Here is a 72,089-nt window from a genome sequence, read left to right as displayed (position 1 = left end):
TGAATTTCCAGCTTTTCTGCCCTGCTTTTTCCCCATCTTTGTGGTTTTATCTGCCTCTGGTCTTTGATGATGGTGATGTTCTGATGGGGTTTTGGTGTAGGTGTCCTTCCTGTTTGATAGTTTTCCTTCTAACAGTCAGGACCGTCAGCTGTAGGTCTGTTGGAGATTGCTTGAGGTCCACTCCAGACCCTGTTTGCCTGGGTATCAGCAGCAGAGGCTGCAGAAGATAGAATATTTCTGAACAGCAAGTGTACCTCTCTGATTCTTGCTTTGGAAGCTTCCTCTCAGGGGTGTACTCCACCCTGTGAGGTGTGGGGTGTCAGACTGCCCCTTGTGGGGGATGTCTCCCAGTTAGGCTACTCAGGGGTCAGGGACCCACTTGAGCAGGGAGTCTGTCCCTTCTCAGATCTCAACCTCCATGTTGGGAGATCCACTGCTCTCTTCAAAGCTGTCAGACAGAGTCATTTGCGTCTGCAGAGGTTTCTGCTGCTTTGTTGTTGTTGTTGTTGTTTAGCTGTGCCCTGTCCCCAGAGGTGGAGTCTACTGAGACAGGCAGGTTTCCTTGAGCTGCTGTGAGCTCCACCCAGTTCGAGCTTCCCAGCGGCTTTGTTTACCTACTTAAGCCTCAGCAATGGCGGGCGACCCTCCCCCAGCCTCGCTGCTGCCTTGCCGGTAGATCACAGACTGCTGTGCTAGCAATGAGGGAGGCTCCGTGGGCGTGGGACCCTCCCGGCCCGGTGTGGGATATAATCTCCTGGTGTGCCCGTTTCCTTAAAGCGCAGTATTGGGTTTGGAGTTACCCGATTTTCCAGGTGTTGTGTGTCTCAGTTCCCCTGGCTAGGAAAAGGGATTCCATTTCCCCTTGCGCTTCCCAGGTGAGGCGATGCCTCTCCCTGCTTCAGCTCTCGCTGGTCGGGCTGCAGCAGCTGACCAGCACCGATCGTCTGGCACTCCCCAGTGAGATGAACCCAGTACCTCAGTTGAAAATGCAGAAATCACCGGTCTTCTGTGTCGCTCGCGCTGGAAGTTGGAGACTGGAGCTGTTCCTATTCGGCCATCTTGCTCCGCCCCCTACTAAACTTATTTAGGTACCATTGGTCATGTTGGGAGGGAGTAACTCCCAACTTAGGCCAAATGCTCAGTGGGGAAACATCCTACCTTGGCAGGAGAATAAGACGAAAGGTGAAACAATAAGGCATTTTCCAGGTTCAACCAAGTTCCATGTAACCTGAAGAAGCTAGGGTGAGAGCAAGACAGAATTGTAAAAAGATCAAATGGAAAAGAATTTGTGCACTGACTTGCCTCTGTGACTAATTTGAGAGTGAAATTGTTATCACATAAGCCATTTCCTGAAGTTTTAAAAAACATCAGGCCCATCTTTGAACTCTGGTTTATCTACCTCCAAAGTCTGTGTTCCGGCATCCTTCATCTTCCAACAAAGAGCCCCGGGAGGTGCTGTTGGGAGAAATATATCATGAAATTGCTTGAGGCACTTCTAGGAGACAGAAGACATTGTGGAACTAGCAGTAGAGCAGAGAGATTCAAACTCTAGCGAATCAAAAATGGTCTAGGAGACAACTGGGACTGGTGGTGACTGTGGAAAGTATACTCATGTCTCAGAGGCCCCCTGGCTAATCAGCCTCTGCCAACTGTTGTCATAAGGAGATGTGGGTATACTTAGTCCTCCAGTGTTTCAAGAGGAACCAGACATCTAATTGTTCATGTAAAATATCTCTCATATTTTAAATGCTGGTATTTATTCATTTGTTTTTAAAAATAAAAATATTCTATAGGTCAAATAAAACATATTTCTGGCTGGTAATTGGTCTATGAGTCAGGAGCTGGCAAATCTGAGGTGGTGTGCCATGCTGAGCAAGACTCATAATTTGAAGGTTTCTTGTTTCAGCTCTTCTTTTACTTGAGAAAGCCTTTAGGGAGACAAGGGTTATCTTCCTTTGTGCTTTTGACTTTCAGGAGAATGGAGCTATTCTGGAGAGAGAATGGCAATGGATTAAAGGCTCCGAACCTGCCTAGGTCTCAATCATAGAAACCCGAAACAGCCATTGGACCCCATTGCTAATCCCTGTGCAGTCTATAGTTACACCTGGAGTGTCAACTTTTATAGGTGGAGGTAAGCTTTATATACGTTCATTGTAACTAGGCCAGGTTGAGACAGAATGTGAATACCCAAGAAACACCCTAATGCTCACAAAACCATTTAATGTAGATCTAGGCATATGAAATGGATAATATTTGATTGTTTTTGACCTTAAAAGAGTCAATTTCATATTATTGTTACTGGCTCAAAGCCATTTCCATTCTCAGATACTAGCCCATATAAGCAGATTTGTGAAGTCATCAGAGTTTGTTTTTGAAGAAATTTAGCGTGATGGTTAAAAGTATGGGGCTATGGAGCCAGGTTACCTGGGTTTGAATACTGGCTCTCCTACCTTCTAGCTGGTTTGCCTCAGATTCCTTATCTGTACAATAGAGCTAAAAGTAGAAACTACCCTATTATAATATGTTTGAGAAGGCCAGAGGCATTATTTCATGTAAGACTTAGAGGTACAAGCATCACAAGGTATGCTCTTGGCAAACGAAAGTTATTATTTTCATTTTCTCTTTCTTCACTTGCCTGATTTGATTGATTAGGAGTCCTTTCCTGTTATGCCTTACCCAGTCTAATTTTTCCCTTCAAAATGACCTCATTTATATCCTTATCCAAATTTCTTACCCATCAATCCTAACCTTGGTTGACACAAGAAACACAATTGGATAAATATGACTGATGTTAGCTTACTAGGTAACTTTTCCCAGTAGCATTTTCGTTTTAAACACTGGAAGAAGCTTGAATCTATATTTTTAATAACTACCTCACGTAAATTATTATTTCCAGTCAAGTTTGGGAACACTGTTTTAAACCAAATAATGCAATTTCTGATGATGGCACACCATCCTCTATGATTGACACATTTTCTTCCCCTTTCTTTGGGGGAGTTTGCATACGCACTTCTAATGCTCCCTAAATAACAAACATGGGCAACTTTCTTCTCCACCCACACAGATAATCTGAGATCTTAATTTTAAAATTAACTGCGAAGCACACCATTTCCTCTCCCCACCCCAATTAGTTATTCTGCCTTAAAGTCTTCAAGGAAAAGATCTTGCTTGTATTGTTGCTCATACAAATACTTTTCAGATTAGTGCCATTCAAAGTGAGGAGGAATAGGAGCATTTGCACCATCTGAAAACATGATAGACATGCAGGATTTCAGGCCACATCTCAGATCTAATTGACTCAGAATCTGCATTTTAACATGCACACTAACGTTTGAGAAGCACAGGTTTAAAGTGTAAGTCCTTGCTGATACACATTTAATTTATTCAATATAGTTTAGTTGGCAGTGAACTTTATAAAACCTCTTCTGTGTTCTTGATATTATTATTATTATTTGAAACAGAGTTTTGTTCTTGTTGCCCAGGCTGGAGTGCAGTGGCATGATCTCGGCTTACCACAACCTCTGCCTCCCGGGTTCAAGTGATTCTCCTGCCTCAGCCTCCTAAGTAGCTGGGATTACAGGCATGCACTACCATGCCTGGCAAATTTTTCTTTTTTCTTTTTTTTCTTTTTTGTATTTTTAGTAGAGGCGAAGTTTCTCCGTGTTGGTCAGTCTGGTCTTGAACTCCCGACCTCAGATGATCTGCCTTGGTCTCCCAAAGTGCTGAGATTATGGGCATGAGCCACAAGACCCAGCCTCTTAATATTATTTTTAAGGTAATATAGTGTTTTATATTTTGACAATATTTTAGATGAAAGCAAAAGCCTTATGTTGCATATTTCTATCTGTAGAGAGCCTTTTCTGTATGTTAAATCTTCCTACACATAGGTAACACTTTAAGCAGTGCATTTTAGCCAGACAGTAACCATGTAGCTAACCAACCACCATGAACATTGGCTCAGTGAAAGGGCTGAACATGCCTTCCATACATGGCAACTTACAGAAAAAACACATGAATGCGATGTGGATTTTCTATTTACTTGACATACTGGTGCTTTCTTTGCAGACTACGTCTCAGCCACCTCTCTTTAGCATTTTGATAAAAAGTTACACAGAATATCTAAAACGAATTTAGATCAATGACATTTGCTTACTAGACAGTAGTACTCATTTTTCCATGTTTAGTAGGGAGAGCAATTCACATTTAAAAAATTATGCTGACTTAGATACATGTAATAAAAATTAACATTTTCTTTTTATCTCCTTAATCTTCACCTCTCACTTTCCACCTTCCAGCCCCTGATCCTCTCATGTAGCATATGCCCCATTACAGTACTTGCTTATTTAATATTTGTTGAGTTATAAAAGAATTGAGTTTCACTCATGACTGTGCTGCTGGTCCTATGTCAGTCTTTTCAGTTATGTCTAAATACACATGTAATGCTGGTGGTCCACATCATCTTTATGCAAGAGTCATCCAGCTCTCTGTGGACACTCATTAAACACTTATTGAGAATGAGGTTGTTTTTGCAGAGCATGTCTCTTTGAGAAGAAACATGAGCATGGCAACATGCTCGTATGGATTTTTAGTCTATTCTGAGGATCATCCACCTCTAAGTGACTCAGATTAAAAATATGTTATTTCATGAAATAAAAAGAAGCTGTTGACTCAGTGTTTAGAGAGTGTATGTATTCTACCAGAAAGGTAATCAGCTTCTCTGAGTCATCCATACTCTCGAATGGAACATATACCAGGAAAGGGGGATGTTCAGATCAGTTTTATTTGCAGAGGATCACAGGGTTTAAATAAAGGCAATCACAAATCATTGGTATTCCTGTCTTTACTTTCTACAACCATAACCTCTCTACCCATATTTATAAGTCAAATCTATATGGAGAATTGGCTTATTTAAAATAGAATTTTAACAAATACAAACAACAACCCAGAAGTGGAATTGTTTTTATTAGTCTTGAAATTGACTTGGGGATGTCTTTGCCATCAGAATATTGTTAGTATGACACCATTAGAAGGTTCAAAATATGGTGCAGCACAAAGCAAAGCATGTAGTCAACTCAAATTGTGATGGTGCAGAGCATGACACTAAGTATGTAAATATCAGTATTGTTTTACTTTATAATAGCCATAAAATTTTTCATAGCTTTTTTACTGCCACATGTGGGTTTGGATTAAAAATATTCTCTCGTATTTTAAATTCAAGCAGGTTCCAAATCACAAACATCTGGAGAAGAGTTCTTGAAAGATTATTAATTTCACAGTACTTTATTTTCAGAATATTTTACATTTAAAAACAAAATCAACTATATATTTCAACACAAAGAAAGCAGAATGAAGTTCATTATGTGGTGAAATGCCAAGACCAGATGTTTTTAAAATGATCTTGGACACTCAGTTTCTAAGAGCATAGAAAAGTATTAGCAAAACCATGTTTAAACTGAAAACTCTGATAAACAAAATTGTTTTTATATTTTTCAGTTAGAAAATGTAATACATGCACCATTGTACCATTGTGAATTATAAACTTAAACTTTTTTTTGAAAGGAAGGAATGCTATCCATGATGATGCAAAGCTGCGAACCCCTCATGATCTATTGTTAGATCTATTGCCTCTTCTAAAGGAAGTCTACAGCTGTGCTGTTCAATATGATATCCACTGTATATAAGGGGCAGTGGCCACATAAAGTTTGGCTACTAAGACTAAAGAAATCCATTTTGAAATTTTATTTAATGTTAATTAAATTAAAAATTTAATAGCTACATGTGACTAGTGGCTATAATATTGGTAAGTGCAATCTTACACAATAAAAAAGAAAGAACTCTAGTTCCTAGGAAATCATTTTTGGCTTTTTAGTGCCTGAAATTTTGGCAGTAGATTGCTATATCCCAACTGGGCTCTTAGATTTTTCCAGACTAAACAGGTTAATGTAGATGAAAGTTTAAGCACAGTCTGTGACAGTGAAGTGGTATGTATGCTCACTCAATTACTTTACTACCACGGTTGTTAATGTTTCTACACAGGCATCTTTCCTTCCAAATTCCCTGGCTTTCTAAGAAGTTCACCCACAATTCTGCATGTGGGAGAGCAGCTTTGGTGTGAGTTTCTCATTGCTCTTGGCTCCACTTCACATTTGACTTCTTTCAGGTAATGACTCCCCTGAGTTATCTATTTGAGTAGGGAGGGAGGGCCAGGATTGCAACCATATCCCATATCTTTCATTCAGTCTCTAGAGATTAAAGGGCTATGTAAATAGGATTTCCATTCATGCTGAAAATGACTAGGAGATAAAGCCACAGGCACACATCACAAAGAAATAAAGCGGAATAAAGGCAGACAAGTAATAGAAGCCTAAAGAGTCAACGAAACTATTGAATAAAATATATTCACTAATCCTGGAGAAAATACATGTTTAATACTCTAAGTTAGAAGACATGAAGGTAAAAAATTTGACCAAGGAATGTATGAATCAATCAGATTTTACTGGCGCAGGGAATGTTTTGAAGAGTAATTTCAATATCTTATGTAATAATGAAATGCACCCAGAGAGAATAAATGAGTTGACTCAGATCACATGTGTATGGAAAGAGCTCTGGTCTATACTGTGAGTCAAAAATGACTAGGCCAGTGGTTTTAATTGATAAAACATTTCATATTTCTTTAATATTCTGCAGAGAATGCCACTTACTGTTGTTTCTGAAGTGACCTGAAGGACAGTGGAGAGCCAACCTAATGCAGGAATGTCTCTTGTCTCTTTTCCCAGCGCTCTCTCCAGAAGGGAAAATCCCCAAACAAGTCTTCAAATATGAGCTTTTCAGCTATCCATAATAACCTATAATTTCAAGCTTTTTAAGGTCATTCTGGAAGAGGGGTTTAAGATGAGAGAATTCTTTTTCCTTTTGAAAAAAGAAACCTCTGGTTTTCCAAACATTTCATAAACCTCTGGAATTCTTTGGAGTGAGCCAGAAGTGGAAAAAGTAACTGAAACTGCTTGGGAAAAATTAGTAGTAGCTGCTGAAAAGAGCATTTATCAGTAATCCAGACATTGAGGACGTTTAGACTTTGTTGAACAGGCAGTTTGTGGCAAGAAATGACTGGATTAGGGGCATTGCCGGTCAGACAAGCTGGGCTAGAAGTGGCTGGGTTGTATTGGTTTCCTAGGGCTGCTGTAACCAAGTACTACAAACGAGGTGGCTTAAAACAGTGTAAATTTATTCTCTCACAGTTCTGGAGGCTATAAGTCCAAACCAAGTTGTCCTCAGGGCCATGCTTTCTCTGAAGGCTGTAGAGGAGAATCTGTTCCATGTCTTTCTCTTAGCTTCTGGTATTGCTGGCAATCCTTGGTGTTCCCTGGCTTGTAAATGTACATCAATCTTGACCTCTGTTACATGATGTTCTGTCCTGCAGTGGTATCCTCTCCTCTTCAGCATGTGTCAGTCTTATGCAAATGTACTTACCCACACGGTGACATCTAGTGGGTCTGAACATAGATAGTTGAATCCTCTTGAATGCTGGAATCTCTTGATGGTTTGACTATCTCTTTATTTGAGGATCATAAGCCTATGTGTTTCCAAGGAATTTTGCTGACACTATGGAGCTATCAGCATGAAATGAGGCTGATACTAGTAGCTCTGTGAACGTAATAGATGGAAACTATACTTGACCTGTTTTTTTTTTCTTAGAAAGCCAGTAAAATTTCACACAAGCCAGGATGGAACATGAGACACAAGTCATTTCCTCCACCATTAATATCTTTAAGCCATAAGAGAGGCAAAGTCTCATCTGAAAGAGACTTCACATATTTGTGTATAAAGTTTTCCTCATTAAATGTGACTCTTAAATGGAAAAACAAAGGTATGTTTTACTCAGAGTCCTCTTCAACTTTTCTTTCGTCACCCTCTTCCTCTCCCGCCGACAGCTTTGTTTTCATTCCTTAAGAGCTATTTGTCTTATCCACAGTGGACGGATCATGTTTTCAAGAGCTTCTGCATATGTAGTCACAATCCTAAGGGAAAGTTTACTGAGATGTTCAAGTATGGTTTGGTTTAAATGTTTTATATTATATATATATATATATATATATATATATATAGAGAGAGAGAGAGAGAGAGAGAGAGAGAGAGAGAGAGAGAGATAGCGTTGATATGAATGAAGAACCACAGGTCAAATTTTAAACATTAGGTGAATAACATTAAACAAGTAGAAATGTTTGTTTCTTGTGAATGTAGTCATTGGTTCAAATGTGAATGTTAATGTATTATCAGATTACTGTGTAATGCTTTCAAGGGGGCCAGGAAATAAAGTAACTGCTTGTTCTAAGATAAATGGTCTCACAAAAGACATGCTACGCTTTGTATTTTCTTTCTGAGAACCTAGCAAAACAAAAATAGTCTTAGCCATTTTTAATTTTTGCAACTATGTAAATTTCAGCATGAGAGCTTTCTCAGAACGTGAATCATAAAATATCATTATTAAAAAAAAAAATAGCCAGCCCATTTTCTTGCCTTTTCTTCCTCAGTTTCCCAAGGTGAACTATTGTTGGGCTTACATTCAGGCCTAAACGTAGTCTGGGTCCTAAGTCAAGAGTTTCCTTGCACAGCAGCTCATCTTTTTGCGGGGCATTGAGTTACACTGTGTTGGGCACAACCTTGCTGAGCCAAAGCCTCCCTTGGTTGTTGGCCCAGTCAGACATTCATGTAGCTTCCTCGTGTCATATGCTAGTTTTTCTATAAAACAGATGGTAGTCTGCCTTCTTGACTGAAGCCCTGGTGCCTTGGTTAATTCTTACAATCCTCTTTCCAGGGAGTTTGATCCTGTTCTCTGAACTCCCACGTTCTGGCTGAGTGCATCTACCTTCCAGGGTCATGGTGCTACTCACTTTCCTGTTGCTGCTGGCCAATGCAAGCAACTGACTCTGTGCACCAATAGCTACTTCTGATTTCTTGTTACTTGTTCTTGTTTTTGTGTTTTTGTGAACCACACTTAAACTTCTTTTTTTTTCTTTTTAGACAGGATCTTTCTCTGTTGCCCAGGCTGGAGTGCAGTGGTGTGATTATGGCTCACTGTAGTCTCGATTTCCCAGGCTCAAGTGGTCCTCCTACTTCAGCTTTCTGAGTAGTTGGGACTACAGGCATGTGCCACCATGCCCTGCTATTTTTTTTTTTTATTATTATTTTTAGTACAGACAGGGTCTCACTATGTTGCCCAGGCTGGTCTTGAATTCCTGCGCTCAAGCAATCCTCTCACCTAGGCATCCTAATGTGCTGGGATTATGGGCATGAGCCACTGCATCCAGCCTTTAACATATTTTGACACTACCATGAACTGACTGGGTTCCCCTCCCCACTTCATAGGTGTTTCCCCAGTTTCATTAAGTCAGTTCCTCAGATTTCAGATGCCACCCTCCTGCTCTCCAGAGTTTCCATAGGTGGGGCTCTCTCTGGCTGTGCTCATGATGGGGAGAGGCCTGTGTTCTGCTCTACTAGACTTTGTATAAGGAAACTAGGATGGCAATCTGATTGGAAGGGAAGGTCTGTGAGATTTGCTGGGAAGCTGCATTAAGAACAGACACACCATTTTCTTTAGATTAAACATGTATTAGAGTTGACTGTGGGAGAGGTTGGGTAGTGGAGTTTAAGCACTCTGCGGTACCTGTTAGTGCTACTGCAGAGCCTAAACATATCTTTCTCATTTTCTAGGAAACTTTCTTTTTTTTTGTCTCAAGAACTTGATACATAGTAGAAAAAAATTACTAAATTATTACATTAAAAAAACCCAATATAATCGTATTAACAGCTGACCAAAGGGCCTAAATATCTTGATCCAAAGAAATGACTAATTACAGCCACCTTAGGCATATAGTATGCCAAGAATGGGGGCGGTAGTCTTGGTAATTTGTAATTCTTGGTTCAAGATGTGATCTTCCTAAACTTTACGTATGAGGCAACCCAAACAATGAGAAGAGAGTGCTTACTTATGTGTCACTTTTCCCCCTAAAGTCACAGCGTGATCCTTTGGCATCTGGAACAAGTAAACTTCCTCATAATAATGAAAATTTGCTTTGGGTTTCAATTTCTCCATTAAAAAAAGCTCCTCATCATTTAAGTATTTTAATAAAATGCCTATTCAAGCCATTTATTCTTCTTACTCCTTTCTTGACTGCTTTTCTATTTGATCCTTGCTTATTTATTTTATGTCAGTCTCTTTTTTTGGTGACTCTACAATAACTCACACTTCGGTGTTGCTACCTCAGGTTGCTTGCTGAGAAAATAGAGTTTAAGACAGAGGTTCCTCCAATGCTGTGTCCTTAAAAAAGGGCTTGAAGATAGGAGCCTAAATCAGTCAACCATTTGAGGTAAGGACAAGTAAAACACATAGCCCAGAACCAGGAGACAGGTTGTTTATTTATTTTTTAAAATCCCTAATCCAAAATTAAGATAGGCAAAATTTTCAGCAGAAGTGAGAACATCAAGGAAATACTAGGAGCCATTACTGAACTAGAATTCTCAAAGTTTTATTTTGTTTTGTTTTGTTTTTAGAGCCGTCATTGACTATGGCCAAGACCCTTAGGCTGAGGCACTTTTCTCAGTGGATGTGAGGCCATAGAAAATTTAAAACTGATTTGGGAGCCAAACTTGGAGAAAATAGGAACAAAGATGGCAGATAATAAATTTTGTAAGTTATCACATGATGTTGCCTTGAATACTTTTACCTTGATCTTGAGTTGATAGGTCAAAGGATTCCAGATTTGCTTTTACTTTACTTCGAAGTGGACAGCACATTTTCCTAGACTATATCCTTAAAGCAAAAATCAAATCTTCACCCTAGAAAACAGAAATCTATTTTTCATGTAATGGAAATTATGTCTGAGAAAGTCTTTACTGCTCAGTTTTCCAGTTTTTAAGTTAAAAAATGGTCTATTTGCTTCCTATGACAAGTACACATTGTAAAAAACAAAACCTTCTTCAATTTCATGCTATATCAATATACTAAATGTCTAGAAGAAAATAGATCAGGACTGATCCTTGAGTCTGGGTGCCAGGTTGAAGTTAGTGTGGTATTTGATGGACGGGTAGTATGCATGAAAATTAGCTTTGCTGTTGCAAGCGTTGTTTATTGTCACAGAATAGTTTGCTCTGCACTGACTGCTACAAAATTGTAGTTTGGTAAACAACAATAGCAAAACACAGAGGTTGTGATAAGGGATCAGTAGGAGTGTGTACATATGTGTGCGTGGATGCTCAAGTTCATGTGTCCGTGCTTATGCATAAACCCTGGAATTAAACGTTTCCCTTTTTTCATGCCATACATTTCAGTTTCTCCTTGTAATTAATTTGTTGTATTTGGAGTAGCAAATGGACAAGGAAGCATCGCCAAATTTGGAGCTGGTTGGATCCATTTCTTGTAGGGTAAGAAGGACAAGGAGGACAATTTTATTGTTTTTCCTTCATAATTAGGACAAAATAGAATATGATGACCTCTGCAGATCTGTCTAGCTTTATGACTTTATGATGTTAAATGTTAATGTTAAATGATAGGCAAAACTGAACCTTCATGAGTAAAAGACGTATTATACCTTTGTACAGAGAGCTAAAATATAAGACAGCATGAAGGTAGGAATTGTGTGAAACACTTACCCTTGTGTATAAAATGGCTGCTGAGTGTGTAGATATAACTCACAGCTAGTGATGACCAGGGATATTGAATTATTATTCAGCATGGTCCCATAGCCTTCCAGTAGCTGGGTCCCTACCCCTTGAACTAAATACCATACACTGCAGTGATTTAAACTGCATTTTCATTAAAATATCTATGATTGTAGAATGAAAGATTTTGCATTGTTAAATGGATTTAAAGAATCAATGAAGAGAAAAAGGTAATTGGGGATGAGAAAAGTTAAGGAAAATGTGATTTTCCTCTGAGATGACATAAAAATGTCCAATTGTCTGTTCTGTATGATTGAGTGCTATGAATCTACTATGGACAAACTTCACAAGATGCTGAGTGTGATTTGCTTAGAAGAGCATGGGATTTGAAATTCAAGGATGCTTCAACTTGGGTTCCTCCGGAAACAGAATCTGAGATAGAGATGAGTGTCTAGGAAGCTTATTAGGAGCTTCCTTGAGAGTAACACCCATCGAAGGGAAGAGAAGCAAGTAGTGAGGAGGAAGAAAGTGAACTCTGAGGCAGCTTCAGTGGAGGCCACAGCTGACATCAAGTGGGAATTGAAGGCTTCCTAGCTTGCAGAACAAATAAAAGAAAAAAATATAAGTTAGTTAGTTCTTTACGCCAAATCATACCTCTTCCAAGGTAACCCACATGCAAGGACTAATATGGGATTATAAGGGATTGGTCCTCTCCCCTATCTTAAGACAGTTCAGAGAAAACTGAACTCTCCTTGGAGTTTCCTGCAACATCTCACACTATTACTACTATCACCATGAAAGATGGTGAAAGTGTCATTGAATGAAAAGCTTCTACTTATCTTGGACTCTATAAAGTGTAAGAACTGAGTGATTTGATTTATATGGCAAATTTGTTCTCATAGTTCCTTCTCTTTTGTCCAAACTCTCCCTTTACTGGCACCACTTCCCTCACTCTTTCTACTAGTTCACCCATTGCATGTATTTTGCTAATGAGTTGTCTGTATTACTTTTCAGAATACATAATTTGTACAGAAAGATTTTTTTGATTAACTATGATGCATATAATAGCTTTAGGAAAAATTACTGAAATGATAATTGTGATAGTCTTTACTTAAGTGAAATCTGCCTATGATACTATAAATATATACTACATACTTTTGTTAACAGGCATAGAATTTATGCTGCTATTTGTGTATGCAGGGTAATAATTTCCTAAGCAATCTGTTTTATAATTACAACATGTTTCTTGAATCTCTTTTAAGATTGACAGGACACAATTCTCACCTACTTGACTTTTTTTGGGAGTTCTAAGTTAGGAATGATAATATTGCCAGTATTAACAGAGTCAGAATAACACACATGATGTCTTTAACATTTGGAGTTTGAAGATTTTAGAATTTCTTTTTGTGTGTACACATCACAAATATAGTTGAGCATATAACCATCTCTAGATGTATATATTTATAAATGTTACATGTTCATATTTGGAAAAAAAGTAAAAGCCTAAGGATAAAGTGTACGTTTTAGGTCAAGGGAGCAAAATACTTCATGTTATGAAGTTGCATTTCGATTATGGTTTTCTCAAATGGAAAGAAATATCCAAGAATGAATCAAATCTAGGCTTACTTGACTACTCAAGCTTAGTTCTTTATTGGAGTTCTGAAATCCAAGAGAATAATCTCTAATTTGGCAATATTCAACTGACTATTGATTCAGGCTATAGAATTGGCTTGTTTCCTCTTTTTCTTCATCTGGCATCACTCATTTTATCTCATTGTCTTCTGTCTTCCTATAAATTCTGATTCTTTTATGGCTAACCGAAGTCCTAGGGTTACATTTTAAGTAATGAAGACAAAAAATGTACTTTTCTTAAAGGATTAAAGTTCTCCAACTCTTTCTCTTTGTAATTCTATCTAAAATGTGTGACAATTATGGAAAGAACTGATTACATAAATGTATTCTCCAGCAGTAAATGTGGACCCAACTTCTACCTATGGACACAGCTCCAGGGGGCAACAAACAGCCCTGAGAGTGAACTTAGTACAACATCCAGTAGCACAGCATTGTTACTTAGAAACTACTGAGAAAACTGAGGAAATGCAGTTATTCCGACAAGTGCCCTGACATAGCCCTGACAAGTTCCATAATCTTTAATGAAGACCCTTGACTTTTCTACTTGTGGGAAGGGAATTATAAATTTATATCTCAGCTTAATTTCTTTAGGGGGGTTGTGATTTTGGTAAGGGTTTAGCTAAAAGTGCCCCATCCCCAACCTAGAATTCTTCTTATGCACAAGAAAAACTGGGCTTATCCAAGTCTTAGTGACACTTAGAAGAATTCAGTAGACTAATGACTGAAAATGCATGTTGTCAAAATAAGAAAACAAAATAGGGACTTCATCAACCAAACCAATATTTGAAGCTTTGCTGGAAGTCAGATGGACAAAAACCAAGAGTAACCAATGAGTCATAGCTCAAAACTTTAGTGAAGAATCCTGTCATACAGGGCACGCAACATTATAAAATCTGTTGAAATGCTTCAGAGATTGGGACCTGTGCCGATTCTGCCAGGCAGGGTTCTCAGCACAGGCTGCTTTCCATCTTGCTGAAATCAGTCCACTTTCAGCTCCAAGCTCCAATGGTGGACATGCATTGCATCAGACTTGGGCTTTTGATCCAACAGTGCCCAGTTGCAGGTTGGACAGCGTTGTTTGAGGTGATGTGGTATAAAGTGCTGTCTAATTCGGGGAAGTAATTAATTAAGGTCAGAATGTAAGGAAAGAACATTGATAATGAGATGAGGGCTGAGTAGACATGCATTAGTGGGTCTCTGGCATATCATATTTCTAATTTGACCACAAGTATCCTCAGCTAAAGTGAACTGAGGAAGCCTCTGCTTGCTACAGGCAGCTTGACATTAACACTTGACCCTAAGTGTCAGCCACTCTCTCTTGTGGCTTGGTGCTGACAGTCAAGAAATCTGATCACCGCTGGTTTCATCATCTTTGGTAGGAAAAGCCACATTATCTGCCTTATATAAAAGGATGAACCAACCAAAGCCAATAGGTAGTATAGAATGACTTCAGAAAAAAAAAAAAATGAGGTTGTGGAGTTGTGAAAACCTTAGGGGTAAAAGTTGTCTCTCCAAATGCTTCTCCCTAGTTTTGGTAGACATTAACCTCCATTCAAATGGAAACACCTTCATTTAAGCAAATGCCAACTGGTTAATGTAAAAATGAATCAGTAAAATTCCTTTCAAACCATCCTTTGGATTTTAGGCATATTATTACTTCTAAGTCTTGAAAAATTACATGAACAAGCTTATTTTAAGGTTGAACAGAGGACTGACAGTAGAAAATCTTGAGACATCAAACAAGGGAGCTTCTCAAATTTGTGAAGTACATTCATTTTAAGAATATGAGGGTGTGCCTGCATGCATTTTTGGCAGCTGTGGTTGTGTGGCTAGGTGAAAGTGTTCAGATGAATTATGAATGGGAAAGAGTTGATTATTCAGTGCAGAGCACAGGGTGTTCAGTTTGGCACACAGGGAATAAGATGATGTGGTGTAATGCCAGCTGTGTCCATGTGCTCTTGTGGACCTAGTGTATTAGCAAACTGGAAAAGTTATCTCCTCTGTTGATGTAAGCATGCCACTGATATTCCTCATTGCTAGATACATTCCAACCATTTATATTTCAAGCTTCTTGGAAAACAAAATCTCAGACTGCCTGGAAGGTTTTGCTACTTCGTGACATTGCTGCCAGTATTTCATTAGAAACATATTTAGTTAAGTACCTTCAGAAGAATTTTATATACAAAAAGAACCCCAAATTAAATTTTAATATTTTGTTATATTTTGACAAATAGCAGTTAACTTGAAATATAAAATTCTTTATATTTTATATTTAATATAGAGTAGCATTATTTGTTGACTCAGTATTTACCTATATAACAAATCCAAAATATTTGTGTTTCAAAAAAAAAAAACAAAGGATGAACTGAATGTTTCTTTTATATTGTGCCACATAGACCCAATTTAAAGGCTCAAGAGAAAAACTCCCCAGGAGGGTGTGAAATCTGATTCCTCATATGCCCTCACAGGTCCAATCAAGCACTAATGGAGGAAATTTGGCTTCAGTGAGATCATTATATATACATGCATTGCTTAACAATATCAATAATTTGTATTCCTAAGTTATTTTTGTGGCTGTTTGTTAGTTTCTGGGAACTTTGACATTAACTGTTACAAAATCAAAAATGGGGAAAGGTTTATTTAGAATCAATCAATTGGTGGAAAGAAATCCATTAAACCACTTGGCTGATAATAGTGAACAGTTTCATTAATAGGTTGATGAGGGTATGTGAATGAGTAGATCCTGAATGTGACTCCACTAATGTGGCAACATTAACATCCTGAATGCAGCTCTTCATGAAATAAAGAAAAAGTTAAATTCAAATTTATTTAAAATACATTTAACTATAAGCACATTCAAGGCTTCCTAATTCTGACAAATTGCAGGGAGGATTAGTATAGCACTAAGCTACTTTTCTAGGTTGGCCCAGTAAGGAAAAGAGTCAGAAAATTGTTGAAGGTCTTCAGGGGCAGCCGATGGTATCTATTAAAACTTAATTGAGTTCAGCATCTTCAACTTATATAGAGTATTATAAGTTCTTCTATAAAACAGCATGTGATTTATGAAAATTAAATATGCTACGTGCAATTTTATTAACAAGATAACGTTGTCCAGAAGCCCTTCTTTCCTGGACCGTATGAATGTAAATATTGCTTTGTGCCATTAAAAACAATTTGGTAGTTCAAAGTTGTGGAGTCTAAATTAATATTGAAAACTATAGAGAACCAAAATATCACAGGACAAAGTTTAGATTCATTTTAGTAATTTTAGATACTTTTACAGAAAACTCATGTCACTAGCACGTGCATAAACAGGCACTATGATTTGGAGAAAACTATAATTAATCTATGTTTTGGGATTCTTTTTTAAAATTTGATCTAGTTGTATTTTTCTTCTGAAATCTATCATGCCATGTTTTATTGTGTGGAAAGCTAAGCATAAATAGTAGGGGCTGCATTTTTCTCCTGTGGTGGTTTGTGGTAATTTGAAACAGGCAAGGCTCTTCCACATTCTGCATCTGTACCGGTGCTCTGTACCAGGACCTTACACTGATCACAGAGCACGGCTGTCCTTTGTCTTTGAATCTCTACCCTCCTTCTACCTGGTGGTCCTTGGATTTTCTTTCAGCACTTCCCTTCCTACTTCTCTTCCTCCACATTGTTTTCTCCTTCCATTCTTCCCCCTCCCTGTCTCCTATTGCTTCTCATTTTCTTTCTTTCCTTTCTATCCTTTTCTTCAATATCTTTAAAAAATTCTGTTTCTTCAATAAAATACTCTTTCTTCAGTATCTTTAAAAAATTTTATGAAAATATTAATTTGAATTGTTGAAAATTAGAAAAGTACAATGAATAAATGTCATCTTGCCACCAACCACAGAACACTATGTAGAAACTCTAATGTGTGTCTTTCCAAATTTTTCATATGTATAAAAATACATTTTATAAACCTATAGTTTTTTATATATACACATATAGCTTTTATGTATATTTTACATGTTATGTGTTTATATACATGTAAATATATGAATGTATGTGTGTATTTGTGTGATTGGTTGTAGTATAACCTGCTTTTTCCAGTTAGCCATCTTTCAGTCTACTGTTTCAGTACATTTTCATCTAATATGATACCAAACCTTATTTAAATTTCTTCAGTTGATTCCAGAATGACTTTTGCTGCTGGTTTATTTAAACAGTATCCAATTCCCAGCCACAGTCTGCATCTGGTGGGTATATCCCTTTGAGTCTATTTTCATTATTTTTCTTATCCATCAGGATATGCCTAGATATATACCATTTACATCAAAACATATTGGATCTTACTGTCCTCTTTCAGTGTGCAGATTCAGATCTTTCCTCAGCCCAGACATATTATATTTTCATGTGTCTATTTCATTGCTTTCTTCCCAAATACCCAATATTTGCTTGTCAGGTTTTCCATAACTTTTCATCGTTTACCACATGCCTTCTACTACTTCCTGTGTTTTAAGCTATAATTTAATTCCTGTGCTTTAAGATTTATTAACATTAGGTTACTGAGTTTGGTCATTCACTGGTTAAACTCGTTCTTGTTTATTATCAACTGATTTGTTTTCATTGGAAAATAATGATTGTACTCTCCAGAGGATATTTTGTTTTGTTTTGTATTATGTTTGGATCTCCTTCAGCATTCATTATTAATTTTTTTCAGATGATCATCTGTCTGATATAGCAGTGCATGTATCCACATTGTTTGCCTGGTCCTTTTATTATAGGTTGTGGGCTGTGGTAAAGATGTCAGCTCTCCTTAGGTTATAGGAAGAAGCTTCCCTATTCTCTGTCATCCCACAGTCCCTCAGCCAAGTGAAGGTAAAGAAGACTTTTCATTTTCAGCTGGAAACTAAAGAACAGATCATTGAGAGAAAACACCCACAGCCCAAGAATCCTTTACACAACCAGAATTCATTTACATGTCAGGAAAAATGTGAAGTTGCGGATAGGCAAGCACTAACTGAATGCCACCCAAGTTCCCCATATGAGGAAAATGCATGAGAAAAGACTCTAACTAAACAACAAACTACCCCAGGCAGACACCTCAACCTGGACCAAGATAAAAGAAACAATCATGGTGGGGCAAGGCAGTGTGGCCCAGGAATTATGTAAACAGGCTCTGAGCAGCACACCTGGATTCAGTTTCTGATTATGTCACTCACTGGCTGTGTGAAATTAGGCAAGTATTTAACATCTCTTTGTTTGACTTCTTCATCTGTAAAAGAATAAGAAAAATGGTGGAGCTTATCCCATAGTATGGTCGCAAATATTTAATATTTCTATTAATCTTCATCTACAAGATCAGGCTCCAGAAAACAAACAAACAAACAAAAACCAAACCAAAACAAACAAAAAAAACCCAGATAGTTCACTCAAATTAGAGCAATTTCAGAATGGTTTGAAAAAGATATTATTTATCGAAACAAGGGCATAGGGTAAGAAAACCAAAAAGAGTAACACAGTATGCCAGCTAGTAGCAGTGGAGTCGTTGCCACGCTTGTTGTTGAAAGGACAAGGAGAGGAAGCCCTAATCAGAATTTGGAAAGAGGAAGTGGTACAGAGGATATCCTCAGTGACTTTCTGTGGAGAGTTACAGCCAGCCTGAAATGACCCACTGGGGAGAGAGGCAGAGGTGTGTGTGTGCGCGTGTGTGTGTATGTGTGTCTGTGTGTATAAAATGTCCTTCAGTCTCACTCTATTCCTTATCTCCTGGTATTCTCTATCTGTGAGCCCAACTGGAAGCCAGAGGGCCCTGCAGTTCACTTAAATGGTCCATACTGGTCAGCCTCCTGGGTCACACTGGAGGGGCAAGCTGAGCTATCCAGAACATCAACAAATTAAGAGTGAGTTCTCAATCTAAATAAATACCTCTAACATATTTCATGCTGGGAAATTACAGGTTGTCACCTAAAAATATGAGATCTATTTTGTTATAGATAATCAACAAACTACTGGTTTAAATCATATTCACAGGCTTTCTTTGCAGGAAAAAGGAAAAAGTCAAAAATAATTGAGTTATTAAGTTGAGCAAGTTGCTAAAGTACATTTGCAATGTGTTCTTATAAGGAGTGTAATTTACTTGCCTAAAGTTTTGAGACAACATGGAGAAGATTTCAATTAAAGAATCTGAAGAGCGTACTTAAACCTTTTTTTTTTTTTTTTTGAGACAGAGTCTCGCTCTGTTGCCCAGGCTGGAGTGCAGTGGCCGGATCTCAGCTCACTGCAAGCTCCGCCTCCCAGGTTCACGCCATTCTCCTGCCTCAGCCTCCCGAGTAGCTGGGACTACAGGCGCCCGCCACCTCGCCCGGCTAGTTTTTTTTTTGTATTTTTTAGTAGAGACGGGGTTTCACCGTGTCAGCCAGGATGGTCTCGATCTCCTGACCTCGTGATCCGCCCGTCTCGGCCTCCCAAAGTGCTGGGATTACAGGCTTGAGCCACCGCGCCCGGCCTTAAACATTTTAAAGAATCTTAATAACCCATGTTGGATCAATATTTAAGTGACACATATGCTACAGAGGGGAACTGAAGTTGGAGTTTTATTTTGATTAAAGAAAAATTATCCCCATCTAGTGAAGGAAAGACAGCAACTTGTACAGTGACTTCTATTTCACTAGTCAATTAGTCCCTAGCATTGGCTTTGGCTACCATTTACAGTCACATTGATGTGGCATTAAAGACATCAAGTGTGAAACAGCAATCAGTGGTCTAACCAATATTGATCAACACTGTGGCTTGACATTTAGGCTTCCATAGATATTTCAGAATGGCTTCTTCACCCTTGTTAAAGAAATCCAGCACTTCTTGACCACTGCAAGGTAGCGGGTGTCTGGGCAGAACAGAACAAAAGAAAATGAAGAAATAAGACATGGGTTTATTTTCCTTGCTCTTATTTACGTGTGCATTCCATCCTCCTTTTTGATACCATCATACCAAACTGGATGAGTAATTAACTCTAAAAAATCTGTGGCTTCTCTTATTCACTGATTGGGGTTCTACAGTACTACTGAAACCTCTCAATGTCAATAATAACATGAAACACCAGGATATGCCAGGGTCTATCCCTTTCCTTTGATTTCCTGGCTTCTCTTCTTTTTATAACTCTTGAAACTCTTCAAGATTTATGCCAGCAACTTTGATAGTAAATTTACCTATGATGTCAAGTAACAGGATCATAAAAATTAAGAGGTGAGAAAAATCTTAGGGATCATCTAGTCCAAACTCTAATTTTAAGGATGAGAAAAATGAGATCAACAGACTACTTAGCTGTGCAGAGGGCATAGTCATTAGTGGCCAGGACTAGGAACTTATATATCTCTTTGTATCTAATTAATTGCTTTTTCTATTATTTCTTATTAACTGTTAAATAAAAAGTACAATTTAGAGAAAAATTTTATACCTACCTGAAAAATATATCTAAGAAAGCATTTAAAGAAAAATAAAAAGAGATAAGTAGAGCAGAATTGTGCTGCTAACGATTATATAGATTCTTACCCTAATGCCTAAAGTAAATTATAATTACATGTTAGAAAAAGTGATATCAAGTTTTATTGTAACTTTAAATTAGGCTACTTATTTGATCACATGATCTTCTAGTGTTTGAAATATGGTAGACAATACATTGCATTTCTTTATTTTTTTAGGAGTATTGAAAGTAAAGAGAAACTCTTACGGCACATTTTTTGGAAGGAGAGAATAGTTAAAAATTGTTTGTAATAAAAGAATGGTTAGACTTATAGAACCTTATAATTTGAAGGGCATATACTGATTTCTAGTCTACCTTTCTACCTAAAAATAGGAATTCCTTTTGTAGTATCCCTGAGAAGCAGACCATGGTATCTGCTTACATTTTTCTAGTAATAAGAAACACGTGATTTGTGCAGAAATAGTTTTTGCCAAGATGACATACAATTCTTCCATATGGAGCCTAACTCAGTCCCTGCAACACTATACCTTTAACTCGGTAGTATTAATTCTTATTTCCTCGAAAGTAAATAAAACAATTTCTGTAATGTTTTTAGTAGCCATTGCACATACATTTAAAGATTGCTATTCTATTTATCCTAAGTGTTCTATTGCACCAGCCCAGCATTTCGAGTTTTTTTAGTTGTTCCATGTAAAACATGGCTTTGAATTTCCAGCTATTTTAGTGATTCCTCTGAATATAGTAATTTGTCAATGTACTCCTAGAAATGGATTCTTACATAACTATTGTGGATTCACAGTTCTTTCTTATATATTCCAGGTATTGTTTACCACCTGAAGTGGTTGGTACATTATGTTCTTGGATTGGGGCATAAAGCTTTCAGTACAGTTCTGGTTCATGTTCACTAGGGAGGCAGGGATTGAGAAAATATCCGAGATCTTTTCAACATGAGCCTTGTTTAAATCTCCCTGATCCTATCCTGGTGAAATTCAGTTGATAAAACTTAAATATAGAACTCTACATGTTTTCTTGCTAAATTTTTTCATGAGTTGTTTACAGTATTCTAACATTGTGAATGACATGAGCAAGTGACAAAACTTGGGTGTGGGGACATTCTGGCTTTTAAGGGAACACACCGATGGGGATAAAGAAATATTGGCCAAGCATGGTGGCTCACGCCTGTAATCACAGCACTTTGGGAAGCCTAGGCAGGTGGATCACCTGAGGTCAGGAGTTCGAAACTGGCCTGACTCATATGGCGAAACCCTGTCTCAACTAAAAATACAAAAATTAGCCAGACGTGGTGGCAGGTACCTGTAATCCCAACTACTTGCGAGGCTGAGGCAGGAGAATCGCTTGAACCCGGGAGGCCGAGGTTGCAGTGAGCCAAGATCGCCCCCACTGCACTCCAGCCTGGGCAACAAGAGCGAAACTCCATCTAAAAAAAAAAAAAAAAAAAAAAAAAAAAAAAAAAAAAAAAAGATCGAAAGGGGAATGAGGCAGAAGGGGAAAAGTAAAAAGCTTCCTAAAGGCAAACTTGAATAATCTGTAATTTTGTCTGGGGCTGGCTAAATATAGGGCTTAACAAAAAGACATGTTGATATTTTATTATATAGAATTCATCTTTTATGCCAAAAATGTCATGGGGGTGAATTAGGGGTACATTAGTCAAAGATTCTCTATTATTTTGGTGTAAAGTTTTTTAGAGTAGGACTTTTCAACCCACTGCTATTGACGTTCGGGACCAAATAATTGTTGTGAGAGGCTATCCTTTGAATTGTATGATGTTTAACAGCATCCCTGGCTGCTACCTGCTAGATGCCAGTAGCACTCTTAGTCTAGCTGTGACAACTCTCAAATGTCCCCCTGCTGGGATTACAGGCATGAGCCATCATGCCCGGCCTAATTATTTTTTTTTCCCAGTGCCTCCATGCTATTTATTTGCAAAATATGTAAAATATTAATTCATTAAGTTAATACTTTTTGAATTTCTACAATGCTCTTGGTGTAATTCTACACACTGGGGTTACAGCAATAAATAAGAAAGTGGAGAACCCCTGCTTTCATAAAGCATGAGTGTCTGTGTATGTGTGTGTGTGTGTGTGCACGCTCATGAGTGGTGTGCTGGAAGTGTGATAAAGAAACAATAAAATTAAAAAAAATATCACAGTACTACAAAGTGATTGAAGTACCATGAAGAAAACGAAAGCAGAATAAGACAGGACAAAGAGGGTATGTATCCTTTCATTAATTGGTGGAGAAGACAACTTGTTTGAGGAGAGGACATTTGAGTAGAAGATGGGATTGTATGAAAAAAAATGAAGCATGAAAGTTCTTAGAAAAGAATATTTTAGCTAGAGGAAATAACATTCTTATGGGATGAATTGCGTTCCTCCAAATTCATACATTTAAATCCTAATCCTGGTACCTGAGAATGTGATTGTACTTGGAGATAAGGCCTTTGGAGATAGGCTAATTAAGGTAAAATGAGGCTGTATGACTGATCCCTCAATTGAGTATAATTAATGTCCTTGTGAGAGGAGAAAATGTGGACACAGATAATATGTGAGCATAGAACAAAGACCATGTGAGGACCCAGAGAGAAGGTGGCCGTCTGCAAGCTGGAGAGAGAGAATAAATCAGACCTGCTGACTGATACCCTCACCTTGGACTTCCAGCCTCTAGAATTGTGAGTAAACATATTTCTGTTGTTTAAGTCATCTAGTCTGTGGTTTTTGGTATGCAAAACCTAGCAAATGAAACAAGCATGTCAACTAGAGGGCTTTGATGTGTTTGATGAACAGCAGGCAGGCCAGAATGAAAGAATGAAAGGAGGAGAGAGTAGTAGAAGGTATGACTGTAAAAAAAAAAAAAAAAAAAAAAAAAAAAGACAGGGATCAGACCATGTGGTGATAAGGGGGTTAGACTTTGTTCTGAGTATAATGTGGGCAGGTTTTTGAGCAGGTAACTGACACGAGTGACTTACATTTAAAGAATAGCAATTTACTGCAGCATGAACCATTGACTTTAAAGAGCTAAGAACAGAAGCTGTCGATGGATTAATAGGCACGTGTAGCAGCCCACATGAAAGGAGAATGTGGCTTGGACAAGGTTGCTGTTGGAGTAGGTGAGAAATTGTTTGATTCAGGATATGTTCTGAGGGCAGAGCCAACAGATTTTGCTGATAGACCTGAAGTACTGTGTAAAGGAAAAAGAAAGCAAATACAAATCTTAGGTTTTGCACCTAAGCGAAAGAGCTAATGATGGTTTTATTTTCTGAGAGGGGGAAACTTGAAGGAAGAAGCCTCAAATGTACGCTTATTGCAGGATCTGGCCGGCAGCCCTCAATGCAGCGGGGCTCTCTCTTTGTTCCCAGGTGGATCGGCAGGTCGAGAAATAATAGACACACACAAGATAGTGAAAGCTGGGTCCAGGGGGGTCACTGCCTTCTGGTCCCGCTGTGCCAACAATGCACTGGATAGGCCAGCTTTGTTATATTATGTGCATAATGAAATATTTTTCCTTAATTAAAAATGATAAATGGAGTAGCTGTGGTGAAAATGCAAAAAATATAGGAGTATATCGAATAAAAAATTTTCTGTTTGTAATCTCACTCCTGAGAGTTGAACAAGGCACTGTTAACAGTTAACACTGCATCTTTCTAGACCTTTTGTTCTAGGTATCTTTAATCTCTCTCTTTTACACACACACACTTCTTAGAAAGCTGATTTATATTATCATGAAAAAAGTGCCAGAATTCTAAAAATATTATTGAAATCAATGGAACATGTATTTATCTCCTTAAAAAAATTTAAGTGAGCTTGCTAGAATTGTATGTAGAAGATCAGCTAGTGGGTGGTAAAACCACCACTTTGAGGAAAAATGAGTGACATTCTCATATGGCAATCACTGCTGTTATTCTGGGCTCCAGATTCTCGATCTTTGTTGTCAACTGGATTTAATTTTTATTAAGGTGAACTTTGTTCAATTGATTCAAATGTTGTTTGCCTATAATTTTACAAGTGTATCATTTTTGGGGTCTGGTGAAAAGTTATATACATATATTAGCCACTGGAGTAATTTTTTGTTTGATAATTAATGTTATTTTAAGGGCTATATCTTTTTTATGCAGTGATTTTTTTTTTCTAAAATTTTTACGTGATTAAACCAAATGTGAACACGGAGATTTAAGAAACCAAATTTACTTGATGAATTCACCAAGTCTCTAGATGGGAAAAACAGAAATGAACAGATTCCATATAAAACATGCAGAGGAAAGGGCAAAATAAATTCAAAATCTTCATCTAAAATAATTTAACAGACCGAAGTTTTTAACCCATAAAGCACTGTAAAATAAGATAAAGTGAAAGTTATGTGTGTGGCTAATAAGTTAGTATATCACATAGAAATAAACATTGTACTATGTTGTATATGATTCTTGAAGAAAGATTCTCAATCATAAACCAACAAATTATCCACAGTCCACACTATCCTGTTCTTTCTGGTCCTTCTTTCCCTCAATCCCCATACAACAAGAAATATATTCTAGAGCAAATGAGCGATACAGTGCTCTGAAAAAGAGTGAGTAAATTCAGAGGACCACATGTGGCTCTGGAAAAAGGAAACATGGCTCACATGCTGTATGGGGTCTTTGGAGAGAGAAACAGTGTATCTATGCCAGTCACTGTGACTAGCCTTTGATATTGACATCTCATTTAATCCTTACAATCTGATGAGTATTGTTATTCCATTTTGTAGACAAGCAAGCAGACCCAGAGACATTAAGTGACTTGCCCAAGTTCTTCCATTTAGTAAGCTTCAGGAGCAGAGAGGTATACAGACTTGTCGGACCTCAAAGATTAGGTTCTCTCCCACGTGACACAGTGCCCTCTGCTCTGCATCTGAGTACTAAACAGGTGTTTACCAAAGTAATAATCAATGAGGGATGTCATACATTTGTCACTTACTATTATTTCCTTTATATTAGAAATATTTTACAATTATATTTTCTATTTTCAAACTAAATATAAAACTCATTGTATCTCAATCAACTTTACATCTTGAGCCTTTAGCATTGCATGTCACATAGAGTGAATGTGAAACAGACATTACTGATGGGATGGTGAAGGTCAATCTTTTGGCATCCCAAAAAGAGAGAGTGTGTTTATGACAGAAGCCTATTTTTTTTATTTAAAACTATCTTATACATACATTATACCATCTTAATATACACGAGGAAAATAAAATTGAGAAATATGAAAAATTTTATTTAGAAATGTAAATACAGAATCTATAGCTTCCAAGACCTACAGACAAAATATATAATCAGTTATGGTTTCTTTCCTGTTGGGTTAATCTTTTTTAGTGTTGAATACACATAGGACTTTTGTTATTTCAAATTATTTATTAATATTAATATAACTCAGGACTGGTGCAGTGGCTCATACCTGTAATCCCAGAACTTCAGGAGGTGTAGATGGCCGTATCACTTGAGGTCAGGAGTTCGAGACCAGCCTGGCCAACATGGTGAAACCCTGTCTCTACTAAAATATTAAAATTAGCCAGGTGTGGTGGCGGGCACCTATAATGCCAGCTACTCTGGAGGCTGAGGCACAAGAATTGCTTGAACCCAGGAGGCAGAGGTTGCAGTGAGGCGAGGTCGTGCCACTGCACTCCAGCCTGGGTGATACAATGAGAGTGTCAAAAATAATAATAATATTAATATAACTAATTACTCTTCTCTGAGCTGCTAATGTGTTGTAAATGTTTACCAAATGGGATAGGTTATTATTGTGCATGTATTTCCCCATCTAAATGTTAATATTGACATGTAACTCAGGTTTTGAATGTTCCTTATTTCTTTACATTTAACTAATAGAGCTCATTTAGAGATGTCCAAATTTATAGTTTTGTGGTGTTATATTAAGCAATAGAATATTATTTATACTACATATTACTCCTGAATCATGAGCTTTTATGATACATGTAAATCATATGCCCACTACATTTCTCATAAATAATTTCATCCTAGCTACAGGAAGGTTTCTTCTACAAACAGGCTAGATACCAAATAGGAGTGAAAATTGCTCCTTGAACTTTAAAACTGGAAATGGTGGGAATAACATTTTTAAGAAATTTAGCTAATAAATTCTTGTCTTTATATTTCTAAGATCCAATTTCTTTATGAAGAACTACAGTTGGCTGAAGCAGATCACAAGTTTCTCTCATTGTAAAGAAAGGATAGCACTTTGCAATTAAGACTGAGACAAGTATCTTTTCTCCAGAAGAAGCAGGGCAAGGTGTAGACAAAGTTCTACTAAGAGGGGAAGAGGAAGTAGGAAGCCACCTGCATTTTCCATGGGATTGTGGGAATAGGAAGACGGAGGTCAAATATATGACAGGACTTCTTACTTTGGACCCAAACATCAGGGAACAAGTTGTATTCTTTACCTTAAAGTCTAAAGCTGAGGAATATTAGATTACTCTCTCTTTTGGAAACCTAGAAAGACACTGCCTTAGCTTATGGTCTCAAAATAACATAGTGGGATTATAGTAATGACGTCCATTAGTTTAGCAGTAGCCAAAGAAGATGTCTGGATAAATAAGCTTGACTGGTAATTCTCAAGACTGACCTCGGACTCTGATGTCATAGAAATTCCGACATGCTCTGAGGGAGAGGGCGAATATAGTTAAAAATTTGACTGGTTAACTTGGCAGAGACTTATTCTAATTAAGACAAACTGATGTTTCACAAGGACTGGAGAAAAGGAAACTTGTTGAGGCAGAGACTGAAGAGAAGTTATAGACAGACCTCATAGGAGACCCACAGTGCAAGTATAAGCTAATGTAGGGCTGGCTCAGCAAGATATGCAAACAAGAGAACACCAGTTGCCTGGAGACCAACAGGGTGCCAATGATGAGGCTGACAAGGGACAGCACTATGAAGAACAGAGATCCCAAAAGACACAGGGCAAGACAAGGACATTTATGTTGTTCCTCCCCCACAATGAAGCCTTATAAACCTTCTATTTTTCTTCACTTGTATATTTAACTGAGATCCACCTTGAAGGTGAGCATGGAGATGGGAGAAAATTTGAATGACTGAACATTTACTCAAAGGAGACAGAGTAATGGAACAGGGTCTCTTGTACTTGAAAAAGTTGAGACACCACTGATCTGCAAGGCTAAGATCTCTCTTTTACCTTGGCATGAAGACATGAAGATGAGTAGATAATTTTTTTTTCTGCCCATTTGTAAACCAATGCATACTATAATTCTTGTTGACAGTTTTTTAGGCATCTTTTAAAAAATCAATTATTTTCCTAGATTGAGACACCAGTGAGGCTCGTAGCCTCTTTCCTCTAATGTGGTGGAGAGCTCCTTAGCAGCAGTAGTTTTGGCATGTACTATCTGGCCGCACACTTTTTTTCAGAAGATTTTAAAGGGTCTTTAACTCAGTGAATTATTCCTGGGTAGTAATAGATCATGAACAGTAGCACTTTCATCTAGCTTCACTTTTAAGTTTTCCCTTCAGGCTTTAAGAACCATTATTGCTGATCCTCTAAATATGCACTAAAATGTCTATTTGGCCAATTTCCTCAACTTTGGTTGATTGGTTGATTCATTAACTTATTCAACAAATAAGTACAGAGTACTATGTGCCAGGTATGGTAAACCAAGCTGAAAACTTACCCATTGTCTCTGTCCTTATGGAACTCATATTTTGATTATTTGGATTATTGTCACCACAAAGGCACACTACAGCTCTTGCTTACGTAGTTTGTCCTTTATTCTCTACAATTGTTCCTATTGTTAAACAACTCATCCTTTATGTATGTGCAACATTTGCCTTTTTTATCTCCACTATCAGTTTTACCTTTTTCTGCTTTTATTTCCCTTGTATTTTTATGCCTTTTAATATCACTTTAAACATTCTCACTATGTCTACACTTACAGTGTCTTAAAAAGTTTCTAATGCTTGAAAAACAGTTAACCCATACCTATAGAAAGCACATCAATGAATGAGGTGCACAATAACCAAATGTGTAGCAATCTGCTACAGTTACTAACATCATGTATTGGTGATCAGCTTTCGCTCTGAGACATAGTTTGTTCATATCTATGGAAATTCCTGAGTTAAAGTTTGTAAAATAAAATAGAACATGTGTTTAATTATTCAGTTGAAGTAAAAAGAAATGATCAAGCAGTAACCAAAGAGACAAAAATTAATAATTAAAAATTTCCGCCTTTAGAAACGTATTGCCTGGATGCGGAGACCATTATCTAAAAATAACTTTTAAAATGTGTTATGTATAAGGTTTTAGGTGTATAATAAATGAAGGTGTGTTTAATTATCTACAAAGAAGACGTTACATTTGATGTGGGCCTTGAATACCAGGTAAGAGCTGGCTGAGCAGATGGGAAAGAATGATGTAGGCACAGGAAACAGCACATGCCAAGGCAGAGAGGTGGGAAGGTTGCCATGAGGCACAACATGGGAAAGAGAGAGGGAGCTGGAAAATAAATCAGGATCTGAAGGTGCGGGGTTTTGTGTGTCATGCTAAGGAGCTGTAGTTAATTCTATAACAATGAGAGCCCCTAGATGCTTTAAAGTTGACCTGTTCACGTTTAGGTTTTGAAGCTGTCTGGCAAGTGGACAAAGGAATATTTGTGCTGAGAGAAGGGTGAGGAAGTAGTGCTATCACTGGAATATATTCCTTATTTTATTTTATTTTATTTTATTTTTTTGAGATCATTGCTTGTAACAGGATTATATTACAGTTTGGATTTAAAATATCAATATGAATATCCTACAGAGTGAAAATATGTCTACTGAGTTACATACAAGGTATCTATGCAATTATTGACTTGATCGCTTTCTAATAGTGCGTTTTATTGCTGAAAACAACCCAATTCTCAGAAACATGAGTTTTATCTGATCAATAGCACAAGTTTACAACTTATAATTTCCAATACTTCCAGCTTATTTGGTGTAGACATAGTTATTTCAAGTTTTTCAAGTTCTTATTGTAGAAAGTGTATTTGGTTCATTCATATTTGTAATCCTGATATGCTTTACACGTTAGTTATTTTATAAGGTAACATTGCTGAAGAGAGTAATTGGATTGCGCTTCAAATGAAAATAAATCTAAAATTATTTTTCCTTACAAAAAATCTAAAAAAAAAATTATTAACAAATTTGTAAACTCTAAAAATGTGCAAAAACCTATGCTAAGGTCAATATAAGGCCTTTTTTTCATCTTGGCTTTATTTCTAAGAAAATAAAATTTAGAGTTGCCATAAAATCCTATTGTAAATTCAATTTAAAAATTCAGCACTGAGTATAAACTGTCTAACACTATGAATGCAGATTTTGGGGGAGCATCTTGTCATAGTATACATAGTGCTCTTATGAAATTAAAAGATATATAGAGATCTCTATTTGGAATTGATTGTCAAAATGTATAATTATTTAAACACACATTTAGAATAACTGAACTATAATTCTTTGTGAAAACGGTGACATTGAACAAAACAAGGCAATGCATAATTTTTCCCTGTACCTACCAATAATTAGATGCTAAAATATGCTTGAGCTGGAACCAATCTAGTTTACAATGGAATTGCGGTGTTTGTAAAGATGTCCTTTAAATGTTGGCTCATTTTTTTTAAAAGTTTGTTGGAAATCTTTAATCAAAATATTTAATAAATGTAGTGCTAAAATAAGGTTTCAAAGCTTTTTAACAAATTGCAATTATCAAGAACAGTGCTTGCAACAGGAAAACAATGATGTTTATGTCCCTAAAGAAAAGAAGAAAATGACCCAATTAAATGACACGAGCTCTGGTGGATTTAAGATTTAATTTGTAAATTCTATAATGGTATTTTAGAATATCCTGACTTGTGGGAAAAAACTTTTAATAAAACTCCTATTTTAATTGAACAGTTTAAAAATTCTGTTTTGGAATTGAGATGAAATTGAGAGGGCCTACAATTTTGCAGTGTCAAAATTTGGAAAAGTATTCAAAGGATCATAGAGACAACTTATTTTAATAAGTTTTGTGCAAAATGAAGTTCGCTAAAGATCTCTGAATGAAATTACTTGTGCTGTAAAATTAATCTATTTCAACATAAAAAATAAAAATAGAAATGAGAATAACCTTCATTTAGCAGGCATTTTTCTGAGTACGTCAAACCTTTGGAAAATATGTTTCTCAGTAAAGTATATTTTCTATAGAAAGTTAAATTAAAAGTTATAATTTCAAATTTACTTGTCATAAAATACAATTTTGCAAAATATTGCAAGATATTTTGTAAAAATCTTGAAAATATGAAAAAATTTCTCAAAAATATTATTTTAGGATAGAAATATGTATCAAGAATAGTTACTCAATGTATGCTATTTTTAATATTCAACCAATCAATATATTTTTAATTTGTTTACATGTTTGTTTTTTTAAATTACAATTTATTTATATTAATTTTATTAAAAATAATTTTTGAATAAAATGATTTTACAGATTTACCAGTTTAATAAAACCAGTTGTCAGTTAATAAATAAATGTTTCATAAAGTATATATCTAAAATAGTATATAACTATTTTAGTAATTTTGCTCATACTCAGATGTATTCTGGCTAACAATAAATTATACAGTCACTATATTTAACAGCTGTGTGACCTTGAGAAAATCAACACCTCCATTAAACTTTAGTTTTCTCATCTAGGAAATAGAGAAGATATTATTTATCTCAAAGTTAATTATGAGGTATAAAGTAAATAATGTATATAAAGTGCTGATCACAGTCCTTGAATATAATTATCATTTGATAATTAGCAATACTATTAATATAATGGTTCTTTTAAAAGAAGCTAGTGTTTTTTTTCTTCCCCCCAAGATGGTAGAGACTTTTAGCGTGCCTCACTCACTTGGAAATAGCAAGATAGTGTATAAAGATAAACTCTGTGAGCTTTAATTCAAGAAGGAAAATGGGAATCCACTGGAATCATGAAGGACATCCCAGATCCCGGGGAGGAGAACGAAAGCAAACAGCCCCTCTGACAGCATCTGGCTGATAAATGTGAGGGAAGTCCCAGTACATGAGAGAGGCAGAGAGTCTCCCTCTGTGACTCACCTTTCCCTAGGGATCTGAGCAGCCCAGGCTGAGGGACAGCACTTTATTTCTCCCAAGTCTTGGAGCTAACTTGGGGAGAGGCTTGGAGATGCTATGAGAGAAAGATACTGGGAAAAGCTGCAGACATTTTCCCAGACCCAGGACTGAGAACAGGATGCTGTTTTTAATCTAGGTGCTTACAAAGTCAGGCATCCTTTGGAGACCTGGCAGCATGGCCATGCAGGCATTTAGTCTGCCTAAATGGAGAAGTTCCAGTCTATAGTGATTGTCTATCATAACTTGGATGGTAATAAAATAAAGTAAAAAAAATAAAAAAGAAAAATAATAGATACTACAATCAGACGATTGACAAGTATATAAGGAAAAGTTTCCACTTGTATAACATCATGCTAGCTATTATGACAAATGCAGGGATAAAACAGACTCTTATAGCCTGCTAGAGGAGATACCATTTACATTCATGAAAAATGACTGTGTTTAACCTATTGTAGTTGTAATTACATATCTGTGTGGTTACAGCAGTAGAAAAGGAGTTCGAGATAGGAGTGAATACTGTGACCTGGGGTTATCATTTCATCTTTACAATATGCTTAGCACTATGTAAGAAATTGGAAATACAAGAAGACAGAGTTCTTATTCTCAAGAAACTCAGAATCTCCTGAACCAAGGTAAGCCTCAGGTATCAGGTGAGATACACCATTCTGGGCAGTAGAATAGAACTTCTCATAGAGGAATAAGCATTGTAGGTGGAGTGAGCTTTGTTTATGAGGGCGGTTGGCTTGGCTGGAGTGGAGGGAGCATTGAAGAGTGATGGGAGGTAAGCCTGAGTAAGCAAAGTAAGAAACTCCATAATAAAAACACTCCGGATTGCTTTCTGAGCATGGCATTTGGGTGTAGTCTGGCATAAAAGTGTATTTCTGAAGACCTGCTAGGTTGCTAAGTTTTGTGTTAGTAGCTTTATAATTCTTCCATTCCTCCTGTATTACATGGAGAACAAATAATATGGTTCTCACTCTTGTTAACACTAGTTTCTGTATCAAGCAGTTCTCAATCATGTGGAAGGATGGCATTAGCAGCCACACTATGGTGTGGAGTTATTATGTGGGTAAATTTTTTTCACACATTTGACACAAAAAAACATTCTGCACAATAGCATATTAGACTTCATTTCTTTGTTTTATGGAAGGAAACCACAGTCCATAACAGTTGCCTAAGATCCCACTCAATGTGTGGAGGGCCAGGACCCAAACTACATTCTCCTGATGCCTGGCAGGGGCTTTTTCCACTATATCAGCATCTCCACGATGGGATCCCAGGAATACTCATTCCAGAGGTGTTAATTGGGGCTCACAGAACAAAAGTTTCTAGGGAGAAAAATAACCTTGGAAGTATTGCATGTTAAATCCTTCTCTCAAAGATGCAGAGTTCACAGTAGTACATTAAAGACTTACAAGAGTTCCAACAGTAAAGAAGAAAGTTATTTAACAATGTTAAATAGTTAAAATGACTTATTCGTAGAAAAGACTTTTCTTTGTATACTTTTCTAATAGGAAATTATTTTCCCTTAAGTTTGAAATGACTTCACTGTCTTCATCCTCATTTCTCAAATTTAGGGTAGCCCAATAGACTTTGCTGCAGGTAGCTGAGATGAGGAGGGCCAGTATTCCTACTGAAAAGACAGCAGAAGGATTTCACAGCAGGGCTTCAGCCTCAGAGATTACTGAAGGAGTAACTGGAACCCTGTTTTATTGAGTGTCACCAGACTGATGAGGCTTGTACTGGGCTGAAATATGAGCTAAGTGTATCTTATTTCTCACTTATTGAAAGCAGTGTGGCCAGCAGTTGAGAGGTTGATCTATGTGTCAACTAGCCTTGTTCTTGCCTTGTAGTAACTCTGTGATGTTGAGGAAGTTATTTCAGCTTTTCGAGCCTCCCTTTTCTCATGTAGGATGGGGCTAATGATTCCTAAGTCTTAGAATTTTTGTTAAGGCTGAGATGCTGTAATATGGACCATCTAAAGTGTTACATATAATGTATGATATATGGTTTTTGTAAGGTTCCTAGCAGAATTCTTGGCACACAGTTTGTGCTTGTGTTCAGCTCTATGGGGATTATGTGATAGCTCCTGCTTACAGAGTTGAGTGAACGTGACTCAACTCTATTATATTAGAAATAATAGCTGCTGTTTAGTGAAATGTCCTGTATGCCAACCACTCAACTAATGCTTTTTATGAGTTTCCTCATTTAATCTTATCAATGATCATGTTCATTCTTTTAATATTTTCATTTTCATGGAGCAGAGAATTGAGGCACAGAAGGGTTGCATAACTTTCCGAAGGTTACACTATTAATACATTGGCAGAGCCAGGATTCAAATCCAGGAAAATGTTGTGTTTTTCTGCCTCTTTAATCAAGATAAACTATAGATTCATTTTAAAATTTCTATTTTTGTGTTAGACATATAAACATAGTATAATACAATAGATATTCAGAAATTATTTTGAAATATATAAAACAATACTAAAATTAGTATAAATTTTAAAAAATCTATTATACAATCATCCAAATGTAGTTTTCACATGATATTTTTCCTTTTAGCCTTTGTGCAAAATAATATTTTCCATATTTATAACCAATATTGTGTTGTTTATCAGTAATAATATATCATAACAGTTTTAATTTTCATTTTAGTTTTCATAGTTATTTTTAATCACTAATATTTCCTCAAGATGACATAACATAATTTGCCTGATCATTCTTCCATTGCCAGACATTTTGATGTTTTCCAACCTTCTAATTGTTCTGCATACATGATTTAGGGTCACTTTTCATAAAAAATCATAAAACCCTAAAAACAAACAAACAAACCTGAATCATCTATATACATCGTTGATTTTAAACTTAGTATTTCTTTAACAAACCGAATTCTGGGATTTTAGTTACAGAATATCACTATCCTTTGGAAAAGCAACTTAGTATATTCTAGGATTTTCAAAGCCTAGCCAGGGTTGCACAGATGCAATCCTTTGGAAGAGGAACTGGTACAGCCTGCTCACACAAGCATCCCCTTGGACTTTTATCATCACACATATTTTACACTCAGAAATGGAAGAGGGAGTGAACAAACAATGCCAAATTCCTACAGAAGAGAAACCCATTTCATATTATCAATCACCTCTTGGAATAAGTAACATGGTGTCAATCACGCTGCTAAAATGAACTTCCATTGCTGATTCCGTTTTCTGTTATTTTTCTCTTCTCTTTTTCCTGTAAGCTATACTCAGAGTGTTGCTGTTAATAAAAGAATATTCTTCTTCTGTTTCTCTACAAAGATACCTAGTATACCTCTGTAATTTATGGATCCAGAAAACATTATTTTTCCTAATTGAATCCACCAGCACTAAAATTACATTTTTCATTCTCCGTATTGCCTTCATTATTACAAGTGTTAACAGAATATGAGATATTCATACACATTTTATTCATCAGACTTTTTTTCTGAAGTTATGGAATACATTTAGAAATGACTTGGTTCATTTTGTCATCTAACTTTTAGCTACTGAATAATGCCATGTTATCTATTTTGGGTCATACTTATATTAGAAATAAACATCTATTGAGATTTCAAAATTTCTTATTTTTTTCCAGAGTAAGGCATACATTAAATTTGGTATTACAATTTATCCCAACAGTACAGAGCCTGCTTAGGAAACAGTTCATTTTTTCAGAGTATAATGAAAGGTTAAGCTTTGTGTATCTTTCTTGGAGGGCCAAGTACAGCTTGCCTACATCTGCAATCTTAGGGGAAATGATCACTGCATAAACTTCATATTTTTAATGGAAAAGAACAAGCAATAGCTCTCCAAAGACTCTTTTAAGAAAGGCAAAATTATGGAACTTGAATATTTTCTGAAATGTTTGGCTTCATGATATATTTACATTAGGAACTCACTGTTTTCCTTGAGCCCTCAAACTTTTATTTTAAGACTTGTATCATTCTAAAGCTATAAGTTAACTGCTGAAGGATGGAATTTTACAGGATGTACTGTGGACAGGGTGCAGGCGGAGGAAAGCATATGTTCTCACACTTTAAGTTGCTAGGGGAAAAAGGTATTTTAGCCCAAATTGGCATCAGATGGCAGGAAAGTCTTGGTTGGTTAAAAAAAAAAAGTCTGCTCTGTTGAACCACAATGAATGAGCTCCTCAGAATCATGTACGTTTAAAAAATGATTCATATTTTTAAGCAAACTTGGAGAAAATTTGGGAAGGAAGGGATCTTGAGATCGTAGGTCGAGGTTAGATTTCCGTTGGCATTTTCTTCTTCCATTGTGGTGCCAGTGTTGCAATATCCATTCTAGGTGAGGAAAATACAACTAGCGCTCATTCTCAAAATCTCCAACCACCAGACATTTCCACTCAAACATCCTGCCACCATCTGAAACTCATTTAATGTTGGACTGATCTTTTCACTTCTCCCCGAACCTATTCCTTTGCTTTCCTTCCTTATATTAATATAATCATTTTCTCATCCCTTAGACATGAAGACTTGAAATTAATTTTAACTTTCTCTCCCTCACATTCAATGAGTCACCAAGTTCTTTATTCCATCTTTCCTATGTATCTGTCCCCTCCTGCCCATCTCTACAGCCTCTTCTTATACCATACCTTGGAAGCAGCACACACCTGATCCAGAACAGATTTTTGGACTCTGGACTCAAATTAGATACCCTGGACTCAAATCCTAAAACTGTTATTTACTAGCTTGGGAAAATAAAATAGGGTTGTTAGGGCCATCTTATAAAATTGTGATAACTAAAAAATAATGTATATAAAGCATAATACTTGACACAAACCAAGCTCTATAAATGAAAATTGATATCTGTCTTGCTGCTCTTCTTTTTTCCAAGCTCAACACTGGCAATTCAGTCTAACTAAACCATTTTCAGCATTCTATCCTTAGCCTCTGGACTTGCCAGTACTCACTGCACCCCAAAGACTGGTTTTAAGCTATGTGGTTATCATCTCTTCCTCTACATACTTGAATGCTTTACTCCTTCTAACCAGATTTTTTGTTTTAACAATCCCCAGAAACTGGTTTGCATTTTCCCACCTTTCATTGCTGTCCTGCTTTGGCTGATACTACCTATTCACTAGGAGTATCTTCTCTCTGTAAATCCTTTCTACATATCCAAATCTTGTAAACTCTTTAGAATAATGTCAAACCTATCATTACTGAAAAGTCATGCCTAACTGTGGCAGATGAGAGTAATTTTGTCATCTTCTGAACTTTTGTAGTTCTTAGTGTCAGTGACTAACTTTTTGGGCATAACCTTATGCCTTATGATATGGCTTTAGTATTATTCTGAACTTTTCTTGTTGTGTGTTACTGTTACTTAACCTTCCACGTATTTATTTCTTAGCTCTTCAGTTGTTTTCTCAGTTCCCTGAAGGCAGAGAACATGTGTTTTCCTCCGTAGTCTCTGTCATAATATCTAGGACTTAGTAAATCTTACTAAATCATAAGTGATTGAAGAGGATACAATTACTCTTGCCTGACATTCAGATATCTTGCATTAATATATGGGGCAAACTTTTGTAGAGAAATAAAGTTGTGGAGCACTTGCTTTGTGCTAAGTACTAAAGTGGGTAATGGGGATAGAGAGATTGATAACATGGTTCCTCAAGGAGCTCACTCTGGGAGAAATGGACATGTAAATACATTCATGCAAGAGGGGGTATGTTTCAAGTAGTACTAGACATACTTGCGGCACAAGGGAGGTTGTGTTCCATTCTGCATAAGGAGGCAGAGATGGTGACACAGAGAAGCAGAGGAGAAAGCTGAGAGCTGGTTCTTATAGAATGACAAGTACTTTGCTCAAGAAATGGATGTGTGTGTTAGTATGTGGGTGGGAAAAAGAAGGAGTATCCTTTGAGGTACATGGCAATTCATAGAAAGAGATCATCTGTAGGAAATATAACAATCCTTTCAGAAGAATATGGAAATAGAGACTTCTGGTTCCAAAATGGTGTCATAGAAGCAAGTTGGCTCACTCCCACCACAGAAAACCAAAACTAAATATATAGCACCAAGATTTATGAACAGTAATATCCCAGGACTCACATATAAGGAGACAGTTCCCAAGGCACAGAGAAGTGAAAAAACTCCAAGCAGGTGGTAGGAGAATAGGACTTCCATTCTGTGATGCTCCTCCTCCAAATCTGATTGGCTCCAAAAATGCAGAAAATTTCTTCCCAACTCATGGTCTCTACACTAGAAAAAGTGAGGTCATGGTGAACAACCATTTTTCCTAACATCCTGCGTTCCCTGGCAGGCAGCCTATTCCTATCTCGACCCACAGGAACCATGAAGAGAGCCTGAAGGAAGAGATATTCCTTTAGGCAGAGACAAATGAAGGTGGGACAACAATCCCCAGCCCAGGAAACTCTGCTCTGTAACTCAGCACCGGTCAGGAAGTTTGTTCCCACGTATGTCTTGGGCAAGAGCCCCTAACCAGCTTTCCCACACTGCCAAAATAACTCTTTTAGTATCTCCCTCATCTGGGATGGGCAATGCTCTTATCATTTACTAGAGCTGAGGGAAACCTGGACTTAAGGTGCCATCTAGTGCTGAAGAAAGACAGCAACTTACCAGAAAAAATGATATTTGATAGGTAAATTACAAAAAAACTCTAAGCATATTCAGTAATAACCAATATGAGCCAGACATAGAAGACTGGCATAAATAATTCTTTAATGCAAAGACATAGAAATATATCCACAAGAAACAACAGCAAACAGGGAACCATGACTCCTCAAATGGACAAAAAGAAATGACTCACCCTAATAAGATAGTGATATGTGAGTTCTCTGATCAGGAATTGAAAATGACACTTTTAAGGAAACTCAGTGATCTCCAAGATACCACAGAAAGAAATCAAGTCAGAAACTTAGAGAAATTTAATAAAGAGATTAAAATAATTTAGAAAAACAAATCTTGGAACTTAGAAATGCAGTTACTGAGCTGAAAAATTTATTATAGGATTTCTACAACAAAATTGATCAAGCAGAATAATTAGTGAGCTTGAAGACAGGCTATTCTAAAATACAGAGGAATAAAATAATGAAGATTATATATGAGATACAGAAAATTACTTAAAAGGATCAAATTTAAGAAATGTTGATGTTCAAAAAGGAGTTCAGCAACAGCAAAACTTTTTCATATAAATAATAACAGAAAACATTCCAAAATTGAGAAAGATCTAAATATCCAGGTACAGATAGAAGGGCAGAGAACACCAAAGAGATTTAACTCAAATAAGACTACCTTAAGGCATATAATAATCAAACTGTCAAAGGTCAAGTCAAAGAAAGGATCCTAAAAGCAGAAAGAAAAAGGAAGCAAATACCACATAAATAAAGGAGCTCCAATTCATCTGGTAACAGATGTCTCAAAAAAACAAAACAAAACAAAACAAAACAAAAACAAAAACCCAACTATACAGGTCAGGAGGGCATGGAACAGCATTTTCAGTGCTGAAAGTAAGAAACTGCCATCCAAGAATACTGTGTCCAGCAAGACTATTCTTCAAATGTGAAAGAGAGATAAAGTTCTTCCCAGACAAACAAAAACAGAATTCACTACCACCAGATTCATCTGACAAGAAATGCTAAAGAGAATTATGCAATCCAAAGGGGAGAAAAACATTAAATGTGCAAAACAAGCAAACATTTAAAGGTATAAAACCCAATGATAAAATTAAATACAGGGACAAACCCAGAATAATCTAATACTGTAATTGTGGTATGCAGTTAACTGATAACTTTAATATGAAGCCCAAAAGACAAATCTATCAAAAACAATAACAGTACAGCAACCTGTTAAGAGATAGGCAATATAAAAATATATAAATTGAGACAACAAAAAGTTAGAATATGGGGAGGATGGAGTTAAAGTACAGAGTTTTTTGTTTTGTTTTGTTTTGTTTTTTACTTTTTGTTTCTTGTCTTTTCTTTGTGATCTAAGTTATCATTTCTTTAAAATAACTTGTTATATTGATAAGATGTTCTTTGTAAGCCCCAGGATAACCACAATGCAAAATCCTATAATGGATCCATTAAAAATAACAAGCAAGCAACACATCAAGCCACAAGAGCAGAGAACCACAAAAGAAAATAGAAACAAAGGAATATAAAAATACAGGAGTTGCAAAACAACCAGAAACAAGCAACAAAATGGCAGTAGTAAGTCCTTAATATCGGTAATAACACTGAATGTGAATGGACTCAATTCTCCAATTAAAAGGCGTAGGAGAATAAAGACAGAATGAATAAAAAAATATGACCCAACAATATGATACCTACAAGAAACCCATTTCTCCTATAGAAACACAAATAGCCTTAAAGTGAAGGGATGAAAAATGATATTACATGCAACTGGAAACCAAACAAGAGCAGGAGTAATTATACTGGGATAAAATAGACTGTAACTCAAAAAGTACAAAAAGAGAAAAGGTTACTATATAATGATAAGGGGTCAATTCAGGAAGTGGATGTAACGATTACAAAATATCTATGCACCCACCACTGGAGCTCCCAAGTATTTAAAGCAAACATGAATAGATGTAAAGAGAGAGATAGATGGCAATACAATAATATCAGGGACCTCATCACCTCACTCTCAATAATGGACAGATAATCTAGACAGAAAATTGATGAAGAAACTTTGGAGTTAAACTACACAATAGAGCAAACAGGCCTAACTTATATTTGCTGAACTTTTCACCCAACACATTCTTTTCATCAGCACATGAAACATTCTCTAGAATAGACTATATCTTAGTCCACTAAAGAAGTCCCAATAAATTCAAAAACAGACAAATAATATCAAATATCTTCTTTGACCACACTGGAATAAAACTAAAAATGAATAACAAGAGGAACCTCAGAAACTACATAAAAACATGGAAATTAAACACATGTTCCTGAATAACCAAATGAGTCAATGAAGAAAGTAAGGAGAAAATTTAAAAATTTATTGAAACAAATGAAAATTGAATTATAACATACCCAAATATATAGGATATAGCAAAAGCAGTACTGAGGTAAGTTTATAGCAATAAGTAACTACATTAAAACAATAGAAAGGCTTCATATAAAAACTCAGGTATACGTCTCAAAGAAGTAGAAAAGCAAGAACAAACCAAACATAAAATTAGTAGAAGGAAAAGTATAATAAAAATGAAACATTAATTTAAAAATTGAGACTAGAAAAAAATATAAGACTAACAGAAGCAAAAATTGATTTTTGAAAAGATAAACAAAAGTGACAAAATTTTAGCTAGATTAAGAAAAAAAGAGAGAAGGTCCAAATAAATAAAATCAGAAATGAAAAGGGAAACATAGCAACTGAGACCACAGAAATAAACAGAATCATTAGAGACTATGATGAGCAACTCTATGCCAACAAATTAGAAACCCTAGAAGAAATGGATAAATTCCTGGATCCATACAACCTACCAAGATTGAACCATGAAGAAAAGGAAAATCTCAACAAATTAATGCATAATAAGATTGAAGCTGTAATAAAGTCTTACATCAAAGGAAAGTCCAGAAACTGATGGCCTCACTGCTGAATTTTACCAAAAATTTAAAGAACTAATACCAATTCTACTCAAACTTCAAAAAAAATTGAAGTGGAGGGAATACTTCCAAACCCGTTCTATGAGGTCAGGATTGCCTTGGTACCAAAACCAGACAAATACGCAACTAAAAGAGAAAACTACAGGCCAATATCCCTGATGAACACAGATGCAAAAATCCTCAACAAAATACTGGCAAACCAAATTCAATAGCACATTTAAAAGATAATTTACCATGATTACATGGGATTCATCTCAGGGATACAAGGATATTGCAACATAAACAAATAAAAAAAACCCCATAAAACATTACATTAACAGCAAGAACAAAAAACATATGATCAGTTCAATAGGTGCAGATATGAAAAAGCATTTAATAAAATTTACCTTCTCTTTATGATGAAAACCCTCATAAGCTAGGCATAGAAAGAATATACCTCAAAATAATAAAGACCATATATGACCAACCAACAGCAAAGATTGTATCTAATGGGGAAAAATTGAAAGTCTTTCCTTTAAGATCTGAAACAACAAGGATGCTTACTTTCATCACTGTTATTCAGTGTAATACTGGAAGCTCTGGCCAGAGCAATTAGACAAGAGAAAGAAAGAGTATCCAAATTGGAAAGAAAGAAGTCAAAGTAGGCTTGTTCACAGACAACATGATCTTATACTAAGAAAACCTAAACTATTCATCAAAAAGCTGTTAGAACTAATAAGCAAATTCAGTAAAGTTACCAGATACAAAATTGACCAAAAAATCAGTAGTATTTATATATGTCAAAAGTGAAGAATCTGAAAAGGAAATCAAGAAATCTATCTCACTTATAGTAGCTGCAAAGGATATAAAACAGCTAAGAATCAACCAAAAAAAGTGAAAGATTTATACGAGAAAATGTATAACCACTCATGAAAGAAATTGAGTAGGACACAAGAAAGGAAAATATATTTTATGCTCATGGATTGGAAAAACTAATATTATTGAAATAAGAATACTACGCAAGGCTATTTACAGAATCAGTACAATCTCTATCAAAATACTAATGACATTCTTCACAGAATTGGCATCGTATTGGCATAACAACAGACACTTAGACCAGTTGAATAGAAGCGAGAACCCATATATAAATCCACATACCTACAGTGAACTCATTTTTGACAAAGGCACTAAGAGCATAAAATGGGAAAGGATTGTTTCTTCAATAAATAGTGCTGGGAAAAGGTAAATAACCATATGCAGAAGAATGAAACTAGACTCCTATCTCACCATAAGTAAAAAACAAATCACAACAGATTAAAGACTTAAATCTTAGACCTGAAACTATGAAACTACTAGAGGAAAACATTGAGGTAATGCTACAGGACATTGGTTTGAGCAAAGATTTTTTTTTTGTGTAAAACCTCAAAGGTTCTGACAACAAAACTGACAATAGATAAAAACTGAAAATAGATAATTAGGATTACATCAAGTTAGAAAGCTTCTGCATAGCAAAGGAAACTGTCAGCAAAGTGAAAAGATAATTTCCAGAATTGGAGAAAATATTTACAAACTATCCAGATGACAAGGAATTTATAAATAGAATCTATAAGGACCTCAAACAACTCAAAAGCAAAAACAAGAAAACCAAACCATCACATCACAAAAAACAAACCAATTAAAAGCAGGGCAAAAGACCTGAATAGACATTTCTCAAAAGAAGACATAAAAATGGCTAACAGGTATATGAAAAGTGCTCAACATCACTAATCGTTAGAAAAATACAAATCAAATCTGCAGTGAGATATCATTTGCAGTTAAATGGCTTTTATCAAATAGGGAATAATGGATGCAGGTAAGGATGTGCAGAAAAGGGAACCCATGTCCACTGTTGGTGGGAAGGTAAATTAGTTCAGCCACTATTAAAAACAGTGTAGTGGTTTCTCAAAAAACTAAAAGAAGATATACCATATGGCCTAGCATTTTCACTGCTGAGTATATATCCAAAAGAAAGGAATCAATATATTGAAGAGATATCTGCACTCCAATGTTTATTGCAGCACTATCACAGTAGCCAAGATAAGGAATCAACCTAAATTTCTATAAATGGATAAATAAAGAATATAAACATTCTATATATAAATTTCTATAAATGGATAAATAATACACACACACACACACACACACAAAATGAAATATATTTAGCCATAAGAAAGAATGAAATTCTGTCATTCACAGCAACATGGATGGAATTGGAGGTATTATGTTAAGTGAAACAAGCCAATAACAGAAAGACAAATACCACATTTTCACACGTACATGGGAGTTGAAAAAATGGATCTCATGAAGATAAAGAGTAGATTTCTCATTACCAGAGCCTGGGAAGGGTAAAGTGGAGGTGAGTGGGGGTGGGGGTGGGGGTGGGGGACAAAGATGGGCTGATTAATTGGTAGAAATGTATAGTTAGAAGAAATAATTAGTGTTTGATAGATCAGTAGGATGACTATAGTTTACAAAACTCTATTGTACATTTCAAAACATAGAGGGGAATACTTTGAATGTGTCTAGCGTACAGAAAAGACAGATATTTAAGATGATGGATATCTCAATTATCCTGATTTGATCTTTACATATTATATTAATGTATTATATCATCATATGTACATCTATTATGCATCAATAACAATTTTTGAAGAAAGAACATGGAAAAATAAAGATGACTTTTTAATAATGAATAATCTGTAATTTAATTTCCAAAAACTTGTTCACACCAATCCTCTGTTTTCTTCCCACTCTCCTCCTTCCTTCCTTCCTTCCTTCCTTCCTTCCTTCCTTCCTTCCTTCCTTCCTTCCTTCCTTCCTTCCTTTCTTCCTTTTTTATTCCTTTTTTTCCCATTTAGGCTAGACATCTAGAGCAATCTTAAACCTGCTAGGATGTATTGACCTCTTGCTGTGTGCCAAGCTCTGTGCTAATCTCCATCATATATGATCTGATTTAACCCTCATACAATCCTAGGATGCTAACATTATTTCTGATGAAGAACTTGAGGCTTAGTGAGGAAAATAACTTGCTTAAGGTCAGGTAGCTGACAAGTCATATAGCCGAGGCTCTAAACCCTGCCCTTAGTCACAAAAACAAAACTGCTTCACTCTCCCTATTCTACTCCATAACATTCAGCACATCGTAAGTCCTGCCATTTTTAACTCCTAAATATTTTTCATTGTTTTCATCCCTATTACCACAGCCCCAATTCTTGCCTAGACAATTATCACTTCCTCCTGATGGGTCTGACTGCATGTAGCCTTTCTCTAGTTACGCCTGTCTTAGATGGTGGTCAAAGTGATATGCTTGAAAGGCTGCAAGTCTTCTTGTTGACTATCAGACACTTTAGTCAGGTGATGCTGACTGATAGTTTGGAACACACATTGAGAATCACTGCCCTGTAGTGTTTTGTCTGAGTTTCAGAAGAGGAAATGAAAGGTAAAAATATGGCAGATAGAAGACTGAAGAGAGCAGAGAGTAACCCCTGGAAATCCAGATGAATTATTTGGTCTTTACTTGAATGTTTGGCATCACAGATATAGAACTTGAGAATGAACAAGCTCATTGCTAGGTAAAGTCAAAGAAAACTGATTCACAGATAATTTCGTGTATACATTAAAAGAAAGTCTGAGCAGTGAAAATTTGCATCATCCTTGAAAATCAATGTGGAGGTATATGTGCTAATTTTCACCCTGGTATTTAATTTTCTGAAGCTATTTTTTTTGTGTCTAGTTTTCCAGATATACATTTTATTAACATAGTTCAATAATGAAGTATTGACATAATTAAATAATACAGATTGATTTGAGTCTTCTCTTAATATAAAAGTGGGAGAACATGATGAGTGAGTCACATTTTATATCTTTCCACATTCTTTTATTTATATTTAGATTGAAGTTGGGAAAAGCAATCACTGTCAGAAAGCAAACCCTCTTGTGCCTGGTGCTCAGCTGGAAGATTGTTCTGGACTCTGGGTGGGTATCGTATGTGTATGTACAGGGCTGTATACTCGCACTCAGAGATCGGGACTCTTAAGCAACTCTAATTAGGAAGTTAAATAAATACAGAAATCTTTAAGAATTATCTCAACCCTATTCTCTTCTCAATCTATGTATCTATCTCTGGATCAGGCCGTTGTGTGATATGAAAATCTTTCCTATGTTAGGAAGCAGAATGAGGTTATGATGTATTATTTTTATTGTGTTAAGTTTTCTTTCAGTGTAAAATTCAAGAGATTAAAGCCAAAATAGAATTATATAAACTACACTGTGTATTCAGTTGTGTGCCTCTGTATGAACAATTATATAAACTTGTTCAAATTGTTCCTAGACTGTTTTTTATATTCATTTAAATTGCAATGTGAACTCTTAATCTCATTTTTGATAGATGATTATCATAAATTGTCTACAAGTGGATTCCTTTTCTGTGATTTTATTTTTTTATAACCCTGAATCTGACCATGCTTTTTAAATTATGTGTTTGTCATGCTTGGCGGTCCCTTCCATGTTTGGCCATTCCTAAGCTTCTGTAATTCTTTAGAGGGCTCCAAAAGGTCATTGTGTGCCCTGACCTCCTGCTAGGAGAGCTGCTTTTTTCTCTCTCCAGATGTTTTGCAGTTTAAACTTTTATTGTTGTACTCTGTATACAAGTCATATATGAAAAGTGTCAAATATCATTGTCCAGCAGTGAAATTAGGACTCTTCCAAATTGGAGGGGAATGTTAACAGAGTGCAACTGTGTCCTGCCAGTGTTTCTCCTGGCAAGCTGGCTCTGAGAACACTGTTTTCCCTTTAGCCATCTGTGCTTCCATAAACAATCTGCAGTGGTTTCTTCTTCTAATTCAAATTCTAGCAGCTGGTTTTCCTCCTTAATTCCTTTTGATGCTGTGACACCAGTAGCAGCACACCCATGAATCTTTGTGCTTCTTTCTACTTTTACGGATTATATCACCAAAAATGTTAAATAAGCAGTTCACCATGAGTTTCCCACATGGGGATTCTGCAATGCATGTGCTAAAGTAGGCCAACTGAGTCCTGCATGAGAAAATGGAATAGAGCGTTTTATGCCCCCTGCCCAACTTTAAATGCCCATGCTTCTTTTTCTCTATTTAAAAACAGGTAAATCTTCCTATCTAGTTAACATTTTTGTTGTTGTTGTTGAAAAATCTACCTCATTACTCTATCCCCACTACCCACCAATGCTACCTATTTCTAGTATCATGCACTTCAGCTTTTTGGATTCAGTTCAAAAAGTTTTTTTTTTTTTAAATAAATAAATATCTTAGTTTGTTAGGTATTTGTAGATGTAACCCTACCTAGTGAAAGTCTTTAGATATGTAATTAGTGTTACTATATATGTAATATATAAGGTTCATAGAACAGAACACACACTCTTTATTCCTGTTTAAATTCATCTAATGCACAAATATTTTGCTGTTCAATGGAATTAGCAGTCATTAAAATTGGAATTTTTCAGAATACAGTATATTGCCTTTTTATAATTTAAAAAAGTTAAAAAAATCTTACAGTAGTTATAATTTTAGTAATATTTCCTTGCAAAAGAGTCATGTTGCAAAGTCTATAAAATATGTTTTCCTTAAAGGAAAGACAAATGTCAGAAAATAAGATGTTATATAAACAAAAAGTAAATTTCAAAATATTTTTCAGAGGGGTTTGTGAGTAATTGAATTGGCAACCTGATAGTTGAAAGCAGAAGACCAAGAGAGAACACAATGACTTTTCCAAAAAAAAGAGAAAGAAAACACCCCAAACCAAAAAACTAAACTAAAAAACGTTAGTGGCTTAAATGACAGAAAAAGCCCATAGAGATAAAGATAAATTAAACCATCCAAACATTAAATACTTTTTCATTGTGATACAAAAGATTTGGATTTAGTGAAACATTCAAGTGATTGATCAATATTCCTCTTTTCACTGAGAAGTTTTGTTGATTTGTAGGATAAGGACATTAAAAATGAACTTGGCTATTGGTCTTAATAAGATACTGTTAGTTTCATGTAGTTTCATATCACTAGACTCATTTCTAGAAAATATTTCTTTCTCATAAGAAATATTTTCTTGAATTCAATCAGAATAATGAGCTTTTCCTTGAGAAAACATTCTTAAATTCCTATGAAATATCAATTAATGAATCCTGATAAATAATGCTGAGCATCCAATATTACATGAAGACTCAGGAATTGATTTCCATTAGCTAAAAGTTCCACAGGGTCAGTGGTTATCTTCTTCATTGTGGTCTCAGTGTCTATATGGTAGGCACTCAATTAATGACTGGAAAAAAAGTGAATGAGTGTTAAATTAAGGTTTGAAATTCATTACTCTTAAGTGGCATTGGAGGAGATGCAAAGGCTAAAAATCAGAAATTCTGGTTTTACTACTTGGCCATTTGCGTAGCCTTGAGAAAGGCACTTGATAGCTGCTGGTTTCCACACCCCTAAAATGAAGGGGTTGAAATAGACGGTTTCTAAATTCCCTTGCGGCATTATTCCAGTGTGATCTCTAGGAGGAGCAGCATCATCTCATTTATGCAATAAATATTTATTGAGCACTTTGCTAACACCATGCTGAAGTAAATAACACAGAAGTTAGGACATAATGGGAAAAATAACTTGAGTAAATGGATAAACTTTGATAAATACTGTGAAGGGAATGCACTAGGCTTTTTCAGGGAATGTCACATGAAGGGAATCTGGTCTAGATTAGGAGTCTGTTGGGATCTCTCTGGGCATGTGATATTTCTGTAATTCAAAGTATAAGTTAGGCAGAGGATAACAGGTATGAAAAGTATTATTAGAAGATAGTAAATAAAGTGAAAACCCAGAGGAACCAAAATAAAACATTATGTGGTAGGAGCATACTGGATGATGTTAGAAAGCAGCAGATGAGGAAGAAGAGAAGCAAATTAGGAGGCCCATGCCGTGGTCCAGAGGAGCGACAAAGTAGGTGGGGACTAAGGTGAGGCAGTGAACTGGGGAAAAGTGGATGAAATTCAAATTTATCTTGTGCCCACAGCCAACAGTCCTTGGATAGGCTTTTTATGAAGCATGAGTGATCAGGCACCATCAAGTGATTCCTAAAATTCCTGCTTGCTTGACCCACTGAGTAATGGAAGTCTCATTAGTTAAGGTGAAGAATTCAAGTGGGCAGGAGATTTGTGCATATAAAGTTTGACTTGTGGACATTAAGTGGAGATATCAAGCAGGCAACTGGATGTACTGAGCTCAGGGGTGAGGCTAGGAGTCATCAGAATATATAGATGGCATTTAAATTATAAAATTTGGAGCAATAAATGCAAGTATATTAAACCTAAAGCAACTCTAATACTTTTTGTTTCAAGAGGTATTTAATGTTATCTGATCCATTAGAATGTCTTTTTCAGTTGAGGTGATATATGAAGTAGTCATTAATAGCCAAAAGTTTTAGTGGCAAGATTGTGCAGAGATTTTTGTCTTTTTAAATCCACATTTTCTAAATATTACAGAAATATTTTTGTATCAAAGAGTAGTCTTTGATTAGAGATATATTTATGTAATATATACATTTAAATGTGAATTTGCTCCATGAAACTCATATGGGAGAAATGTCACATTTTAATATTTTGTGTTACTCCAACTTCACAGGCTTTTATCCTCCATACTCTATTGGTGGGAAATTCAACCTTAGTTTTGCTTTTCTGAAAAAGTTCTATTCTTTCAATGGCCTCGACAGAATTCCAGAAATTTACCTGGTCAGAAAACTTGACCAAGGACCCTCTGAGCTCTTCACTTTCCCATAGTAGACTGCTCAAGCCATCTATGGCTTCATCAGGCACTGAGAAGCTATCTTTGCCTTAAAGAAAGCTGCATAGGATTTAATTTTGAAAAACAGTTTGGGCTGATCTTCCAATCAGAATTCATATTATGTTGCTCACTTCTTCAACAGCCTAGGAATAAAAAACTTGGCTAAGAAAATCTCTCTCTTGTTTTATAACACCCTTTGCATTTCTACATGGGTTTCTTGGATAGAGGGATCCAGGCTGTGAGCACTACAGGCCCTTCCTGTACTCCGGAGAGGCTGGTGCTGTCAGATCACAGACAAGCCCTCTTCTACCAAGTGTCCATCACCAGGGAGAATTTCAAGATTTTCTTCTTTCCTAACAGGATGAGAGACTATTTTCTTGTGGGACCAGGCAATTTATCTCCCATGCTGTGTCCTCATATGACAAAAAGAACTCTGTTCTCTTCAGCCCCTTATAAGGGCACTAATCTCATTCATGAAATTTCTTCCCTCATGACACAAGCATTCTATCTATAGCAGGTACCCTAGCCAGAGCCCTCCAGATCAATCTATTGTTATAGTCTATATATTCAGACATCTTTTCAACCAGCCTCCTGGTGTTTATCCAAAAGGCTGACATACCCTGCTCTCTGGTGTTCAACCACATCCAGGAGCCTGTTTGATTACTTGAGACATTCATTCGAAGTCACTAAAGTAGTAATGGCTTTGACAGCATGAAGATCACCAAGATTTGATCCTAAGACAGCCCATTGACTGCCCCCCATTGCTAAAGTATTTGGTAATACATCCCAGCCACAGTTCATATGTCTCTTAGGCTGGGAGTATCATTCTTGGAAAATGAATTCAATTATTGATAATTTGCTTTTTTCATCAAAAGGAGTACAGCATTCCTGTGTGTTCTTTTTATTTAGCGAGAGATTTTCTTCTGAGAAATTCAGGGTCTGAGATAAGAACATCAAAAATCAATTTCCATGCTCCTCCATTTTTGGTATTTTTCTAGTAATGAGAGAGAAATATATCTCTTGGGCAACAAAACTGCACTCGTCTTTTTTTTTCCTTTCTCAAATTTTTGAATATTGTTCTATATTTTCTTAGGAGATTCAAATCATTCTGTACATGCTTTCAAACCTAGTTCTGTTACATCTGTTTTCTCACATTCATCTTTTTCAGCATCCACATTCATCTTTGCACAACAGTTTTCCAACAGGGTCACAGCTGTGACTGGTTTCCCCGACAGTCTAAACTCAGTGGAAAGTGAATATGAAACCATTCTATTTTTCTCCAGTCACTTACTGCAACCATACTCAGATGAATCTCTTTTTCTTATAACTTAACAACATCTTGGACAGATTAACATCTTAGACATCTTGGACAGATATGGGTCACTTTAGATTATTTAAAGTGAGTCCATTTTAAGACTGTAATTTCCTGTCTGATTGAAACATTAGCCCCTCCTTTTTCCCCAGTAGATCTGAAATGGGGAGTGATCATGATCTCCTCTTTTTTTCTTCTTTTACTTGTGTGGAGTGAGGCTGGGACTGGAATCCCTCAGGGATAACTCTTCTCTCTTTTCTCTCTTCTTATGCTATATAGCGCTTCCTGTGAATGGAACAGGGAGCAGAAGATGGAGAATATATCACCATTGTCACTGGCTACTACTGTCAATCATCACTCTTTCTTTGACTAACACTGACTTGCTGTTAGCTTTGCTGTGCTGGCTCTGAGTAGAGGCAGGTGTGTATTTTCAGAGGGCCCTATGGGGGCCTCCTATTCCACAGTTTTTGGCATGAGAGATCTGGTTGCAGCTTCAGCTCTTCCAACTGTTTACAGAATTATCTAGTGTTGCCTCAGTCAGCAGCCAGCCTTCCTGGGTGGCAAGTCTGCTCATGTCTTAAGACTGTGTGTTGCTCTAGTTATTTGTGATTTGCTTCAGGATATGAGCCTGGTAGTTGTCACTTTATGTCCAGTATTTGGCCCTAGCAGTCAATTCTGGGCTTCTGAAAGAAACTCCACTCAAAAATAACATTGCTTTAGTCACAATAGGATAGGTTGTGTTGCAGTTGCAATTACAACATCTCAGTGACTTAACACAGTGTTTATTTCTTGCTTATTTTATAAGTCCAACACGGATTAGTTGGACAGCTCTGCTCATTATAGTCAGTCAAGAACCCAAAACAATGGAGGATCCATTTTGTCATATACCTGCATAATTACAGAAAGAGGAAAAGAGAACATGAGGAATCTCACTTTCCTAAAGCTTCTACCTGGAAGTGACATAAGTCACTCTTTATTGGTCAATGTGTGCAATATTTCTAAGCCTACCCTCAAAAAGAGTGAAGTGTAACACTTTCATGTGTTAGGAAGGAGAATGGGAACACTTGTGAATAGCCCTAATGACTGCCAAAGGCTGACCTTTCTGGTTCCCAAATATTTGGTTCCCCCTTACCCAAAAGTTCCATCCAGTGACTGCATTCATTGTCGAGTCCAGGATCTCTGAATGGTGCTCCACAATCTTTTTATCACATCTGGGCATGGCTCCTCTTAGTCTGCAGACCTGTAAGTGCAATTGAAAATTGTCTATCTCTTATACACCCATTATACAATGGTGGGAGAGGGATAGGATAACAACAACAACATCCTCATTAAGTAAGGGGAAAGAGTATGAGACACAAAGCACTGCATAGCAATTCTGAAATCCAGTCAGGCCTACACTGACAGTGAAAAATGTTATTTAATGAGACCCCAATTCTGCCATTTGGGAGGGCTTCCCGTTCACTACTCCCCGTGGTTCCTGGCTCTGCTGCTTAGAATATTCTTCCTTTTCCGTTACCCTTTGATGTAATCTAAAGTAGACACTGGAAAAGTTGTCTGCCATTGAGTGCTGAGCAGTTTTATCAGTCTGCTTCCTAACTGTGGAAGGTTGGAGACCTAAAATTATTTTAAGACACTGACCTTTTTCAGTTTAGGTATGTGGTTCCTTTGGTAGTGTAACTGTATTAACACATAGCATCATATGTATTAGATTACATTCAATGTTGTATGCCAACAACCACACATAGTTTGGTTTTAGATATACTAATTAGATTTACTGTATTTCCCCTCTGTCTCCACCCTCTGTTAATTAGGAACCTACCAGGTTGGTTTCTTTTTTTTTTTTTCCTTTCTTTTAAACCATTTTTTCAATGGAAAGGAATAAGTAAGCATTAGGCCTTTAGTTGCACTTGCTCATCTTGCCTTCTTAATCTAGCTAGAGCTTGTAAGAATGGGTTTGAAAGCTATACTCTTTATTTTATCCTCATTGAGTTATAATTGGCCTTGTCATTTTAAGACGTTCTCAAGCTTTTCTTGACAAGTTGAAAAAGGAAAAATAGTAGCGTCTTGCAGCTTTGTATGTATATGTGTATTTTTGCTATTCGATTTTTATTTCTATAAAAGAAAGTGGCTGAAGTTAACCAATTCTTTTCTGAACTCATCTCTTCTTCATAATACCTTATCAAATGAAGCCAACAGCAATCAGCACAGCACACAAAGCTAACATTATTTTCTGATCTCTTTTATGAAAGCTGCAGGCCTTTTAGATACTTCGTCTTCCTTCCAAGCCACTATAGGAAACAGTTTTACCAAAAGGACTATTGATTATAATCCTTCTAGCTTCCTTGCTACTTACCACTTGATTGCTAAGCAATTCTATGTATTAATAGCTTTATATTATGCAGTATGACTACATCTCACATTGGGTTCCGATTTCTATACCAATCAGAATGTGTTCATTATTCTGTATATTGCAGGTAGAGCTTACAAGAATATGTTGTACTAACAAACATCTCTAAAATTTAAGTGGTTTAATCCAACAAAATTTATTACAATTCAAATGGATTAACTCAAAAAATTATTTCTTGTTATGGTTACATGTCTAACACAGGACAAAAGAAGAGCTTTGTTCACATGGTTGTTCAGAGATTCAGGTTGATGGAGGCTTCAGTTGATGGATGTTCCATGTAACTAACTTTCATTGGCTATAGCTACTCACTTGGCCATGCGTAACTTCAAATTGATTAGGGAAGACTAATACTACCAGATGCCTGGAAAGAAGACTGGAATGTTTGTGAACGGTCCTAATTAGCTGTAGCTTGTAACATTTTAATTTGCCCATGTGTGGTGCAGATGTGAGATATACAAGGATTTTTTAGCAATTCTGATATTTCTTTAAACCTGCTTCTTCCATAGTATTCCCATTCTACTTAATAACAATTCCATTTGTTAAATTATTTGATAAAAAATTGTGTATCTTTCACAATTATCTTTTTATTGTACCCAGCATTCACTAGAATACCAATCCTATTGGTTTTACCTTCAAAATATATCCATAATTTTATTGCCACTTCTTACTACCTTCATCCCTACCAAGATCTAAGCTACTATTATTGTTAATCTTCTAGCTGGTTGTCCAATTTCTGCAATTTAATCCTGTGTAATTATTCTTAACATGCTTATCATATTAATGCTTTCAATGCATAAAACATATAACTTGTTTGCTCAAAACTCTCCAAAAATATCACATTTTACTGCATGACCCAGCACCTTCTAAATTCTTCTGTCCCTCTCAAGTCCTTCCTTTTTACATTCCTTCGCTCAGTGTACTCCAGCTGCATTATTTTCCTTACAACCCCTTAAACATACAATCACTTCCTGCTCATTTTCTTCTTCAAGAGATCCAGTAACTTACTCTCTCACCTCTTTCAGGTGTCTGCTCCTTTGTCAATGAAATCTTTACCAACCAACACATTAAAATGTCCACACCTCCAACACCCTCTCCCTGCTTTCTGCATTCGTAGCAATTATCACCATCTAATGTATTTTTACTTATTTATTTTATCATCTCTATCCACTAGAATGTTAAACCCAGCAGAGCAAGAGGGCTTGTTTCTTTTACCTTTTCTCTTTCCCTTCCTCCTCCTTATTCTTCTTAATTACTATTATTATTATTTTTTTCAAAAAATATTTTTATATTGCTGTATCTCTAGTACCTTAAACAGAAGAACAGTGCCTGGAACATAGTAAGTATTCAGAAAAGTTTGTCAAACACATGAGTAGAATATTGGAGCATAAAACATGAAACCTAACTGAATAACCACACAGCAGTTGTTGTAAACGGTGAAAGTGACTTTTCATATTGGTGAAGAAAAGAAGGATTTGCCATAATGAGTAGTTATGTAGAAAAATATAAATTAGGATTTCCTCAAAAGTTGCTGCTCACTCCAAAATAGATTGCAAATATATACAAGATTTAAATTTTTAAAAAATTATAAAATACTAAAATAAATTACTGGAATATGGGAAAGTATGAGCATGGTGTAATAGCTGGAAACTATAAAGGATTGATAAATCCAGTTTATCAATTAGAATATATGCAATTCAATTGCATATCACTATAAACAAATTGTGTATGGCAAATGTACCATAAAAAATCAAAACAAATAAATAGGAGAACAAAAATCTTTCAGACTTATAAGACAGACAAATAGTTAACTTTCTTGCTATATGATATAATCACTTCTTCCAATTCAAGACAAAAGGAAAAAGAAAAACCCAAACAATGAAATGCATAAGGAATATGACCAGAGAGGAAGAGAAATACAAATGGCTCTTAAACATATTTTAAAACTCACAATCTCACTGCTAATACTGCAAAAAAGCAAATTAGAACTGCAATGAGATACAATTTTAAAAAACATATTATTGGTAGAAATAACTTGTTTTTAAACATCTGGTGTTTGACAAATAGGATACAATTATACTTCTAGGAGAAATGATAAACACCAGATTAAAAAGAAAATCTATCATAAGCCATAAATGCAAATAAAATTCCATCACAAATTTGTTAAGCACTTTCTGTTAACACTTCATTTTCCCAGGAAATACCAATATTCTTTAAAATGTTCTGAGATTCTCTGCATAAGGAGAAGAAATGATGATGCCCATTCCTTTACTCTGATTGGATTGGGTGCTGAGTCAATGAAGAGTTTTCTTTGGATTCTTGATACATTATGGAAAGATCGTTGAGAAGATTTTGTTTCATTTCTTACCAGGAAACATATTTACTGAGAGAAAAACCTTGTTTAGCTTGTACTTAACAGACAGAGGGATTATCAGGATCATACCATTATGCAAACCATAGATATAAGAGTAATAGAGCTGCCTATTCAATTTTGGGGACCCATCAAAGGTGGTGGATTCTCCATAGGCAGCATGGCTGTTATGCCTTATTCTCGTTCCTAACACCTCTATACCAGTGCCTTTTTGCTGGCAGAATTCTTGACATTGATTTATCTTATTGTCTGTGGCAGCTGAGCTCTAGAGCTTTTGCTCAAATGAAAAGGCAACAAATTAATGCAGTATTTCTTCTTGGATGTCTGGAGGAAGAAAGAAGGACCTTTAGAACAACTGGACAGGATGCTTAGCTGTTTGACACAATGCTTTTGAATTCTTTCACATTCTCCCCCAATCCCTCTTCTTTCCTGCCTGCTTCTAACTCATCTAGGTCTTCCCACAGAGGTCTCCCACACCCTCCCAGTCTGGCCATGTTTTCCCCAGGCACTAGAATTGGAAGTACTTTCTGTTAGGCAGGACTGGATTTTCAGTAAGGCCAGTAGGAGGATATGTAGAAAGAACAGGCTGTGGGGGCAGTGAAGCTGTTTCTAAAATCTTGCCTTGAGGCTCAGAACATAAACCTAAACTACTAGTAGGAAGCCATAAATCCTTGATTTCAGTGAAAGGATTGTAATACACTTTTTACAGCTCACAAGGAGGTTAACAGAAAAACATTTATCTTGTCTAACCTTGTAAAATTGTTCCAGAAACAGACTAGAAGGGGACAAAAATGATGGGAAAGCACTAACTACGAAGTCACTGTTCTTACAGGCAGTCCTCTGCAGGAGGGAGCTATGCATCCACACAAAAATGCTTTCATGGTCTGGCTCCATTTCTTTGGCTTGGATGGGAGGCCAGATTCAAGGGTTTCCTTCAGGGAGATCTGCTTGAGATTTCATTTACCCTGGGCCCCACTTCACTACAGTTATATTTTTCTGTCTCTGATAATGATGATCCGTAAACAGTCATGGCCTCTCTGTGGCAACCCAGATGTGAGTTATACACTATGATGCAGAGAGAATTAAAAAAAATAAATTGGCCCAGTATTTTCTTTGCGACATTTAGAATTCCTTTGAGAGGAATTTTCCAACTTAAAGGTCTTTTTTTCCTCTCATAAGTATTTTATAAATCTTGCAGAATGATTAATCATTCTAAATAAAACATTAACTACTCAATGTCTAAATAAGGTATTTGAAAGGCAAAAAGGTCTTTGTCTCTTCTTGAAATAACACATTTCTAACAATTTTTAGATGAAAGGATACTAATGTTCTTAGGTTGAAATGTGTCAAAAAATTTGAGACAATAGGGATGAAACCTATTTACCTGGTGACCTGGCTGTATTACTGCTCTGCATTTATGTTTTGTTAAATGATTTGTAGCATATTGAGCCTGGGAGGCCTTAGCAGTGTTCCAATGCATTCCATTATATTTTCACAGCTAACATAATTACAGACATATACAGAATATCAAGTATGTATAAAAATGAATCATTCTATTTCTGCTGGCTTAACAAGCTTCTCAAAAGAAAGAGAGAGAAAAAAGGAGTGTGACTATTAATAAGGCTCCCCTCCTTCCTCCTTTCAGTTTCCCAGTATAGGGTATTTCTTTAGCTACTATGACATTACCTTCTTTATTTTTTTCTCATTTCTAGGTTTAGTGAATAATAAACTTCCAAACTTCCTTTCTTCACAACAACTGACCATGACTAACTCTTTGTGAAAGAACTCTGAACACTATAAGGTACTGTAGTAATGTTAAGTAAACTTTGCCATAGGAAGAAAAAGGAAAAGTAATAGAAATAAAATGATAGAAATAAAAAGGAGAAAAAAGACATAAATAGAGAAAAGTTTAATTATGTAGTGATAATTATGGGAGAGACAAAATATAAGGTAAGTTTTGTTCAGAGATAAGAAAATTATGGTTCCAGTGATCCCTGATTCAAATATTAACATAATTTTGATGAGTGGGCAAAAATATGAGATGACTAGAAAATGGAAGAGATACCTGGTCCTTTTAATTATCATTTTCTTTATATGACTTAGGAAACCAATAATTTGGGTAACTTAACCCAGTAGTTCTCAACTGAGTTGTTTTACCTTCCCCAGGGGGGATATTTGTCAATGTCTGGAGACATTTCTTGTTGTCACAAATAGGGGGAGGTGTGTTACTTGTGTCTAATGAGTAAAGGCCAGGGATGTTGAGGAATATCCTCTAGCACACAGGACAGCCCCATGTCCTCACAAGAAGAATTATTTGGCCCCAAAGGTAAAAAATGCTGATGTTGAGAAATCTTCGCTTAATCCAATTCATTTTTAAAACCAAAATGATGGGTTTTAAAACCCCAAATAAGCAAACACACGTAAAAACTGAGCTTCATATAATCTTCAGTCATTCCTTCTTTTTGGTCTGTTCTGTGATCTAGTACTATTGAACTATCCAGAGCCCCACTACATGGAACTTTATGATCCTGTACTTTAGTACTTTTTTCCTTTTTCCTTTCCACATTTAAGGATCTTCAAGACTTTTCTTATGTATTACCTCTCCTGTGAGAGATTTTCTGTGACATTGCCTCTACAAGACTCTGTCTCCTAGGAAAGGTGAACTATATTCTAAACAACCAGTGTCTATGCCTTTACTATGTACTAATTGTATTAGTCTGTTTTCATGCTACTGATAAAGACATACCCAAGACTGGGGAAAAAAAAGAGGTTTAATTGGACTTACTCTTCCACATGGCTGAGGAGGCCTCAGAATCATGGTGGGAGGCGAAAGGCACTTCTTACATGGCAGGGGCAAGAGAAAATGAGGAAGAAGCAAAAGCGGAAACCCATCAGATCTCATGAGACTTACTCACTATCACAAGACTAACAGGAGAAAGACTGGCCCCATGATTCAATTACCTCCCACTGTGTCCCTCCCACAACATGTGGGAATACTGGGAGATACAATTCAAGTTGAGATTTAGGTGGGAACACAGCCAAACCATATCACTCACATTCTATTATTTGTTCACATGCAACCACCTTCCCCAGACTACGAGCCCTTGAGGGCTCTTTCCTGGATATCTCTTAGGTTTCTCAAACTCAACCTCAACAAAACCAAATTTATTTCTCTTTCTAACTCATTTCTTTTTGCAAATGCCCTGTATTAAGATAAATATACAACATGAGGATCATTGTACACCTTTTTTTGTTTCTCAAATGACTAAACTCTAAATCGCTTTCAAATTCCTCCTTCTCATTTCCATAACCGCCGCTTTACTTTAGAAATCTAGCTCATCATTCTGTTGCTTCCAGAATTTTTTTAAATGTAAATCTCTCCTGTCCCCTGGTTAAATTGTTCAAGGGTTCAATGGCTCTTCATTGTTGGTAAATAAAATCCATACTCTGTAGACTGATAGTACAGAACGTTTCATAATATTACTCCATGATATTATCTCCCCAGCCTTATCTCATCTCACACCTACATATGTGCTCCCAGCACACCAGTTTGTGATTTCTTAAATTACTATGCTTTGTCCAGTGCTTTTACCTGTTTTGTTTCCTTTGCCTAAAATCACCTTACGTCCCAATCCCTTTTGTCATTCACCCACTGTCATCCACCATGCACATCTCTCCCTAAAGTATCACTTTTATCTTCAGGATGGATTGGTGTCCTTTTTCTGGGTTCCCAGCTCTTTCTGCCTGTATTTCTAGCACAGCTCATTTTCCCTAGCATTGCCAGTGTCTGTCATCCCTATTAGATTGTGACTTATTTAAGGAAGGAGAAGGTATAACATCTCTATCTTCCTATTGCCTATCACAGTACTTGTTACAGAAGAGTCAATAAACATAAAGCCTTTCGTGTGGAAGGTAATCAGTAAATACATATTCAGTTAAGCTGAATCTCAGAGGAAGAGTCCATTGGAAATACATCTGGAGGTGTCATGGTTGCAACATCTTCAGGTGTCTTTCATGTATGAATATCACTTAGTGGAACAAAAACTCAGATTGTCTCTCCAAAGTATGAAGCTTCAGTCTCTTGGTTTGTCTGCCATGTTGACTTCTGCTAATCTTCATTCCTATGCTATCTTTTAGACCTTATTTAACAATTCAAACTCACAAAGATACCGTTCAATTACTTTGTTGAGTGGAATTTAGTTTGGCTTTTAGAAAAGTACCCTAACTCTTTCCAGCCACAGGTTATCATTTAGTCAGAGTATTGTGGTAGCAGTGGTTGGAGAATGAATGTGGAGGTGATGGTGGTCTATGACGATATTGCAGGAAGCACATAAATGGCAGGAGCAACGTCCAAGTACACAATGTGAGAGAAAGGATAACTGGGTGTTAGGTGAGGTCCAACAATGAGATAATCCAAGTAGCATTTCCAGCTTTCAGCTACTACAGGAATTTTGAAGATTTAAAAATAGATATAATATGTTCCTTGTTGCATTCCCAGACATGGAAGGGCTCTTCTGTCACATTCTCAGACTCTGTGGGTCCTACAAGACATATAAAATAGAGAATGGGTGTTTAAGTCTGGACAAAACGGAGGCACATATTAACGTTCCACATTCCAAAAGGAAAAAGAAAAACCTCGAAACAAAATCACATCACTCTATATCCTTGCAGACATAGCTGAGGTTAATGTTAAAAGTGTTAAATCAGCTCTGTTTTTTTTCTCTTTCTGAGAAGTAAAGTATTGGGGGAAAGGAGGAAATAACGTTTAGGCGGGTGAATACATGACTTATAGTTTATATTTTATAGAAAAATGTAGTTCTGGAAAAAATGTTGAAAATTGTATTATTACAAATTTTGAATGCAGGTACATTTTATCAAAATGAAAGTCAAGTAGTTCACCACCCAAAAAGCATTCATCATGCTTTTTGTTGATGCTAAATGTTATGTAGTTATTTAGTTGTTATTTAGTTGTAATTTAGTTTGTTATTCAGATTTTACTGATGTGTAGGTCAGTTCTGAGTTACGCAAACCTTTATGGACTCATGTATGACAAGAAAGTACTAAAAAATCTTTTATGTATTATTTTATTATAGTTTAAACTTTTAACAGTGAATATTTTATTCAGCTGTTTATTTCTTAACGTAACAGCTAAATTAAACATAGTGAATTGTATTACCTGAGAAATCACCTATTTATCAGGAAAACTACGCATATTACTGATATTTGATCAAAAAGAGGTTAAGAAATATTTTGCTGAGGAAAAACTGTAAAAAGAATTTTTCTTAGTTTGTGAAAATGAGTGGAAGTCAAGGACAGAGCCTCTTCTATCATTCATAGTGGAAGGATTAGTTTGGTTTTTTAAACATGGGTTTATGGGGAAAATTGAAGGGATGAAAATTTCCACACCACTGATTAAAAACTTGCTTGGGCAAATCCACTTGCCACCCTGTGTTTTAGTTGTCCCATGTAAAAAATGAGGTGAGATTAAATATGCAAAATTTCTCTAAGCTTTAAAATGTAATGATTCTTTTAGCTTCTTAATTGCCTTAAAAAAGTTGATTGAAAAATATATAACACTATAAAATGGGTATTGGGTATTGTAGCACAAGTCTTTGGAAAAATGAACACTATTGAAGATCAAAGATCAGGTAATATTTAATTTGTTCTTATCTTGCTTTTGTAGTCAAATATTTTTTAAATGAAAGAATAACAGTTCTAATGTTGAACTGTTTAAAGAGGTAGCAAAATACACATTTTGGTCAGATGCTGAAAGTTTGGGTGTTAAAGTCAGTGTCTAGTTAAAGATGAGGTTAAACAGCATCATAGAAAGAGTGCCATAGAGAAAAATCTGAAATTTTATCAAAAAATTTAATTGTTATTAAATTTTTCATGTTAAAATGTTAAACATTTTAAAGAGGCAATTTATGCAGGAGCAATGATCTCTGAGCACTGTCAAGAACAAATTTCTCTTGAGATTCCTCTAAACCGTATTTATGTTGAATTAATGTTAGTGGAAGAGCCTTACTTTTCTCTAGCACCACCATTGTTTTTTCTTCATATTCTTTTTAATTTCTAGACAGTAGAAACTTTTCATTGTCATTGCCAATGTGATTTTGGATTCCCACCCTAAAATCCTGGCTATCTTGAGATGTTAAATCTAGAAATGTTAAATTAATATTCTGCTTTTAGTTCATCTTGACATGTAAACATTGCAAACTGGTACTATACTCCTTGAAACATTTATGACCTAAAAATAAAAAGATATAGGTACATGAGAAAACACCAAGACATTAATCTTTCCTAAACATTGTAACCTTTGTTATACAATCACTTATTTATGAAACCAAAACCCAAAAAATTCTTAAAATGTTTTGTCTTCATATACATGTGTCCAATTCATTTGGTTGCAAAACGTTATCTGAACTGACACCCATCTCTTTTTAATGTTTATTTACTTAGAATGACTACCATACTGGGAAAGTATTAATGTGTTTGATTACAATTACTTCCCAGATCTACTGGGGAGTTTACATAACACATATTACATATACCATGTAACCTATCTAATAGCTGAATAATTCTGAATTCTACAATACATCCTACCCCAAAGATTTCAGATTTTCCAGTTGTTAGGAATATGCTGTGGAAAATTGTGTTTTCCAAAGACGCCCTCAACAAAATTTCCCATTCCACACTTTCTTTTAGAACCTTGCCACTCTTCCATCCAGAGGTGGTGTCTAATTCCTTTCCCCTGAATTTTGGCATATTTAGCAACATTTTTTATAACCAATGGAATGTGGCATTGGTGATGCTATGTGATTTCTGAGACTAGATTTGAAAATGCCACAAAATTCCCTTGTTCTTACGGGATACTCACTCTTGGAAGCCCTAAAAATGTATTAAAAGGCTCACTCTGGGATCCCGGTTCCACAGCCTTAGTTGAGTTTTCAGCCAATAAACTGTACTAATGTGTCAGCCACATGAGCAAGACATCTTAAAAGTGAACTCTCCAATTTCTAGTTGAATGACTAGGTGACACTATGCTTAGTCCTGCTCAAATTTCAGACCATGAAATTTGAAAGCATTCATAAGCAAATAAATATTTTTTGCTGTTTTAAGCCACTTGGGGTAGTTAGCTATGTAGCAATAACACTAGAACCCTAACCTGCCTTACAAGCAATTCAGTTGTCCTGGGAAGACCATGCAATAAAGAAGCCCAAACTATCCCACGTGGAGATCTCATGGAGAAGCTCTGGGACAATGTCTAGAAAAAAGATACCTGGCCAGTCACCTGGTCCAGCTCCAGCTAACATTTGACTGCAGCCACATGAGATGCCTGGGTTAGAACCTCCTATCCAGTATCTTCTTGAGTTCCTGATCAACAGAAACTGTGATTGGAAATACAACAATTGTTTTGAGCTACTAAGTCTTGAAGTTATTTGTTACATAGTGATAGATAACTGGAACATCTGCACATAATTTTTAGAAAACAAAAAGGAAAACTATGAACTTTAAGAAACAGAAGAGGCAGCAGTTTGAAAACCATTTGTACAGAAGACCAAGCTAACTCTGACAGTCCCTGTAGTCACGGGTTCTGGGGCTCTCACTCTTTTTTTTTTATTATACTTTAAGTTCTGGGGTACATGTGCATAACGTGCAGATTTGTTACATATGTATACTTGTGCCATGTTGGTAGACCTAATACCATAAAAACCCTAGAAGAAAACTTAGGTAATACCATTCAGGACATAGGCATGGGCAAGGACTTCATGTCTAAAACACCAAAAGCAACGGCAACAAAAGCCAAAATTGACAAATGGGATCTAATTAAACTAAAGAGCTTCTGCACAGCAAAAGAAACTACCATCAGAGTGAACAGGCAACGTACAGAATGGGAGAAAATTTTTGCAATCTACTCATCAGACAAAGGGCTAATATCCAGAACCTGTAAAGAACTCAAACAAATTTACAAGAAAAAAACAAACAACCCCATCAAAAAGTGGGCAAAGGATATGAACAGACATTTCTCAAAAGGGGCTCTCACTCTTATCTCTCTCAAAGAGGATAGACCTTCACAGAGTATGTACCAGTATGCACATATGCATGGGACCACAAAGAGGAGGGTGATTAATTCTACTCTGCAGCATTTGTGAGCACTTTGCAGGACAAATCATATTTAAACTGGATCTTGATGGGTAGTTATGAGTTTTCTGCAGGTTCTAAAGTGTGTGTTGACATGTGCTGTGGCTACGTGGCCAGAGAGAATAGGAAAAAGAGAAACAATTGTGAGAATAGTTACTTAGAGTTCCAGTGGCTTATTATTGGTTTCTGTGCTTCCTGATGCCCCATTAAACTTTCCTTAAAAAATTTCCTTGAGAAAGATATTTAAAATAATTGAACTTTTTTTTTAAAACTAGCCATCAAAAGTCTTGACTAAGACAATTCATCTTTTTAGCGGTTTCTCTATTCTAGATATAATGATATTCATATTGCATATAAACCTGTTTAATTTTTACAACTGCTTTTTGAAATGAATATCATTATTCACATTTTGAAAATAGGCAAATGGAGACTTAATAACCTGTTATAAAGTGAGTATCCTGGATTTCAAATTTGGACTTTTGCTCTTCAGTGTATAATGGCTCTAATATATGATCTTACTACCTTAATAGCTCACCTCATGTGTGTGTGTACGTGTGTGCGTGTCTGTGTGTGTGTGTATGTATTAGGTGAGCCATAAAGATGATATACACACACATTTGTATATCAGGTGAGCTACATATATATGTCTGTGTATATATTATATAAATGTGTGTATATACACACTTACATATTTGTGGTGTCCATACTTTTTTGTGTGGACATATTTTATCCTCTAAATTTAGAGTAAGGCAGAATTTTTATTTATTTTTCTTTTCTTTTAGAGCTGGCATTGTGTTTTGTCTAGGGTAGATGCTCTGAATGTTTAATTGACTCGATTTATAAAAATAATTTAAAAAGCTATTGGAAGATAAAAGTTTTAGATGATGTTAAGACTTGGATGAAAATGAGAAATGGACATGTTTCTTCTGTTTCTTTCCTTGGGAGGGAGGAAAGAAGTCTGTGACCTCTGGGTGTGTTGAACTTTCAGGGTATCTATAGTAGGCTGGAGATCTGGAAGGCCCTGCTGGAAGAGCTACTTATCTTTGTTTTTTAGCTGTTCTCTAAGATAAAATAGACGTTTGAAAACAATTCTTGAATTCTTTGTAGATGACTGAATTTAATATTATTGCCTTTAAAAAGCTCTTGCCTTTGTACAGCAAGATTCTCCTTAAATACTACAAAAGCTTTTGTTTCTACATTGTTATTATTTACACTCTTCTCTTGCCTCAGATACGCCTATTCATTTCTTGTCATTGTGATAAATAGTGACAATAACAAATCTAATAATTAGTTGACTAACGTCTTTTGCAATATGGATAAATTAGATATATGCATATAGATTCTATGATATAATTTCAATTCATTCAATTTTTCTTAAATCTTTATCTCCATAATATCCCTCAGGTTAGCCTAATATATTAAATAGCTTTTTAAGTTGAATCACAGGATGATAGAATTTGGTACTTGGAAAAAGAAAAAGTATGAAAAGTGAGATCTAGGCTTTACAAAAAAACAAATAAAGACAAAAACCTCTCCAGGTGCCCCGCAAAGCCAAGCCAGGATTGAAAACCAGCATTCAATTCCTTTATTTTACCAATGAAATAATTAGGTTATAGGGAGCGTTGGTAGAATGACACATTTTATACCAAGTTCTCACGTGCTACTGTTCCTCTTCATTGTTGAACTTTATCCTCTTTCATTGCAAGACGAATTTATCCACATGGTAGCAAATGTGTTTGCCAATGATTTACATATTTGACACCTCATTATTCTGAAGGCCCTGAGAAGAGAATGACCTCAAGCTTTCCTTAGGACTGAATTAAGATATCCTAGAAAGGGATTCAACATGAACTGGGCACAAACCCTAAATCAAGTTGGACCGGGGGACAGGGTTACATGATATTGAAAGAAGCACTCCCATATAAATCAGGTTGATAGTGGAAGAGGCAGTTTTTAGAAAAGGAATACTTAGCAAACCATCTCAGTTACCTACTAAAAGAACTTAATAAGTTACTTAATTTTAAAAATACATTACAGATATTTTAAATTTTATTGAAAAATCTTTACATGAAGTATGATATAGTGCTTTCTTGGGAAATATTTAGTTTCTTCAGAGTAGAATCTTCCAATCCCTTGGGCAGTAGGGTAGCCTGAGAACCCCTCAGCTCAATAGACAGACTTTTACTTACTCTCCTTGCATTTAGTCCTTCATTTCATTTCTGTATTTGGGTCTGCAGCTTGAAACATCCTAGTTCAGTTTTGTCTATAGTTCAGTTTTGTCTAGTCTAATTTCACCTCTCTTTATATGGCAAAGGAGTAGGAGAAAGAGTCTTTTTTTTTTTTTCATTGTACTTTAAGTTCTAGGGTACATGTGCACAACGTGCAGGTTTGTTACATATGTATACATGTGCCATTTTGGTGTGCTGCACCCATTAACTCGTCATTTACATTAGGTATATCTCCTAATGCTATCCCTCACCCCTCCCCCCTCCCCACAATAGGACCTGGTGTGTGATGATCCCCTTCCTGTGTCTAAGTGGTCTCATTGTTCAATTCCCACCGATGAGTGAGAATATGCAGTGTTTGGTTTTCTGTTCTTGTAATAGTTTGCTGAGAATGATGGTTTCCAGCAGTATCCATGTCCCTACAAAGGACAAAAACTCATCTGGCTGCATAGTATTCCATGGTGTATATGTGCCACATTTTCTTAATCCAGTCTGTCACTGATGGACATTTGGGTTGGTTCCAAGACTTTGCTATTGTGAATAGTGCCTCAATAAACATATGTGTGCATGTGTCTTTATAGAAGCATGACTTATAATCCTTTGGGTATATACCCAGTAATGGGATGGCTGAGTCATATGGTATTTCTAGTTCTAGATACTTGAGGAAACGCCACACTGTTTTCCACAATGGTTGAACTAGTTTACAGTCCCACCAACAGTGTAAAAGTGTTCCTATTTCTCCACATCGTCTCCAGCACCTGTTGTTTCCTGATTTTTTAAATGATTTTCATTCTAACTGGTGTGAGATGGTACCTCATTGTGGTTTTGATTTGCATTTCTCTGATGGTGAGTGATGATGAGCATTTTTCATGTGTCTGTTGGCTGTATGAATGTTATCTTTTGAGAAGTGTCTGTTCATATCCTTGGCCCACTTTTTGATGGGGTTGTTTGTTTTTTCTTGTAAATTTGTTTGAGTTCTTTATAGGTTCTGGATATTAGCCCTTTGTCAGATGAGTAGATTGCAAAAATTTTCTCCCATTCTGTAGGTTGCCTTTTCACTCTGATGGTAGTTTCTTTTGCTGTGCAGAAGCTCTTTAGATTATTCAGATCCCATTTGTCAATTTTGGCTTTTGTTGCTGTTGTTTTTGGTGTTTTAGACATGAAGTCCTTGCCTATGCCTATGTCCTGAATGGTATTACGTACGTTTTTTTCTAGGGTTTTTATAGTTTTAGGTCTAACATTTAAGTCTCTAATCCATCTTGAATTAATTTTCGTGTAAGGTGAAAGGAAAGGATCCAGTGTCAGCTTTCTACTTATGGTTAGCCAATGTTCCCAGCACCATTTATTAAATAGGGAATCCTTTCCCCATTTATTGTTTTTGTCAGGTTTGTCAAAGATCAGATGGCTGTAGATGTGTGGTATTATTTCTGAGGGCTCTGTTCTGTTCCATTGGTGTATATCTCTGTTTTGGTATCAGTACCATGCTGTTTTGGTTACTGTAGCCTTGTAGTATAGTTTGAAGTCAGATAGCGTGATGCCTCCAGCTTTGTTCTTTTGGCTTAGAATTGTCTTGGCAATGCAGGGTCTTTTTGGTTCCATATGAACTTTAAAGCAGTTTTTTCCAATTCTGTGAAGAAAGTCATTGGTAACTTAATGGGGATGGCATTGAATCTATAAATTACCTTGGGCAGTATGGCCATTTTCACGATATTGAGTCTTCCTATCCATGAACATGGTATGTTCTTCCATTTGTTTGTGTCCTCTTTTATTTCACTGAGCAGTGGTTTGTAGTTCTCCTTGAAGAGGTCCTTCGCATCCCTTGTAAGTTGGTTTCCTAGGTATTTTGTTCTCTTTGAAGCAATTGTGAATGGGAGTTCACTCATGATTTGGCTCTCCGTTTGTCTGTTACTGGTGTATAAGAATGCTTGTGATTTTTGCACATTGATTTTGTATCCTGAGACTTTGCTGAAGTTTCTTATCAGCTTAAGGAGATTTTAGGCTGAGATGATGGGGTTTTCTAAATATACAATCATGTCATCTGCAAACAGGGAAAATTTGACTTCTTCTTTTCCTAACTGAATACCCTTGATTTCTTTCTCTTGCCTGATTGCCCTAGCCAGAACTTCCAACACTATGTTGAATAGGAGTGGTGAGAGAGGGCATCCCTGTCTTGTGCCAGTTTTCAAAGGGAATGCTTCCAGTTTTTGCCCCTTCAGTATGCTATTGGCTGTGGGTTTATCATAAATAGCTCTTATGATTTTGAGATACATTCCATCAATACCGAATTTATTGAGCGTTTTTAGCATGAAGGGCTGTTGAATTTTGTCAAAAGCCTTTTCTGCATCTATTGAGATAATCATGTGGTTTTCGTCTTTGGCTCTGTTTATAGGCTGGATTACATTTATTGATTTACATATGTTGAACTAGCCTTGCATCCCAGGGATGAAGCCCACTTGATCATGTTGGATAAGCTTTTTGATGTGCTGCTGGATTCAGTTTGCCAGTATTTTATTGAGGATATGTGCATCGATGTTCATCAGGGATATTGGTCTAAAATCCTCTTTGTTTGTTGTACCTGTGTCAGGTTTTGGTATCAGGATGATGTTGGTCTCGTAAAATGAGTTAGGGAGGATTCTCTCTTTTTCTATTGATTGGAATAGTTTCAGAAGGAATGGTACCAGCTCCTCCTTGTACATCTGGTAGAATTCGGCTGTGAATCCGTCTGGTCTTGGACTTTTTTTGGTTGGTAGGCTATTAATTATTGCCTCATTTCAGAGCCTGCTATTGTTCTATTCAGGGATTCAACTTCTTCCTGGTTTAGTCTTGGAGGAGTGTAAGTGTCCAGGAAATTATCCATTTCTTCTAGGTTTTCTAGTTTTTTGCATAGAGGTGTGTATAATATTCTCTGATGGTAGTTTGTATTTCTGTGGGGTCGGTGGTGATATCCCCTTTATCATTTTTTATTGCGTCTATTTGATTCTTCTCTCTTTTCTTCTTTATTAGTCTTGCTAGTGGTCTATCAATTTTGTTGATCTTTTCAAAAAACCAGCTTCTGGATTCATTGATTTTTTGGAGGGCTTTTTGTGTCTCTATCTCCTTCAGCTCTGCTCTGATCTTAGTTACTTCTTGCCTTCTGCTAGCTTTTGAATGTGTTTGCTCTTGCTTCTCTAGTTCTTTTAATTGTGATGCTAGAGTGTCAGTTTTAGATCTTTCCTGCTTTCTCTTGTGAGTATTTAGTGCTGTAAATTTCCCTCCACACACTGCTTTAAATGTGTCCCAGAGATTCTGGTATGTTGTATCTTTGTTCTCGTTGGTTTCAAAGAACATCTTTATATCTGCCTTCATTTCGTTATATACCCAGTAGTCATTCAGGAGCAGGTTGTTTAGTTTTCATGTAGTTGAGCAGTTTTGATTGCATTTCTTATTCCTGAGTTCTAGTTTGATTGCACTGTGGTCTGAGAGACAGTTTGTTATAATTTCTGTTCTTTTACATTTGCTGAGGAGTGCTTTACTTCCAATTATGTGGTCAATTTTGGAATAAGTGTGATGTGGTGCTGAGAAGAATGTATATTCTGTTGATTTGGAGTGGAGAGTTCTGTAGATGTCTATTAGGTCCACTTGGTGCACGGTTAAGTTCAATTCCTGGATATGCTTGTTAACTTTCTGTCTCGTTGATCTGTCTAATGTTGACAGTGGGGTGTTAAAGTCTCCCATTATTATTGTATGGCAATCTAAGTCTCTTTGTAAGTCTCTAAGGACTTGCTTTATGAATCTGGGTGCTCCTGTATTGGGTGCATATATATTTAGGATAGTTAGCTCTTCCTGATGAATTGATCCCTTTACCATTATGTAATGGCCTTCTTTGTCTCTTTTGATCTTTGATGGTTTAAAGTCTGTTTTATCAGAGACTAGGATTGCAACACCTGCTTTTTTTGTTTTCCATTTGCTTGGTAGATCTTCCTCTATCCCTTTATTTTGAGCCTATGTGTGTCTCTGCATGTGAGATGGGTCTCCTGAATACAGCAGCAGACTGATGGGTCTTGACTCTTTATCCTACTTGCCTGTCTGTGTCTTTTAAATGGACCATTTAGTCCATTTACATTTAAGGTTAATATTGTTATGTGTGAACTTGATCCTGTCATTATGATATTAGCTGGTTATTTTGCTCGCTAGTTGATGCAGTTTCTTCCTAGCATCAATGAACTTTACATTTTGGCATGTTTTTGCAATGGCGTGTACCTGTTGTTCCTTTCCATGTTTAGTGCTTCCTTCAGGATCTCTTGTAGGGCAGGACTGGTGGTGACAAAATCTCTAAGCATTTTCTTCTCTGTAAAGGGTTTATTTCTCCTTCACTTATGAAACTTAGTTTGGCTGGATATGAAATTCTGGGTTGAAAATTCTTTTCTTTAAGAATGTTGAATATTGGCCCCCACTCTCTTCTGGCTTGTAGAGTTCCTGCCAAGAGATCTGCTGTTAGTCTGATGGGCTTCCCTTTGTGGGTAACCCGACCTTTCTCTCTGGCTGCCCTTAACATTTTTTCCTTCATTTCAACTTTGGTGAATCTGACAATTATGTGTCTCGGAGTTGCTCTTCTTGAGGAGTATCTTTGTGGCGTTCTCTGTATTTCCTGAATTTGAATGTTGGCCTGCCTTACTAGGTTGGGGAAGTTCTCCTGAATGATATCATGAAGAGTGTTTTCCAACTTGGTTCCATTTTCCCCATCACTTTCAGGCACACCAATCAGATGTAGATTTGGTCTTTTCACATAATCCCATATTTCTTGGGATTTTATTCTATCACTGTAATAAATCTTTGCCATTAGTAAAATTATCTGCTGAGTCCTGTAATTCCTTCTAGTGAATCACTGAAAGTGTGAGTGGTCATTGGACACTCAAAAAGGTAAGGGCACACCTTAACTCTCGGGTTTATGGTATTCCCAGTTTCTGAATCTCTCTTCAATATCACCTCCCATCGGCTTTCTACCTTCCAGAATGCAATCTGTCACTGCTGCTGCAACAGTGTTGACTAATACAATTTTTCACTACTGTAAGGCCATTTTAGGGCAGATTCGTGTCAGAAAAGATATAAAGAAATGTGGCTAGGCTATTATATATAAGTGGAAGTCCACTAATATCTTTAAGAAGTTTCCTGTTCTATTTATCCCAGTCACTTTTTGAAGAACACCAGTTCTTTATATTTTGGATCCCTAATATCAGTCCTAATGTCTTTTCCTTATCATTTTATCGCTTCATTCATTTCCTCATTTTGTATAAATTTTTCTGAAGTTACTTTTCCATACTGCTATTAGAGTATTCTGTATACTGATGATTTGATGTTATAAATTTTCAATTGGTATTATTTTTCTCCATAATTTTTGTTTGGTTGTGGTTATTTAATTTTTAAAATAAAACAGCATCCTTGTGATAATGTTAACTCATTTTTTAGCATGCTTCGTTAAGTCTTCAACATTTCTTGATTGTGCAGACACATTGGTTTAAGTTTTTAAATGATACATATATATAGTAATTTCTAAAAATTCACATATTTCTGATATCCACTGTTCCTTTTCTTTTTATCATTTTTATAGCTATAATATTTTTATCATAATTCCAGGTTACACTATTTTTCTATCTATTTGTCTCGTAGTGGATGGTTATTACTGCACCTGCTATTTGCTCCAGAATAATGTGGTTGCAATTTATTTGACTTCATTATTTGTTTACTTGTGCATTGTATAAATATTCCCTTTCAAGCTTGAGAGTTAAATGTTAATAGTTTATATTTTCTTCAGCAGTCTACACTTTTAATATCACACCATGGGCAGATAAAATCTGAGTTCTTGTTTTGCTCTGTTTTACTTCCATTTGCCCAATTTTTCTATAAATTTGTTGAGACTCTTGTGATACAAATTGTGACACTTCAATTTTGCTTGGTTCACCTTGCTTCTGCATAAGCCAGCACTTTGGTGAGAATTCAGTTTAGAAAAAAGCTCAAGTTTTGTTTCATAGATCAACACATGTTTTGTTCCCCACTGCCCTTCGAAAGTTATCTTTGGTCTGAAACTGCAGAGCTGGCTTTGAGAATATTCTTTTCCACTTCTCAAACAACCCATCCTCACCTTCACATCTAACATCTGTCAGTTAAGAAGTAAAGTTAGTGGAGAAGTAATAGTAACAGATAATGCTAATAGGTAAGTTCCCGGTGTCTCTTCCAGATTCATCTCCACAGATGACCCGTGGATATGGGGCAATGTATAGAAATTTCCTGTCTTTCCCTCTCTGCTCTCCAGTGCTTGTGTCCACATG

General features: G+C 36.2%; 1 long non-coding RNA gene across 1 annotated transcript; it reads left to right on the top strand.

Moving 5' to 3' along the window:
- The first annotated feature begins 26,652 nt into the window (after positions 1-26,652).
- Positions 26,653-57,283, top strand: LOC126952152 (uncharacterized). Its single transcript, XR_007724806.1, has 4 exons — positions 26,653-27,809; positions 32,394-32,542; positions 45,423-45,506; positions 57,130-57,283. It is a non-coding gene; the product is annotated as an uncharacterized LOC126952152 (long non-coding RNA).
- Positions 57,284-72,089: the final 14,806 nt, after the last annotated feature.

This window comes from Macaca thibetana, chromosome 4 (assembly GCF_024542745.1).
Source record: "Macaca thibetana thibetana isolate TM-01 chromosome 4, ASM2454274v1, whole genome shotgun sequence".
In the NCBI taxonomy this organism is placed as follows: Eukaryota; Metazoa; Chordata; class Mammalia; order Primates; family Cercopithecidae; genus Macaca; species Macaca thibetana.
This window is presented reverse-complemented; position numbering and strand designations above follow the sequence as displayed.